Source organism: Rhipicephalus sanguineus, chromosome 3 (genome assembly GCF_013339695.2).
Source record: "Rhipicephalus sanguineus isolate Rsan-2018 chromosome 3, BIME_Rsan_1.4, whole genome shotgun sequence".
Taxonomy (NCBI): Eukaryota; Metazoa; Arthropoda; class Arachnida; order Ixodida; family Ixodidae; genus Rhipicephalus; species Rhipicephalus sanguineus.
The window spans coordinates 135889591-135955685 of NC_051178.1; the positions used below are offsets into that span (position 1 = coordinate 135889591).

Consider the following 66095-nt stretch of genomic DNA (forward strand, 5'->3'; position numbering starts at 1 on the left):
GGTACTTCGCGTTAGGTAAAAGGAATACGTTCACCCTGACCGTAGCGGCAGAGCGCTTAGATGGGGCTTCGCGCATTCCTTACCGCGAATCTCCAAGCGCGGATTGAGAAGGGGAGATAAGATAACGGCTGTCTTGGAGTAGAGCTTATTATTATGATTATTATTATTGTTTTTCATCCCATAGTGTCATTAGTGCTTTTCTTATCTGCACTTACTTGACCTGTGAGCTTTTAAACAGAGCGACTCCAATCGCAGCCCTCTGAATGAAAGATTCGCAATATCTTGCCGAACGCATTGAAAACGGCCACCCCTCTGCGCCAATCGTGCATCGTGAGTCACGTCCAGCGCGGTAACTCTTTATCAGTATTTCCCCGGTATCGTCCAAGTGTATATAGGCCAGTGGTGGAGGTGGGTCGGAAGATGGCTTCGTGTACGTATCTACCTCATTCAATGGATCTGTAATAAAAACAAGTCTATTAGAACTAACGACAATGCCCAGTACTCGTATAGTAGTACGTAACCAGTACTATATTGTCAGTTTAAATTTACTCCCTGCCCGTGGCGAGTATTGCCTTCGCGCAGAATATGCTCATAGTTCCGAACGGCAGAAACTTGTAATGAGTGCTTTGATGTATACACATCCTTGGAGTGCCGCAAACACGGGCAGTAGTGTGGCTAGAGCTTCGGAAAAACTCCCCGGAATTTTCCAGTCACGAGGACGTCTTGTACTCTAAAATAGCTTCCGGGCATACTTTTATTCCAGTCAACATTTTTTACGATAACCACGGCCTAAGAAACTGTAAATGCCACGGCTATAATTCATCACTCTCGTCGTTAAAAGGCGTTCACATTTTTTAAATATGCAAAGTACACCAGTGTTCTTAGATTTAGGTGCACGTTAAAGAACTCCAGGTGGTCGAAGTTAATCCGGAGTGCCGCACCACGGCGTGCCTCATATCATATCGTGGTTTCGGCGCGTAATTATTGCCATTACTACATTTTTAAATGCATATACATCATGACGATTTAGTACGGTCACCAGACTCTCATGACCACTTTTGAAGAAACTTCTCCAGGTATAGCCTAGAAAGTAAATGTTCACATCAGGAGAAGGCCGTACGAGCGCCACTGGCTTCCTGCGATCTACTGGCCTGTCTGAACGACTCTGAGTGGAACGTTCTCGCGCGTGCGCGTGGTTGTGTTTTTTGTTTCTCATTTTTTTTATCTCTCTCTCTTTCCAATCCCATATTCCCCCACCCCAGTGCAGGATAGCATACGGGATTCTACCATCTCGTTGACCTCCCTGCCTTCCTCTTCGCTGTCTCCCTTCACATCAATATTAATATAATCGCGCTTATAAAAAAATTCATAATGATACTTTGCACGTCATATACTCCCGGCAATATACGCGTGTACCATTACAGGGTAATGTGCAGCGTACATTTTATTTTTATTTACATGTCACGACTCTGTCCATTAACTCGTCCAATCGTGAGCTCTAAACAGTCACAACATTTCCGCTCGCATACGTCTCATCCTCTGTGGCAGTAAGTCGCAGTCCGTGCAGCGTCAATTAGCGTGGTCGTGTTTAGCTGGCAGCGCGACTCTTGTTGAAGTAATGAGAACTATAGCACATCTGACTTCACTCAGCCCGCTGATGGCGACACCTGAGCACGAACAGCTTCACGATTCGTGCTTATACCTCGGTTCTACGTAAGCACTGTTGGACACATCAAGGCCGCGCTGCGACCGAGAAACGTGGTAACTCAAGTTAACACGTACTACGTGCTGTTGGATCACTATATCAATGTATCAATGTAATCGCAATATCGAACCCACGATCGAGAGAGCTCCAGCTATTGAAAAACAGCGTAGACAAATACGCATCTCACTGGCGCACCTTCGAGATCTGCATTTCTTTACGCTCGCCGGCGCCAGGTATGTCACCGAATTCTATGAGTTATAAAAGCTTCACTTAACCGTGAACTTCATGACGAACTGCGTGAAATGATCGTATCGGAATAAGTTCATAATGCGGAAGGATTTGAATGAGAAAAGAGAACGAACGTGTCGTTCTTTTTTTCTTTGTTTATTCTATTGTATTAAATGGACATTTGTTTAGCCAACCTTCCCAGAATTCGACATGCCCAGTCAGCGTTCGGTTTCTCGCCTAGTAAACATGGGCCTATCCTGGAGGCCGCGCATTCAAAGGCGGTGACTCGGTGCGGACTCATTCCGATACAAGTGTGCATCGTACGTGTCCACACAAGTGATTTATGGCAGTGTCTGCAACATGAAACAATCCATAGGGGCCTATACGATGGAATTTCACTCGTGCGTCGACTGTGCGACACCTCTTTTTTACGAGCTATCATTCTAAAGTGAAACCACGGTTTTGATGTGCTACCTGCTGGATAGCAGCAGGCAATTATACGCCACCAATTTCACGATAACTTGTGTACACATACGAACCTAACGCACAAGCTCGCGAAAAAGCGAACGAAGCAGTGTATAGGGAACGGTCGAAGGAGCAAACCTTGTACGAACTTCTACGAACTTCTACGAACTTCTACGAACTAAATAAACTGGCATGCGGATGACCGAATAAACGTACGTACATTCATACAAACCAACTTATATACGTGGATGAACGAGCGAACGTGCTTTAAACCAAACCGACGTGTACACGATGTATGAACCAGTGGACGGGCGGAGGAACGGACGTATTAAAATGACATCGAACGGAGTGCAGATATTACGACGTTCTCCTTTTTAACACGAAAGTGTTTTATGCCGGGGTCCGCCACGGCTCCACTGACGTATTTCCGTCACGGATATGACGTTGTAAAATATAAAGACTAACAGTGGGCAAAGAAAAAGTTCCGCCACCAGGAATCGAACTTATGAACCCTCGCTCCGCAGCGCGCAGCGCGAAACGACTCGGCCGCGGACGGCATGTTCTTCGCTATGCTAACGGCGAGCTATTTATATACACACATTGCCGGTGGCCGTACTCAGAGATCTGTGTTGCATAACGTGTTTTTGTCATCACTAGCCAGATGGCGCGAAAGGCTCGAATAGCGCGTTAAAGGTCGTCGCCGTTGCGACGAGCGGCCGCCTCTACAGGGCGTGGTCGCTAGTGCACGCGGTTATCTCATGATCGCGGTGGTTTGTATACGTCTTGCGTTGAGAGCACGAAGGTCACTTGGCTCACTGCAGCGGCCGCTTTTGCGAAAGGAGCGTGGTGCTCACGCAGAAATAAGTTACAAATGTGACAGTTCGCGCTCATCCTGTGTATGTTCGTTCCGTGCGTCCTTTCTGCATAAGCAGCGCGTTGAAAGTTTCGAGCTGCTTGCCGTTCTTCGCGTGACATTACAATCTGTTGCTGTAGCATTCATTCCTTCGCCCTTGGGGCGAAAGAATAGACAACAAATGCTCAACTACGTCTGTGAAGACGCGTTTCACTTTCGTGTTATACCGATTCCTATGACAGAGGGATCAGCCATGTTTTCTTATCCACATTCCCATTGGAAGCACTCAAACTATACAAATTTTTGGGCCGACCCGCCACGGTAGTGTAGTGGTTGTGGCGTTCGACTGCTGACCCACAGGTCGCGGGATCGAAACCCGGCCGCGGCGGGGGCATTTTCGATGTAACAGTCATTTTTACTGTTACAGTAACTATCAGTGAAAAAGAAACTATAAAAGAAATTATTTAAAAGACGGAGCAAAGATATCAGCTGTTACATATAGAGACGAGATTGTTGAGGTGGCAATATATGAACACATCGCAACTATAAACAAAAATTTGTCAGACCGCCCCGCTACAGTTTGCGTTCTTTGAAGGACAATATGACTAATCTTTTCGCGTATTTGCACGCTCTTCATCAAAGCTATGAAATCGAACATTGTGGTGTCGGCAGTGCAGTTCGCGTTGCGTTACCCGATGGTCGCGGGATCGAATCCCGGTCGCGGCGTCTGCATTTTTTCGATGGAGGCGGAAATGTTTGAGGCCCGTGTGCTTATATTTAGGTGCACATTAAAGAACCACAGGGTGGTGAAAATTTCCGGAGTCCTCCACTACGGCGCCTCTCATAATCATATCGTGGTTTTGGGACGTTAAACCTCAACAATTATTACTATCACAAATTTTCGGGCCGCAGAGAAAGCGCGAGGGATCGAGAATATGCTGACACGAGTGAAACTGTGATCGAACTGTCAATCGCCGCGTCTGCCATCTTTACGCAGAAAAACACTGAACAAGTTTTCGCATGGCAGTAATTTACTACAGAGTTCAGGAGTACATTGCAGGCCTCTGCACTTTTGCATTGTCTCAGCGTGTTTTACTTCCCCGTATTGTGGCTGCCGACAACAGTATCTCTCGTCAGCTAACCTTTATCACACTTTTCTGTACAGCGTCCCGTTATCACAAATTATTTCTCGCAAGTTTTGCGATGTGTGGGCTATCTAGGGCGGCACGGTGTGCGTGAATAATATGGTTTGACTTCCTCCGTTTATAAATGGCTATCGTTCTTGCCGTTTTTCTCTTACTACCTTACTATCTCCCAATTTACGATCTATCTATAATTACTACCTTCCAATTTAGCTTCTCCGACCCCACGTCCTTTATATAAATATATATATATATATATAAGATATATATAGATATATATAATATTATATAGATATATTATATATATATATACTAGAGAGAGAGAGAGAGAGAGAGAGAGACAAGAAGCGGCAGTTATGCCGCTTCTTGTCCTCTTTTTTTTTCTTCGCGCAGGACCGCAGGATATACACCGTGCTGTATATATATATATATATATATATATATATATATATTATATATATATAATATATATATATATATTATAGATATATATATATATATATATATATATATAATATATATATATATATATATATTACTGAATGCTGTTAGTCGCAGTCGCAACGTCTCTTTCGATTGTGCGCCATTCTTTTCAGATAAGGAGGCATGCTGACCCGCAGGTCGCGGGAACGAATCCCGGCCGCGGAGGCCGCATTTTCGATGGAGGCGAGAATGCTTGAGGCCCAAGTGCTTAGATTTATATAGGTGCATGTTAAAGAACCCCAGGGGGTCGAAATTTCCGGAGCCCTCCACTGCGGCGTCTCTCATAATCATATCGCGGTTTTGGGACGTCAAACACCAGCAGTTACTATTACATCAATTCACTTTATAACGCTGGTGGACTACATCTTTCTGCAACGTGTCACTTTGCGGGAAGTACATAGAATGGGAACACTGCGGCATCTATAGGTTGACCACGCAGTCACCTGAGCCAGGCAACCATATACACTATACGTCATAGGTCACATGACAGGTAACAAGTAACGGTTAGGTGCAGCCAGCGGACAAGCGGATCGAGAGCACGCTATACAGTGTCAGAGTTATCGCGTCGCCCCAGGTCGATAAGTGTTAGAAAATGGAAGAAACTAGTTGCACATACAGTGGCGTAGCTAGAAATAGATTTTGGGGGGTGTTATACGTGGGTTTTTATACGGTAAAAAAATAAAACAGAGCCTGCGCCTAAACAATATCTTAGTCATTTTTCTGAAGGGTTAATTGCTTCGTTCACTGTAATCATAAAAATACGAGTGCGTACAGGACTCCCAGGACTTGATTCGTAAAGGACATTGATCTTCCCGAAAGGAGGTGAAGAAGGGGACATGCAGCGCTAAGACAATTTCGGGGTGGTGTCCTGACACCGAACACCCTGGCTACTTCTCTGTGCCCATAGGGTCGCGGATTCCACTAGTGTGGCCTGAAGAGCTAGTTATTTCTTCTGTTCCGCTGTGGAGGACGCGTGCTACAGACTGATCGATTGAGGCGCACGTCGGGCACACGACCTATTGACAGACTCGGAGCAAGGAGAGTTATTCTGTAACGATCCATTTCTTTTTTCATTATTCTTTTCTCGTCATCCATCGCACCGAAAAGGCCGATCGGGGAGGGGGGGGGGTATTCGCCATCGTGTTGTGCGGGCCTGTGAATAAGGGTGAAAACGAATGCAAGATGGTATGAATCGCCTACAGAACACGGTGTCATGCAAGTCAAGGACTCCTTAATGAGTGTGAGGCCGCTTCGATACGCTGTCGCTCGTGGAAGCACGAAAAATGTTCTACGTATCGAACAGTCAAATCCGTCGCGAAATCAAAAGCATAAGTCTAACCGAGAAGCCATAGGAGAGCGCGACAGTGTATATGTAGACCGACCGTAACATTGAAGTCACTGGCGCCGCGTTGATATTGACACGCGGCGTGTCGCTTAACGGGCGCGACAGTCCCTTTGAGAGGGAGCGGGCTAGCTGCATGCTGCGCGACGTGGCGCGCCAAAGACGTTGTCCAGAGAAGGGGGGGGGGGGGAGGTGAGGCGTGATCCAATCGCTTTTTATGCGACTTGAAATGGGCGGCAAGTGCAACCCGAGGCCCGCGCCTGTGAACAATTTGTGGCTCGGAGCCGCATTTGCGTTTCTCTTTCTGTCTCCTTCGCTCGCTAGCGCGCAGCTGCGGCATTATTTTTTACTTCTTTGAATGCCGCGCTCAGGACGCGCCGCGCCGTCAGTATGTATGCGTGCTAAACGAAACCACTGCGCTTGCGCTGCGTCGATGTATGATGATACGATAGGCGAAAGAGGAAGACTAGAAAATGTAAGGTGTGTGTGTGTGGTGGTGGTGGTGGTGGTGGTTGCGGGGAGGGGGGGGGGGGCGGTGGATGAGGAGACTTGAGAAGGTGCGGTAGTTCAAATGGACAGGACGAATAGAAACACGGCTGGTAGTGTGGGCTTATTGGGGAATCTTACGACCACCACTTTTGTATAGCGCGAAACGACGCACGGACACGAGAAGGCATATATAAGAGGAGAATATACAGAGCTGTGCACGGGCATGCTGACTTTGTCGAAGGCCCGCCCGAGCCCGACGGCAAAGGGCTGTGAGCCCGCCCAGCCCGGCCGGACGTACGAAAACACAATCCCGGGCCCGGCCCGGCCCGGCTTTTTGAAAGTTCGCTGCGAAAACAAAACATCGTTTTCCTTTAATTTGGCATTTTATTGAGCATATCAAATACGATCAAACGACACACGACGAACAGTCTCTATTACACAGATTACAAATTACAAGTCGACGCCCTCATGCCAGCCACAATGCAGTTCGCTCGCCAAAGCCGTCACGTGTATGGGGTATGCCCATGCAAGCGTCAACTTGCACGAAGGTAATCTACGTCGGGTCGCTCATCGCTGTCGCGTGCATTTTCACTCATATGGGATTTGGCCTTCAATGTAACGCGAACAGTCGCGTGACGCCGTCACTAGCTCAGGTGGTGTTACTCCTCTGTTGTCGGAGTGCAACAGAGGCAGTGCTTTACCTGCTCCCCTTTTGTTTAAAGTAGCGAATGGAAAGGAAAAGCGGTAAAGGACGGTCGCGGAAAAGGCGCTGTATGCGTGCTGGAAAACAATTCCCGCTCATTTTCTATATTTCGGGCTTGAGTCGGGCTTTGCGCCGGGCCCGAGCCCGGCCCGATAAAACTCCAAGTAGCCCGAGCCCGGCCCGGGCCCGAGGTGAAAATACGTCGGCCCGCCCGAGCCCGGCCCGCGGGCCGGATCGGGCTCGGGCTTTCGGGCTACCCGGAGCCCGTGCACACCTCTAATATACACCACACCACACAACACGAACCGCCGCGTTGGTCAAGCGGTTAGAGCGGCCGCCTCCAATGCGAGAGGTACTGAACTCGATTCCCAGCACCCACCGGATTTTCTAGTGTGATGAAGGTACCCGACCTGGCTCTCGGTGGTGTGGGTACTCACCTCGAGAAGGTGGTCTCTGCCTTCCCCTCGCTCTCTTCCATCTTGCAATCCCCTTCGCCCAACTACGCGACTACATCGCGACGTGCTCCCTCAAGCTTTGCAGAAATAAGCGTATTTCCTAACCTTCAGATCACTATAAACGGGAAACAGAAAAGGTGAATTACGTGAGGAACAAAAAATACCTTTTTCCTCCATGACTACCTCTTCTCGAAGATATTCGGTGACGGCTGTTCGTTGCAGTCGTTATATGCTCGCTCGCCCGTTGCGCGGAAGACGAGCAAGCACCTGTTCGGGATTTCATATAATGGCGAAGAATGCGTACTTTTACGACGCCTCAAGCCCTTGGAAAAACTGTTGTCCGCCCTATAGCCACTTCCTTCCATCCCGTGAGAGCACTTTCGGAGCACATACGTACGTGCCTGCCGAAAGAAGTAATACTTTCCTCCTCGCCCCTTATAGACGCAATGGTGCCGATGCGTCACGTTTGGCGAGCAATGAGCTCGCGGTGTTGTGTATCAGAATGTTGCGCATGTTTTTTGGCAGCTCATGACGTACGCCTGAATGCAAACCGGTGAGAGTATTGAATTAATGTAGGTATATAGCTTTCCTTTATCGCGTTTTCGCGCACACGAATTTTGAAGCACATTCTCACGCTCTGTTCATAATCATGCGCGGTTTCACTCAACCGTCGTAGCCAAGAATCAAGAAAGCAAATCAGCAACGTAAAGATCGTTTGCACTGACGTCACCGAAACCGCCATATTGAAGTACCAACGTGTTGGGGCGTGAAGTTTGTGATGTCACGTTAATGTGATCGGAACGTCGCTTGCAGATTCTTTCGTTATCATGCACAGCGGTCAAAAACATTTCAGCATCGTCGATATCACATTAAAGCAGGTTAACCACCTCGTGGTTATGCTGCCTTGACATCATCAAAGACGCCAAGGGGGAGTACCAGTACGTTAATAACCTTCGTCAATGATGTCACGTGCAAGATATTAATAGACAATGGTTTTGTGTCTGCTACGGCGGCTAACGATGTAGCCCGTGCTCTCTTTTCCACTGTGCACAAAGCACGTCGCTCACGTTTCAATGAGCATGAAACCAATGTCGTGCTAAGTTGCACACTGTCGCGTAAAATGCTCCTCGAAAGGGGCCCTACAGGCACGTGTGCGCAGGATGTTGGATCCTAAAGGCGAGGGCAGTGCCACAGCGGTCAAGCGTGACTCCACCCCCCCCCCTACTCCCAGACACACAGCCACCCACACACATACCCTACAATACCACGAACATTTCGAACACTCATCCACTTGAGAGAGAACAAAAGCTCTAGTGGATGAGACATTACTCGCCGTGACACGCCGTTTTCTGTGCGACTGCGCATAACACCGAGTGCGACGTAAGCGTTCATTATTTATCCACATGCCCACGCGACTCGTTTACTGTCGGTCGCAGGATGCATCGCTCGACGCTTGAGTAGAGGTATATGCTCGTATACAAGACAGCGTCGTGGATCTTAAAGCACGTCACCGTGAACCGAGACTGAGTTATGCAGTTTTCGCAAGTGTCGGTGATACCTGGAGAGAGAAACAGAGAGCTCTATTGACGTGCTAAGAAAGTGCACACGCACGGCGCTTTCCTGCACCAAGTCATCATCGATATAGAATCATTCTCTCGCCTATCGACGCTTCGTCGCTCGCTCGCTGACCCGATTACGGTGCCGTTCATCGCCCAAAAACAATAGACAATAGATGCACGAAAGGTGTGAAAGTTCTTTCATTGAGTTCAGCCGAGGAGATGAACAGGATTTCGTCACCGAACGGGTGACGAATACATGCACGGCGAGATGTTTGGCATAAGCTCCCTATGGATGGATGATCGGTGGCGGCCGCCCGAACAATTTCACATTCGTGCGGGGCACGTGTGTAAAATACATACGGTGAGACATTTGATAGTACTATTCGCAGGAGGTGTTGTTTTGCCTTCAGAAAGACCCACACTCGGTCGGTAAATGCCGGTGAGGACCAAATATGTTTTTCTTTTTGTTTCTAACGCACGCGCGAGGAATGCACATCCATGGTGAGCTAGCGGAGGATGGGTAGATCTAATAAACAGCGTCAATCAATCAATCAATCAATCAATCAATCAATCAATCAATCAATCAATCAATCAATCAATCAATCAGTCAATCAATCAATCAATCAATCAATCAATCAATCAATCAATCAATCAATCAATCATCAACTTTATTCGTTTGTCTATCTGGGTACCAATAGAAATATGGTGGCTTTTTACCCTACGTCGCCGACACAACATCGAAGAGCTTCCTGCTTAATATATTCACAAACACTGCGCCCACGATATCATCAGCATCATCAGCATCATCCTGACTACGCCCACTGCAGGGCAAAGGCCTCTCCCATGATCGCATGACGGTATGGCGGTCCGCAAATGAGCACTTGCCTGCAATCGAGGATCGGCAGTGGACTGATATGAACTATACAAATGAGAGCCGCTGAACAGAAAGAAATCAGAGAGGTAGACGACTTTGGAAATAACGTCCACATTCTCGCTTATCGCTGGATGCAGCCATTGTACTAAGAGTGGGTGTGCGTTAGAAGCGATTCACGCATTGCACCGCAATGCGAAATCGCACTTATCACTCGACGGAAATAGGATATCCCTCGCAGTTAAAGGGCGTCGGTCGCGCACGCCGCCCCATCCTGCGCTCTCGGTGCCAAAGAACTCGCGCTGACACATACCAACCCTAACGCGCACCGGACGTCCCAGCTTCCTCTCTCGCTTCCTTTTTTTCTCTTTTCTTCCTGTTCCACTCGACCATCGCGAAGCCTTGGGCGTGGTTCGCCCCTGGAGCGGTCGCGGGGCAACGAAAAGCACGACTTTTTCTCATCGGGTCGTGCTTGTTTTCCTATGGGCGAATGTAAACAAAAGCACGCGAAGAAACGGCGGCGCCGGTGACTTCGCTGTAAACTGTTGGCGCGCCTTTCTCCTTAAAATATCGTCGATCCCGCAGTCAGTTGTTTTCGCGAGCTGAGCGGCTGGAGCTTGAGAATGTCTCGTGGCTCATTTTACACATCTTTCTGGGCCTCTACACTCTAAGCCAAAAGAGAGCAACGGGGGTATAGGGGTTCCTCCTTTGAGGGAGCAAGTGCGTTGCACTCCCATTCCCATTACTCTCCTAAAGGAGCAACGGCAGGGGGATGAACCGTTGCTCTCCTTTCAGTTGCTCCTTCAGGGGATGAACGGTTAGCCCCCCCCCCCCCACTTGCTCCTTGAGGACCAACTGTTACTCCTTCCTGATGCTCCTCAAGGGAGCAACGGATGCTCCTTCCCGTTACTCCTTAATTTCTTCTCGGGCAAAAAAAAATGCGTTTTTGATTGACTTATAGAGCATGTTGAGGTTTATACAGATATTTGTTTGGATGCACAAACGATATACAGACATCTCACTCAGAAATAAATTTCAGAAAATTTGCAACAAGCACACGGGATTCGAACTCGTGACCCCTTAATCTCCATTCGCGTACACTAACCACTAAGCCACCACACGCTACGGCCCCGTTTGAAAGGAAACGGGGTTATGTATGTACCGACGGGTCGTTGCGCGTTCTGACACGTTAAGGAAATGAGCATAGGCGTGCAGAACCATTGGTGATGTTCAAAAGAGAACCGAAAGTAACAGTGTAAACATCTGAAAACGTCAGGGTAATGAGTCTCTCGCGAAAACAAAGGCTTTGCCAGAGGTCCCTTTTGCGCTAGCTAAAAGGCCAGCAATTTCTTTTTTTTTTTGCCCGGAGGTGTGTTTTCTTCTTTATTATCATTATTATTATTAATATCAATATTAATAATTTTTTTCGCGGAAGAGTCACCTCCCCTTTGAAAAGACAACACAGCTTGAGCTGATAACGTCCATTTGCTCTGAGATTAAACACAAAGTCAAACTACCGGACCCGATTGCGATAGCTGCCCTCCAGCAAAATCAGCAAGTGACAAGGTAGAGATGGGGGGGGGGGGGGGGCAGCGGCATTAGCTCGCTGTCAGTCTTTCTGCGCATCGCGATAAAAGTGTTCGTTGCGTGATCTCTGCTGCAAACCTGCAGTCGGGGCTTTTGCTGATTTGTACTGGAGACGGCCGTTCAGCAAAAAACCGCAAATGTAAAGTCTATCAACTGTGTACTTCTCTCAACCGCTTCTTTGTCGTGAAGTATATACGGAATCTCGCGAAGCTTCGCATTTTATTGCCACATTCTCAGGCTATATATTTATGCCAAGTGTTATACGCAAACACACCAGTTAGCTTGCGACGACAGCAGCTTCAGGTGCTGGCGTTCTAGTGCAACCATGCCTTTTATTAGGAACGTTTAGCTTGTATTAGGGGCTTTTAGCTTTACGTTACCGTGTTACGAGTTGCCGGAAGGAATCTGTGCATGCGCGGGCCTTTACGGAACGTGAACTACTCGCCGGATTGGCTTTACATGTATATGGCCCTATCTCGCAAATCCACCTTCGTTCGCGGCTACTCGCGATAATCGCTTTACCGAGGCTCCAGCCGCCGAGTAAAAATAAGCCGAAGTGCGAGCGCCAATTGCGATCATCTTGTTTCAGCGGCTAAAGTCACTAGAGTGAGTTGAAATAGAATACCGAAGCTGTAAGCACGTGAGAAACCTTGACATAAATACCCCGACAGGCTGAATAGGTGGCGCCATCTAGCGGGAACAAGATGAACCAGGCAAGCAAAAAATTGTTATTGCAGAAACATCGTGCGTTCTACTTCTGGTGTAAATGCCTTGCCGCGGCATAATTGCGAATGAGTATCTTTCAATCGTTTTTTCCTCAAAACACTAGGCGAAAACAAACGTGCCCATACTATGGTTGCACGAAGCGTCACAAGATGGCGACACCATCGCCGGAGAACTCGGTATTCTACACCCCTTTGCGGATACCGGGATAAACCCCTCGTGATTTTGCCGCAGCGTTGATACAATCTTATTTAAATTAAATATAATTGAAGTGCAGTTATCATCACCATTTCATGGTTTATTCAAACGTAAAGGTATCCGTTTACGTACTTACGTAAACGTTTACATACGGGGAGCTAAAACTTTTCTAAAACATGTGTTCCGGTAACACGGTAAGGTTAAAAAGTGTACGTGCAAGCTAAATGTCCCTATTAGCGTGCGTATCTCTCTGTTCAGTTTACAAAAAGTAGTTTCCTTACGCCAGCCCGCAAGGAAATGTGGCCCATGCATCGACCGATACAGGGTGCGTCCTGCAGGAGAGCAACGGTTGCACGCCGAGAGCAAATGTTGCCGTTCGTCCTTCTGTTGCTCCCTTCCAACCTAACCCTAAACGGTTACTCCCCCAACTTGAGACATGTCAGCCATCTTGTTCCAGTTGGTCTTTTTGGGGAGTAACAGTTGGTCTTTAGGACTAAAACCCGCAGTTACTCTCATTTTTCCCATTTTTGGCTTAGAGTGTACACACGCTTCAGAACAGATGTTGCTGTTGAATTCCGCGACGGTCGCGTTGAACAATTCGAATACACCCGACAGCTCGTTGCTATACTATACATGGCTTTCAACGCTGAACTAGATCTATGTTTCCATGGCCGGTCTATAGGACTGACTGCGTTCTTATTTTACCGTAAGGTATAAAAATTTATTACGTGAAGTTGGACCAATTTCTCGCAAAACCTGGCTGTGCGCTTCAAGCGATGATAACGGGCTGTTGTTGGTTCTAAGCCTCGGCACTCAAGATGCTCAGTCTATGGGAATCGCATACACTACATCGTCGCGAAGTACTCTAAGTATTAGTCGCGAAGTACGCTGAAAAGGTTTTTAGTCGTGGTCTCCAAAATCACGGTTTATATTAAAGCGCGTTAAAGGCAGAATTGCGCTGCCGCTTACACCTCGTTGTGCATGCATACATCATCAACTAGCGAAAAAAAAAAAAAAACATTAAACAAGCTCATTTTGGTATTATTGGCGGAACAAAGAATACTGAGTAACTTTGAGAATGATCCACGGTAAAATAATAATAAATATTGGCCTTTCACGCACAAAAGCCCCGATATGATTACGAGAGTGAGCGTAGCGGGAAGCTCAAGATTAATTCTTGACCACTTTGAGTTGTTTAACATGCAGTTAAGTTTGTTATACGAGCGTTCTCGAAGAGAAGGGCTGCCGTCGTTTAGGGCCTCGTTTTGCTCGTAAAGTCGCACTAACGCATGTTGGCACGAGCTACTAGAGGAATGTCGTAATAGCCAAAGTTCCCCGCTTACTCAGTCAAGGCATCAGCAGGAGCGTGGAGCACGAATCCATCGTTGTGTTTATCGAAGCGTTAAATCGAAGAAGCTGCATACTTGCGTAAAATTCGCGTTTAAAAACTTTTTGTATACCATATCATGAGCTCGTTGCGTTGGTTACTCTGCGTCAAAAGAGAACACGAACTGAATGAATATGGAGCCAAAGCATCTCAAGAAAAAAAAGAAAGAAGGAAGTAATGTCAGAGCTACAGCGCTGTTAATGGCGAGAGCGAAAAACAACGAGTACAAGAATAATCGAACAAATATCAGTGGAATAAAATTGACTTCAATTTTCCAACGCTTATAGAATTGCTACAGAAAGACCCTGACGTGCAAATTTGCCAAGCAGTATAATGTAACTATAAAAATGTATGCACAAGTAAGTGTGTGTAGGAGCTATTGCTAAGTATAGGCCTACTAAAAGCCGGTATTCAAAAAGCAATATTTCAATTAAAGAATAAAAACGATCGAACCAACAGATTCTGAAGATAGAAAGATGCAGTAATCCCAATTGTCGAGTGAGTTCACTTTAGAATAACGTGCTGCGAAGCAAAGCGAGACCGCCATGAAGGAGTCCTGACTCTTCGTAACAGGGTTGAGTTTAGTTTGTTTAGTATTCTTGTATGTGGTATTGCAACACTGCTTAGTGCGGTATTTCCTTTCAGTCTGCTTAAAACAATAAGCCAGCTCATCTGGGATGACACGATAATCGGCAATACTATTGTTTTGTTTCGCGTTCGTTGCAGTGTGGTCTGAAGTTCAAGGCTTCGTTGTAGTATGCTATTCATTTGTAGCCGAAGCCACAAGGAAATCCATACGGATGACCTTGCGCAGCAGTATGCTCCGTTTGCAGCAGTATGCTCCGGTATATAGAGTTAAGATTCACACGTCATGTCTACAAAGGGGGGGGGGGTCAACCTCCCCCCCACCCCGGAAAATTTTCAATTTCGCTTGTGTATATACAAATGTGTGTGCACACATACAAGCGCACGCACGAACACACATGAAGTATGGTTTAACCCCCCACCCCCCCCCCCCCCCCCCCCCCCACCCCCGAAAAAGATTTCTGGCAACGCCCTTGATGTCTACCCAGACCGTCTGCTGTACGAATGAATGAATGAATGAACACAAGAGGGGAGGAGATGTTTAACTCGTTTTGGACTAGAGAACACCACTTCCTGTGGCACTGAGGGCTACTAAGTGTTCGCCTCTACTGAATGTAATGCAACGCAATCTTATTAATATTAATACATCGGGTTTAACGTCCCAAAACCACGATATGATTATGAGGGACGCCGTAGTGGAGGGCTCCGGAAACTTTGACCACCTGGCGTTCTTTAACGTGCACCTAAATCTATGTACACGGGCCTCGAACATTCCCGCCTGCATCGAAAGAATGCAGCAGCCGCGGCCGGGATTCGATCCCGCGACCTTCGGGCAATGCAACGCAAACTGCACTACCGACACCACGATGTTCGATTTCATAGCTTTGAGGAAGAGTGCGCAAATACGTGAAAAGATGAGTCATATTGTGCTTCGAAGAACGCAAGCTGTAGCGGGGCGGTCTGACATATTTTTGTTTATAGTTTCGATGTGTTCATATATTGCCACCTCAACAACCTGTCTCTATTTGTAACGGCTGATATCTTTGCTCCGTCTTTTAAAGAATTTCTTTTATAGTTTCTTTTTCGCTGATGACCACGGCCTTATGATGGTCACTGTAACAGTAAAAATGACTGTAACCTGTACATCGTGATGTCTGAATAGTCCAAACGCAGGCAAATTGGGGGTCAGCGCAATTAAATTAAATTCTGCCGCGTCAAGTGCCAAAACCACAATATCATGAGACGCGCCCTTGCGAGTGAATACAGATTAATTTTGATGACTTGTAACTTCTTAATGCACTCGTAAGTCGAAGCGCACGGGTATTTCTTGCATATCGTTCCTATTAAACTGTGGGCGACGTGGCCGGGAATCTAATTCGTATCCTCGGCAGCTTAGCAGGGCAATACTTTTGCCGCTGAGCTGCCACGACAGGTTGGAGAGCCTGCGCAAAAGGCAGTTGCGCGCGCACTAAAGCATATGACCTGAAAGCAATGAAACTGAGAACCTATATAAAGACGTGAAGCCCAGTCTGTCATTCTCGAGGGGCTACCGCGAAAAGCCTGGGCAACGACCGCGCAAGCCCACTTGTTGAGCGCGTTTGAGACAGAAGCTTTCATGTTGTTCTGATGTTTGTCACATATACGTTTATTTGTCCTTGCCCTCTTATGTGTTTTGAGTCTCATTATCTTCAATATCCGCTTATGTTTTTGGTTTTGCAGAAACTGGAAGTGAAGCCTGTCGACCCCAAGATGTACGGGAGCTTCTACTCTGGAGATTCGTACATTGTCCTCCACGTGAGTGCGCAAGCATGTTTTTTTTTTTTCTCTCGCTTTCTTTTGGACGATGAATGTGGATGTCGGTAATACCGGACGTGATATTTATAGTCCGTGCTACGTGTATACCGTTCCTTCTCATTAACCGTTGGCTGAACTGTACAGCTCTAGTGATGTCTATCATCACTACTTGGCTTTACTAAACTATCACTTTTTTCTATAGCATTTACGGCTCCGTGATTTTTTATTTATTTCTTTAACTTAACTGTGAAACTAAGTAAATATGCAGATTTTTTGGCATCACCACTTACGTTCTTCTTTCGTTTAAGCCTCAGTGCGCTATGCTGAAACGAATACAGCAAATCCGAGGGTGGCAGGTAGCAATGTTGATAACCGTTTTACTAATGCGTGAAGGCCCCTAATTGGCGGAACCTCCATCGCGTTCAATGGCGGTCGAAGCCACCACCTTTCAAACGAAGTTGAAGCGCAGACTGCTTGCGCTGGCGCTTCGATATTATACGCGATTTAATCGCAGCTTCCACGTCGACAGCTTTCACAACGAAGAAAAGCACACGTGGTCGTGCATGTACGAATGCAGATTTAAATGTTGGCTGATGCGTTATGAGCAGGCTTCCCCGAGGATCTCGGATTACCTTGTTCTTTCATATAGCGCGAACCAACTTTAGGCCTCCGAGATTCCTAACCTTATCCATTCATCTAATTCCCTCCTACACTCGACCTTGGCACCCGATCTGTTATTCTGTGTCGCGTCTGTAACTCTATGGACGCTCCGAACCGGTTGGGTGGCTAAAGAACGACCTCACATTCAATTTTTTTTCTTTGCTTTCACCAGTGTGCTTTCATGCTCGCTTAAATAGAAGCTAAAGAGAAAGGAGGCTTGCAATGTACTACTAAATTACTGTACTTCAGCAAGCACACAGAATACAAAATGCCACTGTTCCAGTAAGAGCGTGCTTGAAGACCCAGTAGGATAAGAAAAAGAGAAGCAGGCAAAAAGGAAAGATGTAAATACGAAATGCGTGTGGCGCAGCCGCATCGAAGTTCCCACGCCATCTTACGTACCGGTTGTTTATGCCGTCTTTTCGGACCTATAATTAATTCTTGATCGACGCAAAGTGCTGCAGCACCTGCATAAAACGCGTTATCTGATATCCTTTTCGCTATTTCATGGTATAGATGCCTTGTGGAAAATCAACACGCAAAAAAAGAGAAAAAGATTGAGTTGTATCATTGAGCAATCCAGACTGAATTTGGAAATATAACAAATTATGCACGTTACTGCACGGTGGTAGCCTAAGTACGAACACATACCTGAAAATCCGTGACGTCACACCGATGCACTCGTGCTGGCATTTCGGCACGAAGTTTAACTAATGTATAATCGTTTCTCATGTAGTATTCACCATCATGCAGCGAAGTTTTGAAAGTACGCTCTATTAGTCTGAACTGATTTCGTGTTACTCTTATGTATACTCGGGTCCACGCGGCATTTTTATTATTTTACTATCATTATTTCAGCCCCTTGCCTCTTTAATCACTTATAAAAAAATGTCCAGAATGTATCACAAGTAAAGAAATAGAAAAATTTATAAACGTGCGACTCATGCATGCTGCGACGCCTAACCGTCGACCTACAACCTTGAAACGCCACGCAAACACGACAGCGCGTATTACGCAGGCCGAAAACCATTCTTGGTAGCATGTACGCATACACTTTTGTCTTCGTCCGTGCGGGCAGCCGACACAATTCTCAAAAGCCGCCAGGGTGTGGTTCCGCCCGCTGTATACAGTCACAGGCGGCCTCGCGACAGTCGAGTCCGGGTGGATGCGTCAGCCACGACGCGACCAGAATTCGTTAAGACGTCGTTCGGTCGAGACGACGATCGAGTCGACTCTATCTCTGTCTCCACACGCAATTGCGTTCGGTGAGTCGGCGCTATTATGCTGCCACAAGGTATACATACACACGGACGACCGTCGCGCCACTAAGCGGTGCGTTCCTGCATTACTCTGGCAGGCAAGCTATGTTTCAGGCCGTGCGTTTACGAAGACCCAAGGCATATAATCCCGCAGTTAAAGAGCAATATGTCCCAAATATTATTACTGGTGAAAGAGATAGAGAGAAAGCAAGGAAGTAAACTACAGTTTGTTTAGTTTACTACCTTGCATATATAGGAAGGGAAATGGGCAGTTAAAAGAGAGAGATAAGGTGTGAGTCCAGATGATTCACAAGCATGGGAGGGCACGTATCGGAGAGCACAAGTCGGGCACATAGTCACCTTAGTACTGGCCTGATGAAGTACTTAACCTATACATTGCTCATGCTTAGGTGATAAGAGAGATAGATAGATATACAGTTTTAAGCAGAGAGGTCGGTCGTAGGAGCTTTGATTCTGGCCTGCTGCTCTGCGTAGTGGAAAGGGACAGCAAGGGGGCAAATAGACAGAGAGAGGAAAAAGTGCGAATCACGATGATAGTTTGTAGTGCAACATGCACACATATTCAGCGCACGCCCCTCACAGAATGCATAGGTGTCACGTGCACCTCTCGAGCATGGGTGTAAACCAGGTTAAGATGTTTGCACGCTTAAGATAGCCTCGGACAAGCCTGAACAGTGGTAACTATATATCCCTTACAAAAATAAATTTAGACAGTCTATAGACTATCTAAACCCAGTTTTAGACAGTCTATAGACCGTCTACATACATTTTTGTAAGCGTAGAGATATATTTTAGAAAACAACTCGGTTGCGCATTGTACGTAAAGAACCCGGGTATCGCTGGTGATGAAAACAAGAAAAATTCGCTTTAATGATGATGAAATGAACTTTATTTGGTCCTGGCTTTAATGCGTCAGGGATTTGTCCATTCACCAAAAAGCGACACTGTAGGGCGAAACTTGTACTGTCCGACAGGCTTCGTGGCGACCTACCCTCCTTTCGCGCGCACAATGTGCGTGAGAATTCGTTCGCTCTAAAATCGTGTTATTTTTTTCAATTTTCGGTGAATTTAGCAGCGCACCTCTTTCGACCGGCTACTCGTGATCCTGCGCCGTCTCATAGACACACCACGTTTCTCGACCTCCTTTCAGAAGGCGCGGTCATGGCGCCGTCTTTAGGACGCTGCCGGCAGACTGGTGGCCAAGGTCAGAGTAGGCCGGTTTTTCACGGAAACCTTGCACGTATAGAGCGTGGGGCCTGGCTTCACCTGCCTCGTCCGCTCTCGTGCCGGGAAAACAAAAAGAGCCGTGTAATGGCATGATTTTCCGTTTTGCCGGCTTTTCCGTCCATTTCATTTGTCTTTTCTTATTTTCGTACGCGCGTGTGCGTTGTTCAATTATTTTTGGCATTCTGCCGTCAACAATACCCAGCTCGTCGTTTCTTTCTTTTCACACCATTGCCTCGTCACTATGATCTCCCCTTCATTGTTGTCGGAAGAGCAGAACGCTTTCGCGGCACGTCATTACGTAAGCTTGTCGGCGGGAGGCGCGAAACAATACCGTGCCGATGGAAGGTGTCGATATCTAGGTTGCATAATTCCACGCAACAACGGGAAATCAGCCGCTTGATCTTTTGTAGCTTTTCCGCACCGCAATACAGTTCTGGTCCAACAGACGAAAACGATGCATGTCTTGAGCAAACATAAGTGATTCACCTAAGGGAAGGCGCGAAATAAATGATATGGCCATGGGAGAGATCCGGACATGGAGCGGATGTTGACATACAGGGTGATTCATTTAGAACTGACCTATTTCATTGGAATGTAGTTTTGTTACAAATTATCCTATTTTAATGTGGTTTTCGGCAAAAGATTCAGGAAGGATGTAATTTAATGGCTCGTGCCGATTTTGATCGTCCAACGCAGAAAAAAAAGAATAAATAAGAAATATCAAGAAACCGTGAGGCTCCACGAAATTGGATACAAGAGGGACGCCAGGCTCGCGAATGCCCATGCGTCAAGGTAACGCGGCGCGCGCGTAGAAGTATGTAGTGTTTGCGTTTCACGTCAACGTAACGTGACGAACCCGGCGACGCCAACTTCCGCCGCCGCTGGCTGACGCGAACGGTGCGCCGAACTTGCCATCCTTCCTTGTATAGCATTTCACGGTTTTGTTATTTCTCATGCATTACTATTTTCTGCGTTGCACGTCATAAAATGGGACGGGCCGTTAATATTTCATCCTATTTTGATTCACTTGCCGCAAACCGAATTAAAATCGGATAATTTGTAACGAAACTACAGGCCAATGAAATATGTCAGTTCTAAAAGAATCGCTCTGTATTGGTTGTCGTTGATTCATAGAGCAGGTGGGAATGTGTCTAAGAGTACGTGGCAAAGTTTGTGGCCTGAGCAATGTTCACAAATGGGGCGGCTTGGACTTGTTGGAAATTCATGACAGTACGCAGCGCATTGTGTCGTCCTCTTTCTTGTCCTGGTGTTTTCGTGCTGTTAGTATACTGTCTGAGCAATGTACTGACTTAAGCGAATATATGGGGGGGGGGGGGGATTTACATTCGCGTCTGTATGAAAGCTAGCAATGAAGTCATATAACTGTATGCTATTTGATACACTACGTAATACCTTCGACGATTAAACCTATCTTTCTGACTGATTTAAACTAAAATGGTGTCGAGAACTTCGCGAGCTACGCTTTCACTAGAAGGTTCAAACGTCTCGAGACAAAGTAGTTCTCCCACTTGGATAGGATTGTTCAAGCGGTCATCAAGCTATAGGCGTTCTTCTGGAATGCGTAAAGTACGCAAATGCAAAAAGAAGTTGGAGAAAAAACTAGCAAGTTTAGACAAGCTGCATTTCACATTATGCGATTTACTTGCAACGAGACCTGAAGAGCATCTTCAGCAAAAGGGAAACATCTCCCTGTAAAAAAAAATGCTTAGTGGACACTGAACTAGTTAAGTGCTTGTAATGAGCCATGTGCAACTATATACGAAGTGATGTGTTATTCCGTATACTGGGGTTAGAACGTAGACCGAAATGTGTGCGTGTGAAGTTATATTGCAAAGTGAACTCTTGCTAGTGAACTGTCTAGCGCCATGGTATTTTTTTCTCATTTGTTTCAGTTTGCTATGTGTTTTTTTCATTACTTTTTTTTCATTTTTGTTCTTGGGCAACCATTCCTTTTTTGTGCCACAGAACGTAGAAAAATGGAATAGCCGAGATGCTATATAAAGTTAACCTCTCCGCAGTAAGCAAGTCAGAACAGAACAGAACAGAACAGAACAGAACAGAACAGAACAGAACAGAACGGAACGGAACGGAACAGAACAGAACAGAACAGAACAAAACAGAACAGAACAGAACAGAACAGAACAGAACAGAACAGAACAAAACAGAACAGAACAGAACAAAACAGAACAGAACAGAACAGAACAAAACAGAACAGAACAGAACAGAACAGAACAGAACAGAACAGAACAGAAGTGTTCGGGATCTTTTGGTTTGTTTTCTGTCGTGAAGTTCCGTTGGCATGCAGGTGCACTGATTATTGTCCCCGCAGACATCTTGATATTTCCTATACTTTTAGCCGACCAGAATCAAAACACGAGAACACGAAGGTGCACATCACACCGCTATATATATATATATTTTTTCAACCGCTGTTTCGTGGGAAAATCACGATACATACAAACAAGAGGTTGGCTCAAGACGTCAGCAAGAATGCAATTCTCGCCTTGATACATTGCCACCGTGCCATCAACAATTGTAGAAACAGTCGCTATGTATGTGAGAAGCGACTATTTTTATGCCGGTTGACATTTCACGGTACACACCTCTAGCTTTTAACTCACGCGCAGGTGTTACCGTTGTTTCGAAAGTTTTCCTGTGTATCTTTAGCTGCAAGTTCCTTCTCCTGAGTAATGCGTTGAGTAGGGCTGGTTGGTACATTACTGAACTTGAAGAAGAAAAGAGACAGCGTTAGGAACGAGACGAAGACAATTTGTTTGTCGAATCCCGATTTCGTCACGTTCGTAGGGCTGTTTTTTTTTTAACGATGAAGACGTTATAGCCGGCCGTAAAATGTCCATGGTCACCGGAAAACTGTCATCATCATGAATGGGTATGTGCCACAGAAAGGCAAATCCCACTACTCACCCTGGTCCCTAAAAAGAAGAAGGCAGCAGTTAGCCCGAAATGAGTGCGAAGCGACGGCGGCGAGCGCAATACCCGAGTACGTACAACGAAAAAAAAAAAAAATAATAAAGATAGAGAAAGATATAAGTTCTAGGGGGAAAATATTATTAGCGAAGCGAGATTAGAACCCGCGGACACACCATTCGAAGGCGAGCGGCTAGCAGAGCACGACATACCCTTGTGTAGTACAGTATAGCAAGGGAGTGTGAAAGGGAAGGGAGGGGGAGGAGGACAGATGTGAGGGTGAAGAGGAGGGAAAGAAGGAGAAGAGAGAGTAAACATACCATAGAAAGAAAGAGAAAGAGAGAAACGGAGAGAACGAAAGAGAGAAAGAAAAATATTGAGAGAAAGAGAGATAATAAAAGAAAGACAGAAAGAGATAGAGATCGAGAGAAAGAGGAAGCAAGAAATACAGAGGTAGAGAGAAAGAAATGGAAGATAGATGAAGAAATATAGAAAGACCGAGAAAGAGAAAGAAATGGAGAGAGAGAGAGAGAGAGCGAAAGAAATAGGGAGGTCAGGGTGAGGAGGAGGGGAACGCCACCAGCTCCGATGCTACCTCAGTCTTCACACCACTAGTGCGCAGCTGCCCTACCTTTCTTTTTTTAGCTTCAAGTTAAAGTTCATCCACTTACGTGGAGTTCTTTTCCCTCGGGAAATAACAGTGAATATTAAAAAAAAAGATAATGATAACTTCTTCCTCCTTGTTTTCATTACGGAGGAACTAAAAGAAGATTTGTGTTGCAGAATTTCATCTGGCCCTAAATTCATCTTCAAAGGTGCGCTTAGTGAACACAAACGACACAAACGAAAAAGTATAGGACATAAGGCAACGAGCCTTGCCTTATTTGCGCTCGTTGCCTTATGTCCTGTACTTTTTCGTTTGTGTCGTTTGTGTTCACTAAGCGCACCTTTGAAGATGAATCAACACCAACTAGCCCACCTTATAGCTCTTCTCAAGGGCCCTAAATTGCATGATGCAGCGAGTTACTTAACAGTCGAAAAATAGAAAAGCGCATTATAACAACTGAGCATCGATCTATGTTTCTGCTATATTGGGCGCTTCATTATGTGGCGCTTATTGTACTCATGACCACGCTTTGAATGCGCAATGTACAGTCGGTAACAAAAAAATTAGAGCATATCCACGGGTGAATGATGAAGAGCTTGGGCGAAGCTCCTGAAGCAATCATGGTTACACCGTGAAATGTTCAGGGGTTTCGCCCAGCAGTTCAGGGGTTTCGCCAAGCGATACGCCGCTTTGATTACTGCACGTCATCTAGCGTGCAGGGTGCCGCTGCTTTTTTTTCTTTGTTTTTCTTTTTTTCTTTCTTTTTTGCACACATATTGCACACATCTATATGGGACAGCGCCATCTAGTATATCGTCACCCAACTGCAGTTGCATGCATCTCTATGGGACAGCGCCATCTATTGAATGATACGGGAGACGCGACGGCGGGGGCACACCGCATGGAGCGACGACCGACCAGGTGATGCTATAGGGAGCTTCGCCCCTAACAATACGGATCATGTGAGCGCGTGGCGAAAAGATCCGTCTGCGTCGTCTAGTGGCGAACCGTCTGCTGTAGAGAATACAGCTCTGGTGGCCAGACGGCAATTTCGCCACGCGCTCACGTGGTACGTGTTATATTATTGCGATAGCAATCATATGGACACTCTCGGCTGGTTTTTGCCGTCGCCGTCATGTCCTGTATATGTATATGTATGTATATGTAAATAAAAGCCACAAAGAAAAATAAATCAGAAGAAAAAGAAAATTTCCAAAGCGCGCCGCCGGGATTCGTACCTGTGACCCCTCAGTCCGCAGCGTGCTGCTTTAAACAACTCGACCATGCGCCACCGGCTGTTTAGCATAACAACGGCGAGCTATTTGTATACACCATTTAACGCTAACGGAATTCAGAGCTCGGAGGTGCTTCAGTGTGTGTAGTATCACCCGCAGAGGCGGAGGGACGCGCATTTTACGGCCCGGGCCCGGCCCGGGCCCGCTTTATGAAGCCCGAGCCCAGCCCGGGCCCGTGGTTCCAAGCCCGAGCCCGGCCCGGGCCCGGGCGTACTTGACCGTATCCCCCGAGCCCGGCCCGGGCCGTGTTCCAAGGCCCGGCCCGGGCCGGGCGTCCATTACAACATTGTTCTGACCAGGCCCGACCCGGGCCCGCTTGAGGATATTAGTTGTTGATGATGATTATTAATGATGCGTGCGCTTTATAGCCGCGGACGGAAAATCCGGTGTGTACATGCATCGAAATGTTGCTTTGCCCACGGTGGTAGCTCAGCGGTTAAACTGGCGCTGCGCGGGTGCGATTCCCGCGGCCACGGCGGCCGCAATTGGTGGGGCAAATGGAAGAACACCCGTGAGAAGAGAACTCGAGGTGGTCGAAATTGATCCGGTGCCACTACGGCGTGCCTCGTAATCATGTCGTGGTTTTGGCGTAATACTAAGGAATATAAATGAAATGTATCATATGTGTCAACTCGAATAAAAGACCGAAATCTTTATGCCTCCCATGGGAACAACCGTGATCTGGCCCATTGTTACTGCTGTTTATATACGTGTCACTTCAGCTTGGCACAGTATACCTTAACCATGCAATGCATAACGTTCGCGTGTGCTCGAAGCCCGACTTACGCCTTTTAATGAGCGGGCCCGATTGTTCAGTTCGCGGCCCGAGCCCAGCCCGGGCCCGCTGGAAAACGTCGGAGGCTTTCGGGCCGGCCCGGCCCGTGCAGTGCTCTAGTCGCGTTTGTTTTGTCCCTGGGCCGTTCAACATTGCTTTCGTTATCCGCTAGTGTGCTCTGGCGCTGCGTTCGACTGCACGGTGCCTCGCTTTCGAGTGCCCTTCCTTGTGTTTTAGCAGCGCTCTGCAAGTGTTGAGCTGTGACCGTTGTTAGTTCGCGGTCGTCCTGTACGTGTGTGTTCTTTTCGTCAGTCTCTTGCGTTCGTGCGGCGCGTTGCAAGTATCGGGCTACTTGCCATTCTTCGTGTGACATTCTAATGTGTTGCTATCGCATTCATCGTTTCGTCGCGCCGTTGCGGCGAAACTGTGACTTTAGTGGCCGACTGTACTACAATGAGCCCACTGTCGTTGAACGGCTCAGCTTAACAATAACCACATGACAAACACTGAACGCAGCGCACAAGCCGTGCATGCTTCTGGATGACGCACAGCTCGTCTTCGTAGAACTCGTTAGCCCATTCAAGCAACGCAGTTATTTCCTACTACAGCGCCTGCGTCGTATACATAACAGCGGGTGAAGTGAACAGAGCGAAACGGCTTGCGACAACCGGTGAATCAGCACTATTGAGTTCCTCGCGAAAATGGGATTTACGTATTTATCATACGCACTCGATTAAATTTCCGCTCAATAAAATAGCTATGAAATTTTTATTACGTGCGAGTCACTTAATGTGGATGATATTTAAAACAGCTAGTCCCTTGCTTGAAAACCTAGGCACTGCCCGTCTTTCGGAACTCAATTCAACTTTCGATTTCAACCTTGGACCTTGACAACCATCGGAATTCGACCTTCAACGTGCTCTGGATTCTAAACTCCGCCTCCTTGATGAAATATTACTTTCGACGGGCAACATGGCGGGGCCTCGGCCGACGCATTTTTACATGCACAAGGATACAGAAGCCGTATTGTATACTTCCTAAGATCGACTAAACTTTACGAACGCTTCGCTTGCTGTTCACAAGAACTGCCCCTTTGTTAGTTTTCTTACCTTTCTCTTGCGGCGAAGCTGCTATAGCGCCTAGTTAGTCGGGATTTTTCGTGACGCTCCTCTCTCTCACTCACACGCACGCACGCAGTAAAATATCATCTCGAAAGCCCGAACCTTTGAAATTAAAAAAAAAAGAAAGTGACAGTGGACACCCTTACAGAGCTAAAACGCAGCTGGCGGGGTGGGCGTATGTGCTGATGTCACTGCGCCCCAAATAATAGCAACAAATAACAGTACTTAATAACTAATGGTTCATTTTCTTACTCTACGCTTTTTCTTCGTATACCTTATCTATTTTTCCCCCCTTTTTCCTTCCCAAGTGCAGGGTAGCGAACAGAGAACGTGTGCTTGGTTAACCTCCCCGTATTTCCTCGTCGTCTCTCTCTCGCTGTGCAGTCTCGCCTTCGAGGGAACGCCTTCGCGGCCGGGGATCGAACCCTCGATCGACATGTTCTAGATTATTCTGACACGTTCTTGGAAAAATTTTCCATAGAACAATGTATAACTGGCCGCGCAGGCTGGTTATACGCATTAGGATCAGGGAATGCGCATCTTGGGATCAGCCAGATCAGTGAACATAACGTGGGGGCGCCGTCCACTGTAAGGTCCCTTAGTCAACTGAACGCACGGGCGCCCTCAATCGGCGCCTCACTGGTTGCCTCGCTGGACAGGACGCCTCACTGGTTCCAGAAGCGAGATCGAGTGGATCGCCCTCGTGACTGGGTCGATCGAGACCCTGTCACGGTCCTACTGATGTGTAGCACGGCGTGATTCATCTTGAAGGCCTTGAATTTCTCTACGCCCGCGCTCCACTAACTATACATTATCACCGGATAAGCCTCGAACACGCATCATGTGTAACGTCTGCGTGTTTATACATGCAGTGACTCGAGGGAGGGATGTACACGTTGCAGACGCGCCCCGTCATGACAACGCATACGCAGTCGCGAAACCCGTGTTGATTGTATATTTACGAGGCTACATATGTCGCGTATAAGGACGCATTAAACTATCTCGTCACGCATCCAAAGCCAGCTTGTTACCATAGGCGTGCGCAGGGTTCCCCTTCAGTGGGGGCGAAGGTTCGCCGCAGCGCGCCGCCTCCAAATTATGTCAATGTAATAATAATAGTATCTGGGGTTTAACGTCCGAAAACCACGATATGATTATGAGAGACGCCGTAGTGGAGGGCTCCAGAAATTTCGACCACCTGGGGTTCTTTAACGCGCACCTAAATCTAAGTACACGGGCCTCAAACATTTTCGCCTTCATCGAAAATGCAGCCGTCGCGACCGGGATTCAATACCGTGACCTTCGGGTCAGCAGTCGAGCGCCATGACCACTAGACCACCGTGGCGGGGCTTATGTCAATGATGATCAATGATGATCAATGATGATCAATGTCACAGGTATAGATGTAAAGTAGTTCTGGCTCAGCGGAGCGCTGTACGGAATAATCTCAACCGCATGAATTAAGGCGCATGCAAATACAAGGTATATGCGAATGTGTTCGTATTTCTCCCTCAAAATGTAGCCGCTGCGGGTGACATATCGAGCTCGCGAACCTCTTCTCAGTATTGAAACCCAACAGGTACTGATATATTGCGCGGGAGATTAAAACCGAGTGAATCAAGTAGCGTTTCGTTTGCTGCGGAGGCTTCCGTTACATCCTCAACCTGGTGAGAGCTTCCTTAGACAGTACAACGAAGCCAAAGCCGCTTCAACAGATATGTCTGTCCTACAGAGAGAAATACAATTCTACGTGGAAAGCTTACACTTAACATAACTTCACAAACGTCCCGCAGCAGTAGTTTGTGTCTAGGCCCGACTCTTTTTTGGAGGGTAGGGACTATATATAGAAGGCTTTCATAGTAGGCTAGGCGGCTTTATCAATAATGTCAGCAGTTTATATTGGGCACTCTTCATAGCTGCGCTGTTGCAATGCTGAGATATCTCGAAACACCTATGCGGTCCCGCAGCTATCCCAGGAAGCCGAGAAAATCCGCGTGCAATCATGACTCCGTGGGGGGCAGTAGCTCGTGCGCGCTTGCGGGAGCACCTCCTTCGACTCGCGGTCGCTCTATATATAATGTCAAAGGGTCGAAGCACGATGCTTCTTTACTAAGGCCTCTCGCGCGTGCAGCGGTATAACGGTTCCGCGAAGTTGTATCCGCGCACACGGCTCGTGTTCGCGCGGACGAGAGCAACGCGTGTCCGTGGGTGCGGCCGTGTGTCTGACGCACGCTTCGCTCCGGTTATTGCGCTCGCTGCTCGTGCGGCGCTCGCTGCTCGTGCGGCGCTCTGCTCGCGCAGTGCGCCATCGCGAGGCATGCGCTCGGCGCGGTCGAGATTTACGGTTATAACGTTATTGTCCGCTTCTCTCCTACCACGAGGAGGAGGAGGAAACGGAGCAGCAGCAGTAGCAGCAGCGTCTGCTGAGGTCGCTGTAACTAGCTCCCGCCACGTCTACGTTTTGACACACGCTCGTCTCCATTCCTTTCCCTGCGTTCTTTATTTTCTCGCCCTGCCAGAGCGTGTTACGCACGTTTTTCTCGCTATACGCAGAGATAGAGAGAGAGCGAAAAAAAAAGAGATGGGGGGCGTGCCACAGCATTCCGGTGATTCACGGAGACGCAGCAGCCTTCGCTAAGGAGGAAGGAACTATAAACGCACAACGTGCGTGCGGCGCCTGCGAAGCTATATGAAGGTGCCGAACTCGAAATAGAAGGCAGGTAGAACGTGTGGCCTCTTCGGGAGGCAATTCGCGCCTGACTTCATTTGAGTCTGTTTTGTTTCTCTCGGTTTTATTTGTTGTTGCAGTTCTGCATATGCGTGTGCTTCATTCTTGGGCTATGTTGGCCAGTGTATGCCGTCGCGTCCAACGGAAAACACGCCGGGCAGACGCTGGAAAAGCACATGCAGCGCATGCGTTAAGTGACTGCGAAGCGTGCTTGTTTAGCATGGAATGATGGATTAGCGTCGAGCCCCGTTGGGAGGTCGTCCCTCAATTTTCCTCTTTCTTGCGCGTCTGCCTTGCAAACAGTGCCGCACTGCAGTCGCAGCTGCACTGAAATAGCTGCCTGTCTCAACCTTGCGCTTGCAATGCGTTTCTTGACAAATCGATGTTCTTATAACTGTTTTGTTGCTGCAGTCTTTTGTTTTGTTTCTTTGCGTGAACGAAATTTTGGGCCTAGGAGGGCGCCGCGCCCAGGATTGCAACCACAGTTAGAAGTAAGGTGGCAGTTAAACGAGATGTTTATGCTTAGCCGCCCTTTGAACCCGCGTTGGCCCAGGTCCACAGGAGAGGAATTCAATATGTCAACAGAAGGCTCTCTGCGCGAGTTCATTTCACCCTGCCGTCAGGTTTGGCAACACCAGACCTGCAAATTAACATATTTCTTCCCTAAGCAGGGTGGCGAACCTCTGCGTGAGAAATCTTAGAAGCCCCCCTCGTGATTGGACATTCACGTCAGCGGCCAGACGCAATAGATACCGCGAGAGCTTTATAACCAATAGTAACATTCGCCTCTCGTAATCACATGAAATTCGCTTGGGCAACACTCGAAAAGAGAAAGAGAGAGCGAAAGACCTCGTTTGGCTGTCAACAGAGATTAGTAATAGGCGTCCGGGTCAAACACAAGGTTTGTTTTGCAGTACGCCCAAGCCCGCTTTTCTTAGACCGTCATCGCTTAGCGAAGTTTGTTTTGGTGTACTCTGTCGCTCAGTACTCGCTTAGCACTCGCAATATTTAGTTCAGCGCGGGGCATTCCAAAGGAACAATACCTCACAGACAGACAAGACATTCTTAGCAGATAATTTCAACACCGCGTGTGCATTGGCTGTCAGCGCTTCGGAGCCCCCTCGTTCCGTCAACACGCGCTGATTCGCGCTGCGTCAATGGCCGGGATGAAAGCATCGGCGCTTTGGTGTTGTTCTGCGGTACATGACCCTGATTATTTAGTTAATAAGGCAAAAGCCTTAGATGCCTCACCAAACGCGAAAATTGATCGTTGGGGATGTCGGCGTCAACACGAGTGATGCAAAAAATCGTCATCACGTGATGACGTCACCATACGATGTCATTATGATGTCACAGATCGGCAAAATCTGGCGTGACGTCACATGATGACGTCACCACTTGACATCGTCGCTGGTCAAAAGTGCGCTGATAACGGAGGCAGTGCAAAACAGCTGAGGAGCAGAAAGCTTGAAATGCCTCCGATACTGTAGGCAGTGCGAAACCACATCAAGTGCAGGAAGCTTTCGGAGGGGGTGCGGGAGGATCAATGAATCGACTAGGAAGAAAAGGAAGAAGATGGCTTTCGCCTTCGAGTCGTCTTAGGCGAATGCATGAGGGATTCTGTGAGTTTTACCACCACCAAGGAGTGTAAGCTTAGCGAAGGCGAGTTAATAGTTAGTCTCGCGTGAGTTAAACTTTGTTGAGGTGCGGCTAATAGCGACGGAAGGTCTCATGCAACATAAACGGGTTTTAAGACAAAATTTCTTTTGGCTGATTTGCGTCGACCGCTTGTTGTTATGTGGTGCTTAACCCCGCGAGAGTGCACGTAGACTTATCATGAACGCCACAGCGGGGGTCTCCGACATCTTTTTGAAACACCGCGGGTCGTTTACCGCACGCATAAGGCAAGGTACTTACGTGGGCGTTCTTGAATTCTGTCGCCATCGGGGCGCAGCCGCCCCAACGAGCTTATTGAATAAGATACATGTAAACTAATACACATTTCAACGCGACGTACGTAGGCTAGGCGTTCTTTTTTCTCGTACAAATTGAAGGGCAATGAAACTACGAGCAAAGATTACCTATGATTTATGCCAACCGATTGCTTCCTGCCAAATCTCTAAAGCCTGTCGCATCGATTCATCATATGTCTCAATTCTTCATTGCTGCCTAGCTCGACTTCAATGAAATACATTTTCGTGTGCAATGCTAAATTTGTACGCTGCTGCCTTTTCCATTGGGGCCCATGTAAAACCGAACACACTCTACACGTTTGCAACCCTGCAAGCACACTAAATAAGTCTGCTTCGAGGAAATAATTCATGCAGTGGAGATTAGACAGACAGACAGACAGACAGACAGACAGACAGACAGACAGACAGACAGACAGACAGACAGACAGACAGACAGACAGACAGATAGATAGATAGATAGATAGATAGATAGATAGATAGATAGATAGATAGATAGATAGATAGATAGATAGATAGATAGATAGATAGATAGATAGATAGATAGATAGATAGATAGATAGATAGATAGATAGATAGATAGATAGATAGATAGATAGATAGATAGATAGGCATACGACAAGTGCGTTCTGTATTAAAATTTAATAGCCAACTGCATCATCTTCCACTTGTAATTGCAGGAAGGAGCAAATATTCTGAGCCCGTATCAACAAAAAACTCTTAAGATGGAATAATTCGTGAGAGAAAACTTGAGCCAATCCTGTTACTGGTGGTTCGATCAATGACAAAGCTCTATTGCGAACAAATATCCTCGCTAGATCGACCGTTGCTTTTTTATCTTTTGTCATGTGCATTTTATATCATGTATTTTTTAAGATGTTTTATTACTTTTCTTTCTGCTTTCGAAGATTTGGTTGTGAGCTTTACACTGACACATTCCCATTGTTTTTACTCGCCATAGGACGATTTTCAACGCTCATGTAATACCCTAATACCTCACAGGCAGGGGCATGAGTCTGGGTGCTTATCTCTAGATAGGAGGAAAAAAAAAAGGCCCTGCGATAAGACTGAGGCTGAAGTGTGCAGTTGTTTTCTTATCTGCGGTCAATAGCTTTGAAAGGTGGGCGCGTCGGTACGTATAAATCTTTTTTTTTATTTTTAACTGTGCGGCAGACCGGGACACAAGATAAAAGTGACAGACGAGCGCAGCGTGTGTCACCCTTCATTTCACTTTTGTATCTATAGGACGAAAGAGGGTACGAATTAAGGGCTTGTTATTTTGTCAGACACAACTCAATTAAACTGTATCTATACGATGGGATTCGGTGCTGTCATATTGGGCTGTCTTGCCGTTTCGTATCCTTAAGAACTAAACGAACAGTGCATGAAAACGGTTGGGTTGGTGCATTTGACGTTTCATTATCATTTCACGTCGCGATGTACTAAAATTAGGAAACATTCGTTTAACAGCCAATGGTGGCGGCGCCCACGTGACTTACGTAAAATCGTCTATGAAAGGGGTGGGGGCGTGTCAAGTCAGAAGCAGGTGTCGGCCGCGTCGCCGTTTCGCCGATCTGCGTCCACGCTGGGTGTATTAAAACGCGCCCGCCGGCGCCGTGAATTGACCGTAAAAGCCACGGCGGTGATGCACGCGCGCTCGTGCCCATGCTTGCTATACATAGCGTAGCCGTTCGTCTCTCTCAGAAACACACAGCACGGCGCGCTTGGCTGTCGAGGCGGCGGCGGCTTCCTTTGGTCGCTCGCCGCGAGCCGGTCCACGCGCAAAAGGCCAGGTCATCGCGTATACATACAAGCGCAGAGCTTGCGGCACCGACCACATGTTTTAAGCGATCCCCATTTTCCTTTCCTCTATGCATATACTATGCCGCTTTCACGGCGCACGTTCGTGAGTTAAGTGTGAATTCGCTCTGGCGCAGACGTAATGTGAGAGCTTTCGTGTTTTTATGACGTCACCGATATCTTCAGTCGACAATAGACAGCTTTAACGTAGGGTTCGCAGGCGTTAGCGTCGCTTGGGAACGTACGATATTTTCGAAATATAACGTGGGTACCCAGGAGGTTAGCGTATGACACATGCGCAGTGGCTGCTAACTATAACGCAATGTTTTGCTTACGCTATATTCTAAAACTGCGCAATAACAGGCTGTTCGCAGGAGTCGTTGCTGCTGCTGTGCGTACGTAACGCTGGCTGCAGTATTGTAAAATAAAAGGCAAAGCACATAACGAGCAGGCCTACAGGAGAGTTAAGGGGTAGAAGGGGCCGAATAGGACGTGCGGTCACCGTATCTGTGTAACAGCTTCCTCAGCTCCTAGCAGTCATATAACATAAAGGCTATATATGGCGTGCCTGCGCGTGTATGCGTTAATACTCTGTAGCAATAACCACGGTAAAATAACTGAGATTCTAGACAGTTCACTTGTCAGCGCAGTTAGAGCTCAACTAACGTATTTAGTATAAAGCCAGAAGCGGATGGTACGTGCATGTACGCACTGTTGACACAGCCACATACACATGAGGCAATGTGCATAGTGCGGAATATGCGCTCCTTCACAACATACGTGTACAACAGAGAGTTGGTGACTAAAGGTGACTAAAGACGTGCAAGAGATGAGATAAGGGGTTTCCGGCAACTGCTCACCGACAAGAAATTTTGTGCCATGATTTCGACGCTTTGCTCGGGGTGACGCTTTTTCCGCAGATTGAGGACATGTGTCGCGCGAGCAAACAGGGACAAACCACTTTTTTCTTGCCTCACTAGCCAATCAGTATGAAAGGTCCCTAGTCCCGAACTGGTTGAAGCTCCAGCTATATTATTCTTTAGCTCATTCATATCTACATTACTGTCTTTTAATTTGGGGCACTACTCAAAAACCACCTTGACAGGCTATTAGTTTACAAAAAAGGGCTGTACGCTTATAGAAAATCTGCAACCTAGGGAACACACTCCTCCATTTTTCGGCAAGCGTCAGATACTCACTGTCTACCAATTATACAATCTTAAACTCAACCTATATATCAGTAAAGAGATAGGAAACAACATTGGCAGTTACATGGAGCATTGCTACCCAAGAGAAAAGTCCCTATGATCGACGCTTCTACCGTTTTCGATTACCTTATTTAGGACAAACTTATGGAAGCAAACCTTATCTTATCAAATACCCTCATCTAATACACAACAGCAGCCATATCCGTGAACTTCTAGAACAAGGTAATGCTAAAACAGCCTAAGAAAAAAGTTAAGGTGACTTCCTTTCTTGTACCGTGCCCTAACTATATTATCTATTACAAATATTCTTTTAGTGTTTCGGCATGTTGTAATATTGTGTAAAAGTGTCTCTTTCTTTCAAATATTTTTTTTTTTTTTTCTCACTAGCCGAAGCAGGAAAATAATCTTCAGAATCTAGAATGAATCTAGAACAATTCGTCACAAGTGCACGCAGACTCTTTTGGCGCATATCGTGGCAAAGTACCTTGCATGCAGGCAGTCACCTGTGAGAAACTGCGACAAAGCATGCGTCTTATCCTCGATCATGTATTTTTATACCTGAAACTCTGCCTGATGTGGCGCATAAGAAATCCTTTGCGTATCTAACTCGAAATGCCTGCAGGTGGTCGTTTTTTTAATGGCTGCACGCGCTTGTTATTTAGAAACAACTGTCCACTGCCGAGTTCGAGGCCGCGGGTTCGATTGCCGGCCGCAGCAGCCGCATGGCGCTGGGAGCGGAATGCAAAAGAAAAGACACAAAAGAAAAAAAAATTGTGTACCGAGCATCTGCGTGGCATGTTAAAGTGGCCCTAAAGATAAATCTAGAGCCCCACTCCAAGGGCTCTACACTTACTCATGTATTGCTTTGAGACGATCAGCACCTTGTTTTCAGAAGCGCATGTACTTTTTTAGTCAATCAAGCTTCTAGTTTTGTTTGCCCTTCGAAAAGGAGTCCCCGGTGCTAGTCGAGGTAGCAATCTCTAATCAAAAACATATGGAAAAAACACTTTTTGTAAACGAGTAGTGGGATTCGTCGAATGGTAAATTATTTCCCAATAGTAGTACGATTATATTTTTACCCTCGGTGTTTCCACGTCTTATATTCTTTGCCTTGTTACTGCTCTGTAACGTCATTATAGGCTTCTTAATTTTTTTTTTTTTTTGTTAGGAAACTACCTTTTTTCGTCGTATCGAGCAGCGAATTCCAGGAAGCCGATGATCTCTATGGAGCTACCAATATTTCGCAATTAATAAACAACAAGAAGTATCTCTCCAGCGAAAGCACGGAAAGCGGGCATTTCCTCGTAGCCTTAGGCACGTGGCATTGCGTATCTTGAGCTGACGTGCGCCGTAGCGGCTTCCACGCCGAGCCTGCATGTCATGCGGGGTTGTCGTAACAAGAGGCCGTCGCGCGCAAAGCAATCACTCACACGGGACGTAAAACTGAAGCCGACAAAGAGGAACGACGCCGACTGAAACGTGAATGTCTCATTGTACGAGCCGAGCTGGTCACGAAGTGTTCGTAACTGCACGCCTTTATGGCGCACCGCGCGCGCGGTTTTGGCCTTGCGCTCGCGATAGTAGGCAGACTCGCAATCCTTCCTAGACTGAACGCAAGGTGGCACGCGGAGGCTGATATTGACAGTGCTCTTTTAGGCAGCAAACGATAAAAAACTCACAGGGTCCCTTATGCATTCACCTATGTCGACTCGAGGGCGAAAGCCGTCTTCCTTTTCGTCTCAGTCAATAAATATAGCGATCCTGCTCCGCCACCCTCCGAAAGCTTTCTACACCTAACGCGGTTTTGCGCCGCCTCCGCGATCGGCCCGCCTTTGACCGAGGTACGAACGATGTCACGTGATGACGTCATCATGCGACGTTAAGTAACGCGACGTCACAGTGACGTTATGATGACTTCATATGGTGACATCATTCCATGATGATGATTTTTTGTTTGCGTCACTCGTCGCCGCTGGACGCCGACGGTCAATTTTCGCGTTTGATGAGGCATCCAAGGCTTTCGGCTTATAATAACTGTTGCTGTTTTACGTGCCAAAACCAGGACGTGATTACGAGACTCGCCGTAGTGGAGGCCTCCGGCAATTCCGACCACATTTGGGTTCTTTGAAGGAACACCAAAGAGGAGAACGACTTTTTTCATACTGGTGAATCACTCTCTCACAATCCCAAAATCACCAGTCTTGCCGCGAGAAAACGCATGGTAACCGTGAAAACGCGCAAAAAAGAAAATGCGGGTGGCGACGCCACCTTGAAATTCCCGCACTAAACGCCGTGACGCGTTAGATTCTGACGGTGTCTACTAGGTCCAGCGTAGTTCCTAATCAGTAAAAACGAAGTACATTGAACTCTGAGCGGCCCATAGACTTAACATGCCGAGTTTCAAGAAATTTCGTTGCGTCAATGTCGCCAAAATACGAGCAATACACTTTGAAATCTGTGACGTCACGTGCGGAGATTTCGGCGCGAAATTCAATAATGAAGGAAGGAAGGAAGGAAAACAGAAAAAGAAGACGGCATGGAGGTTAACCAGAAACACTTCCGGTTGGCTACCCTACACTGGGGGATCGGGGAAGGGGAATAGAAAGACGAGAAATAGAGAGGAGGGAAGAGAGAGAAGAGATGCAGTGAATTCACTGCAGCGTGCGGGATTGCACCACAAGTCGGAGGCGTTAGCACAAGCGCGTCGTTCTCAATAAGCACAAGAGTGCTTTCACTGCCTTGTGGGCCGTCAAGAGATGTAGACGGTGCTGTATAGTAGCACCTGCGCGGAAATTGGCCGATCATCCAGTCGCCGCAGTGCGTTGGACAGTACTTGTCTCTCCGAGGCACAACGAGGGCAGTGGCACAGCAAGTGTTCGATGTTTTCTTCGGTGCCGCAAACTTCGCATGCTGCGCTGTCAGTCATTCCGATTAACGTTGTATATGCCTTCCTAAAAGCAACTCCCAACCAAAGGCGATAGAGAAGCGAAGCTTCGCATCGATGAAGGCCGGATGGAGGTCGGAGTTGCAGTGAAGGGTTCAGTTGATGTAGTCTGGTATGTCTTATGCTTGGTGCGTTCCACTCCGTCAGTGTGAGACTGCGGGCCAGTTGTCGAATTTGCCTCGCAGCGTCTGTCCTCGAAAGCGGAATTGGAACGACCTTGATTGCCTCCGCTATAAATAAACCTATGGTGGTGAAATGAACGACATTACAGTACTCATAGTGCAATTTAGCAACCTAAACCGATCCATTGTTTCACTTTTGTGTCCCTTTAACGTGGACCTAAATCTAAACACACGGGCCTCTAGCATTTCGCCTTCATATAAACGTGGCCGCTGTGGCCGGGATTCGATCCCGCGACCTACGGGTCAGCAGTGAAACACCGTGACCACTAGATCACCGCGACGGGACAGGTAGCCAACGAATAAAGGGGTACTTCGAGGACTAAATTCTGATGTTTTGGTTCAACGTGAATAGAGCATGATCTGCGGACACTACTTGCCGCATATTACTCGTCGCTAAATGCCAGCCGCACGCAGTGCGAATAAATCTATTCGAATCAGATAAACGGTCCTTTTCTCGAGTATCAAGTATGATGGTGATCAGAACACTAGGCGGCCGAAAGACCCACTAGACATAATGCTGATAGCTGTATTCCTTCTTTCATTTGCGCGGTGCGTTTGTCATGATTGGACTGTTACAACTATAGCACACTATTCTCGGCATATGTTTCTGATAAATCCTGGTGTTTTATGTGCCAAAACCACGATATAATTACGAGGTACGCCGCAGTGGCAGACTCCGGATTAGTCCCGACCATATGGGATTCTAACGTGCCCCTATAAATCTGAATGTGTTCACGAAAATTTCGTGACAGTGAGCCGCTGAGCTTCCGCCAGTTGACAAACTGTTCGTCCTCTTCTGACGTCCTGTTCCATTTCAAAGTGGTATAAGTCTATACGTCCCTGTCTTTCCTGACCATTACCTAAGCCGAAAATTTCAGCGTATAAAACGCAGTCGTTCTCGATGCTATGCATACACAGAATCGCCCGTGTCACAACGGAGGTCTGTATACGCGACCGAGATGCACGTGCATACGCACCCAAGCCGTACTTTTAGCCCTTATTCCACGAGCACGCAGCCGGTATCACGAACGCCGCTAATCCGGTCGTTATAGAAGCCTGCCAGACTCGAGCTTGAGCTCCTATGCGCAGCGCGCAAATAGGCCAGCAGCCACAAAGCAACCACCTTCCCGGCCCCGAAGGATCACAGCTGTGCGCGCGCTTTTAATTTACGGCCCGTCTGCATCCTCGCCACCACCTATGTACGCGCGAGAGAGTAATCTGTGCGCGTTTGTGATGACGCGTGTGTTTATATATGCGCGTATGTGTGTGTATGTGCGCGCAAGTGTGTATGTGCGATACATACGTCTCACATGTGCGTACTACACCTCTATATGTTCGTGTGTTTCTGTGCCACTGCGCTTGTGCGCGTCTGTCGAGGCCATTTTTGCTAGGCTATGATATAGTTGGTTCATATCCAACGAAGGAACAGTAATTAGCACGAAACGATGATGAGCGCATCGCTATACAGAAACGCGTTAAGTAAACAAACGTCCGTGTTTTCTACGCTTGTACGATGTTTTTTGTGTTGTATAGGTGTATACTGTGTGGTGTATTCGCATTCATTCGCGTTCGAGCCTATTCCATCGGCAGTGTTTCAGCCGTAGAGTTGCGATCTCGGTCAATTGGTACATATTCTTGGGCATCTTAATCATCCAAAAGACGAAACACTGATGGGAGAAATGCCGTACACAGCGACTGTACTAAGAACTATGCTTTATCCTAGACTATAAACTCCTAGGAAAAATCAGGTGGGCATGCGCAGATCAAGAGCACAACAAACACCAATCAACGTTGCTAACGAGATAAATGATTTGGCTAAAGCCAGTGTGATAAGAAGCTTAGTTGCTTCTGCACCAGTGCCCCCCCCCCCTCCTCTTATTATAGCCGTTGGGAGTGCTCGCTTCCATAGTATCACCTCTGCCACTTATCAGAGCAGCGTGCGCAGGCTTTGTCTGGATGCCTCACCTGCCACGTCTGTCGTCGGCACTCCGCACTTTTCGCCTCCACAGCTGTCCGCGTACGGGCAGCGAGCCTGACAGAGCTTTCTCGTTTTCCTGTTATACGTTGGAACGCGGGTGTTGTCACTTTGGCAGACAGCCTCAGCGCGACTAACCTCCATCGTGGGCTTCCGTGCGCATAGGTTCGCGTCGTGTCGCATTTGTTTTGTTGACAGGGGTGTGACGCGCGTGTGTTCGTTTTTATTTCCCGCGCGAGCGAAGCCAGGCGCGCTCGTTTATCATCATTGCTGCTCCCAGACCACATATGCGCGCGTTACTGGAAGATGCCTGACAGACGACGACGCTGGAAGATGATCTTGCGAGCGAAGGCGGCAAAATATATAGTATATACCTATACTATAGCGTGAACACCTGACCGGCTGTACCGCTGGAGCAACACCGCGTCAACCTAACCGACGCAACTCGGTACCTCACCTCACATCATACGGCATGTTTCGTGAAGAAAACCGTTAAGTGTAAGCCGGCGTATGAGCTCACGTCTGTCTCGCGTTACTTAAGTGGGACATTCTTGTTCTTGTGGTACCATGACCCAGCATCTGGTGTATCAAGCCCGGCGACCAGCCAAGCTAACATCTCCAGGACGTCAGTAATGCTTCCTCTTTCTTTCTCTCAACACAGAACCTAGGCCTTTATACTTTGCGTCGTTATCACAATATACTTCGGGCGAACGCGGTAATCGCTACAGTAGCATGAACATCGATACGGTACAAATGTGGCACAAAAACAACACCTTCAAAGAGGAGGACCATACGTGGCACAATGCATCTACACACGCGTCCGAGTCGCCGTCCTCCTGCTTCCGCTGGCAAATCACATTTTGCTCGCTCCGTTCTCGGCCCCTTTTGCTGAGCATTCTAGTATGGCCGCACTTTTGTATTCGTGTATGAGATGTACATGCTGGTGCTGCCTGTCAACAGACTTTTTCGATGCTTGCTCCGTCACGTAGACTCCTACGGCAAAGCGTGCATCTATTCGCTCAGCACACCGTCGGCGCTATGCGTGGCTTCTAAGATCGCGTCAACCTTTCGTGTAGGCACTACTCTACTGCTTTACATGCGTCGTTCCTCAATGAGAGTGTTCGCACTCACTCTCACAAATGAATCATTCTGTTCTGCAGCTGTTACGACCAAGAGTGCGAAGGAAGCATCGTGGAAAAATAACGCTTTCATGCGTATAGGCCTTCCCACATCAAGGACTTCGTCATATAGCGCCGTTGGTTTTGCTGAAGTAGTATAAATGGCTTGCACTGACGTTACTGAAACCCGACATGTTGCAGTACCAACATGACGGGACGCGCAGTTTGAGATGTCACGTTTAATGCTATCAGTGAATTTCGTGCAGGTTCTTCCGTTATAGGTGCACGTAGGCCAAAAACGTTCCAACGGCGTCGTTATCACACTGAAGCATGGTTAAACGCTATTTGATTATCTGCCTTGACGTCATCCAAGCCGCCATGATGGAGTACGAGTAGGTCAAGAACCTGCGTCTATGACGTCACGCGCAAACTATCCCTAAGGAGCGTGCTTTGTTCTCTTGCTATTTTGATTAGATGCTTTTACAGATACACACAACATACAGGAACTCGCGCCCTTGAGATTAGCAGCATTATGTCATACTTACTGAGCCACTGAGGCCGGTCGCTCTATATAGATGGCTTGCACGTGACGTCATGGACTCAGCTTCTTAACTTACTGGTACTCCAACATGGCCGCCTCGATGACGTCAAGACAGCATAATCACGTTTCTGTTAACCTGCTTCGATGTGATAACGTCGCGTCCGGAACGTTATTGGCTTCTGTGCGTGAATAACGAAAGAACCTGCATGCGATGTACTGATAACGTTAACGTCACATCGAAAATTTCGCGCCCCACCATGTTGGTACTCCAATATGGCGGTTTCAGTGACATCAGTGCAAGCCAACGTTTTTAGATTATGGTGCAAGCCATCTATCATTAGGACTTTCGACCTCTGTCGGAACCGTCTGTACTAGAATGCCGACCCGGACGGTGGTCGCACCGGAAATCAATTGAAGCCTTATCGAACTTTTTGCGTGGCAGTGGCCTGTTAGATAGGCTACGGTACTCCCCCTGCGCACCGTCCTTTTTTGGTTTGTCTGTTTGTTTTCGTGCACCTGCTCTTCTTTCCATATTTTTCTCCTCCCCCCCCCCCCATTGGGTAGTAAACCGGATGTTATAATTCTAGTTGAGCTCCCATCCTTTCCCTTACATTTATCTCTTTCTCTGTCTAGGACTTCGAGAACAAAATGCTGTCAACCAGCTGTAACAGCTTTAAGCCGGCGTATATACGGCGGTATTAGTGGCTTTTCGCTCCGCGTGTTATTTAGTATAGCGCAGGAGCGCCGACTTCACCAATACGACGCTGGCGTCGGTCCTGTGCATAGATGTCCACGTATACGCGTGGCTGACAAATAGATGGGCGTCTCTTTTTTTTTTCCGAGCTTTCTTTTCAACCTCAATGCACGTGTCGCGCGGAGCCAGAGCCATATGCGAGAGAAAAATCAGGGACTCTTTTCATTTTCTTCCCCCATCCTTTCAAGAGGCCCACCTGCATACCGTCCCGGCCCTTCCCTTGTGAAGACACGGACGGTACATCACACGCAGCGAGGAGCCAGGAATGGACGGCGATTAACGCTGTAAAGGAAAGCCTGCTATAACTTCGCTGGCGGCGCCTGTTTTCCTTTTTCGACTCGCCTGCGCACGCATGTCGTTCGTTATCTACCTGCTTTTTGGCTGTGTTGCTCTCTGAAATGGTTGGATGGTCTTTTTTTCTTTCTTCCCCAGAAGTACACGTATCGCTTGACAGCTGGCATTGCGTTGTTGCAGCTGGACTTAGAAGGGTGATCAGAATTCTATTCAGGCGCCCGACGCGTTAGTCATTCTTCTATAACGTTTTTTTTATAGTTACGTATAGCTGCAATATAGTGTCGATATCACTTTAAGATGTTCGGAAGATCATGACAAAAATTTTTCAGGTTCGAGCGGCACGCTACATTTAACAAGAACCTGGTCACCGATTCAAATCTTAGGATAAATCGCTATCTTCGTTTTGTCTCTCGTGATGGCGGGTCCCGTCGAGGGTTATTGCCGTTCAGCGAGAAATATGGCTTGAGATTATATTTAAAGTAAGGTGTCTCTTCCGCTAGGATGATGAAACTTCGTTTGTTCAACTTTGCATTTCATAATGTGTGTTGACACAAATTGGTTGACTTATACTTCTTCCACGTGCCTTCACAGCCCCGCCCTTTGACATAGCTAGCACCATCTGGCCATTGTGACACACTACAACTTGCAGTGTGGCCAGTTCTGGCTACTTTGCGCCAATCTGGCTACCTTTTTTTTGGCCGGTGGCGGCAGAAAAAAACTATTGGCTACTTGGCTACTTTTTAGCTAGCTTCCTGTTGCCTCGATTTGAACCAAATTATCAATATCTTGTGACGTCGCAGCTGCTGGAGTTCGAGTATGCAGTGTCAAAACATGGTGACCAAGCTTCCAAAATTGAATTTGGCGCTTCCATTACACAAAAGAAAATACTTTTGGAAAAGCTGCTGGGACTCGGGGGAAAACTGTTGCATGGCGCCTCATTTCGCAGACCACCTAATGCTGAACGCGACTTTAAGCTGTAATTGGAAGTGAACAGGACAACCGAAAGCTCTCCGCATCCAGGACGCTCTGCACTCATTGACATTAAAAAATCGGATATCTGAGGAACTGCTTGTGTCATTTCTTAGGATTAGGTAGGTACTCAGACTCGAGAATATTAATTGTACGAACTTCGTCATCATGCGAGATACTATTGCGGAACTGATTACAATTTATGCTTCAATAACAGCAACTGTGATTTTGAGCACACTCGTGCAATAGTCATTTTCATGGTCGCTGCTACTCGCAGCCCTTTTAAGAAAAGTCACGCAAGACGCGTGAAGAGAATCATTTCTCCAACAGCGCAAGAAACTTCGGCACCCTGCGCGAAATGATTGCTAAAGTCAACGATTCATGCTTTAATCTCGGAAATTATTATTTTGAAGGGTTTTTGCTGCAGTTATTTACATTTCCACCAAAAGGCTTTTGAATTTAGCCACCTGAATAACAACGCCGCAGTAGTTTTCACACAAGCGTGGCTATTTCTGGCTAGTTTTCCTGCCCTTGGCTCAAGTTAGCTACTTTTTGGCTAATTTTACCAATCCCTTGGCTATTTTTTGCCTTTTCGACCTGACAACCCTGACTACAAGTGTTCTAGAACGAAATAACGGAATTTCTTTCGAACCCGATCTCAAGGAGTGACGACCGCGAAAGCTGTGTCACCACAGAGATGTTGTGTTTACAGCAATGTTGTGTTCCTTGATCCGCCATGTGAAGTCTATTATAGCTGACAATTTGTTGTCAACATGCCACTCAATCCTAGCACACCTGCTTCTATGAGCGAGCGGAGGCGATAAATTGTAATCACCACTGAAAGAAAACAAATAAGAGTCTGAGCACGCATATAGGGCAGGGTTCAACTCTTTATAAGCAAAGCGAATAGCAAAGCTCTTTCTAGTGCGTGAGGTGAGGCGAAAAAATGGAAAAGTGCCTCGAGGCAATTTCGGCAAGGCGTTTGTCTTCGCTCCCGCGGCGTCTGACAAGTCGGAACCGCGCAGAAAATTGTACTCCAGCTCGGAGTATACTATACTGTCATTCCGGGGAGCATAAAGAACGCAGTCACTTCTTTTATTTACGCATGCACTTACATCCATCGTTCATATCGCCAGTCCCTTACACTTTCGTTTTCTTTCCCTTTGTTTTTTATTCCTGCAGCGAACTTCGCCCTCGCGCATACAGCAGCTGCTGGCACAAGGCACCGGCGCGCGACGACAAAACTGACGACAAAAACTCGGGGGACAACACTTTTTCTGCGTTTCCTTATGTTTTATGCTAGATAGGTGTAATATGCTGCGCATCGATCCGGTGTTCGTACTTCCACATATGGGGCTACAATTAATAAATTAATTCACCAGTGATGTCATCTTATGACTGCATTAATCATTAATCATGCAAATAATATGATAATTGCACATATAGTAACCTATAAGGACTGAGAGAGAACCATGCCCATTCGCTTGTAAAGAAGAGACAGTCCACCTCGGAGGCGGAGGGGTTACGGGGGTCGGCTGCTGTCCCGAAAGTCGCGGGTTCGATCCCGGCCGCGGCGGTCTCATTTCGATGGAAGCGAAATGCTAGAGGCTCGTGTGCTCTGCGATTTCGGGGCACGTTAAAGAACCCCCGAGAGTCGAAATTTTCGGAACCCTCCACCATGGCGTGCCTCATAATCATATCGTGGTTTTGACACGTGAAACCTTGGATGTTATTATTACGAAAAGCAGAGACAGACAAAGAGAGAGAGAGAGAGAAAGAGAGAGAGATTAAAACATTCGTTCACTTACGGTGCCCCATATGTGGGCGCACCGTTCGAGGCTGATTTTCAATGCGTAAATCGGAAACAAAAGTGAATGCCGTGCTTCAGCCTTCTGTAAAAGCACATCATTCGATTGGTGTTCCTCAGAACATTATGTATTCTAGCGAGGCGGCAGACAACTTGCGCTAGTTATACTCCGTTTCGTATATCACGTGCAACGCTGTGGAAGCTAGCGAGACTTCTTGGAGTAGATGCGTTCGCGCGAAGAAACAGTTCAATGAATTTACCACCCGTAATGTGTTTTTTTTTCGTCCTTAGGCTGTATAATAAAAGAAGGTGGTTTGTGCCCAAGAAATAAACGTACCCCGTTATTTACAGTCCTGTCGATAGTTTGTTCTGGATCGCTTAGCGTCTTTCTTTTTTTTGTATCGTAGCCTCTGCGATTGGCACTGACAGCGAAAAGCCGGAACTAATCGCGGAGGCCAAGCACGAGACACGCGGATTTACACATTTTGCTGGCCGAACCTCTTGCATAGCTTCCACAGCGTTGCACCTGATGTATGAAACGGACTATAGTTTGGACTCTTTCGCAAAGAGAGCCAAACACGCGCACTACAAAGAATTAAAGGTAAACCAGCGCTTGCAGTACCAACGCTGTGTAATTTCTTAATCAGCACATCATATGAACTAATGATAGGAGGTCCCCCTGACAGTTTCTAGCTTTGGGACCTCCTGATGCTGTGTATAATATGTAAGCCCATTTTCTCGTCCATGCATTAACAATGAATGAATTTGAACTTGAACTAGCACCAAATGCGCTTGTCAACAGGCCCTTTAGCGATACTACAGTGGCTGCCGACTGCCTTGCCTACGCAGCGTTGGAGTTGATGCTGAAGGGACGCTGTTAAGCACTGTGGCCCAGCGAAAAAAGAAGATGTGAGGCGCGCGAGCTAGAAACGTTTCAAGCTACGAGCCTGAGCTGTCACGCAGGCTGCCGCTCGTCTTATTTCTCGTGCGTGCCTCTACACAATAAATATGACCGTGGTCGCCTCGCCGTCGACACCCATGATGCAAATGAACGAGGCTCCTCGGGACTCAAGGGGAGTGATGAAGCAAGCTGTCTTCCTTAAGCCACTTTCTTCGTTGTAGATGCCATCTCACCAATCTTGTGCGACTCATATATAACCTCTGTGTTCGAGAGAGCACCTCCTCTCAGCGCTCCACCTCGATTCGAGAGGGTCGACGGAAGTGCCATGCCTCGACAGAAGTGAACACTGCGTATGAGCGATCATGGCCTCCGAGATTGTGCGCCGGCGGACCGCGGCGGCGCGCGATCTCGGAGTCCATGGAGCAATAATCGGCAGCAGTTGAGAACCGTTGAGCCAGTTTCAGTCGAGCGTTGGCGCGGTGCTATAGTCAGTCGAAATAAAGACGAACTTGGTGCCGATGCTTGTTTTTGAATAAGGAGTAAAGGGACCTTACAGAATAGAGCACTGCACGGGCCCGGCCCGGCCCGCGGGCCGGGCCGGGCCGTCCGAAGCGTTTTCAGGCGGGCACGCGCTGGACTCGGGCTTGAAGCCGCGGGCCTGGGCCGGGCCCGGGCTTGAGGCTGCGGGCTGGGCCGGACTCGGACCCGCTCATTAAAAGGCGTAAGTCGGGCCTTCAAGCACACGCGAACGTTATGCATTGCATGGTCTAAGGTATACCGTGCCAAGCTGAAGTGACACGTGCAAAGAGCTGGCTCTTAGCAAAGCTTAGCAATAAAAATAGAAAAACAGTTGAAGTGCTATTTTTTTTTTTTTCACCAGTATAGATATAGATTGGCACTGTATATTTTCACTAACGTTTCGTCTGCTGGACCAGACTTTGTCAAAGTAACAAGTACATCATGGTGGGTTTCCTTATAAACACGCCAGATCACGTATATATACAGGGTGTCCCAGCTATCACGCAGCACGATTTAAAAAAAAGAGGAACGGCGTTACGCGAATCAAACCTAGAGCATATTGTTCCTAGTAGTACTCGCCTTCCAAGTACTCGCCTAATTGTCAAAATGTCAATGAGGCGTATGTAGGCATGTTCAAATGGCATCTAACTGCGCTACTTTCAACAACATGCTAATTGCGCGCTCATTTTTTCCGCTTGATCAAGAAAGCCCGCGAAATATGAAAAGTGACACGTGACTAGAGTGTTGCGAGCGTCGGGAACCAGCGCCCTCAAACAGGCTCCCTATGAGGTAGACAGTATCAAGAAAAAAATGCAGAAAGAAAAAAAAAAAAACGCATCGCCCTATCTGCCACTCCCCGGCCTAGAAACGCACCGCTTGGTTTTACGGAGTCAGGCCGTAATCACACCTGCCGCGTTATCAATCACACCTGCCACGTTATCAATGAGAACAGTCGGCCGTGAGATATGGATGATTGCGGCGTACTATCGAACGGATTGAATCCCAGCGAAATTGCACGCATATCGCTGGCGCCCGACCTGAACCCTTGCCAAAATGCGGAACGCTGTCTTTCGCAACAGGCAACAGGCAAAGCGGTTGTTTGCAGTAAGCTTATTTGAGGGCGCTGGTTTCCTTTGCGGGTGGGAGCGTAGTCACGTGTTATTTTTCATATTTAGCGGGCTTTCTTTATCAGCTGGAAAAAATGAGCGCGCAATTAGCACGTTGTTGAAAGTAGCGCAGTTAGATGCCATTTGAACATGTCTACATACGCCTCATTGACATTTTGACAATTAGGCGAGTACTTGTCGAGTTAGAAATATAATTATGACTAATTAATTAAACCTCATTAACGAAAAAAATAGCAGTGGCTACTCTAGTGTACTAGGAACAATATGCTGTAGGTTTGATTCGCGTAACGCCGTTCCTCTTTTTTTAAATCGTGCTGCGTGATAGCTGGGACACCCTGTATATTAACAGCACTAAAAATGGGACAGATCACGGTTGTTCCCATGGGAGGAATAAAGATTTCGGTATTTTATTCGAGGTTGACACATACGGTACATTTCATTTATATTCCTTGGTATTACGTGCCAAAACCACGATATGATTACGAGGCACGCCGTAGTGGCACCGGATCAATTTCGACCACCTCGAGTTCTCTAACGTGCACCTAAAGATAAGTATATACGCTGGTGTTCTTGCATCTCGCCCCCATCAAATTGCGGCCGCCGTGGCCGCGGGAATCGCACCCGCGTCCTAGGACTTAACAGCGAAACAGCTTAACCGCTGAGCTACCACCGTGGGCAAAGCAACATTTCGAAACATGTACACACCGGATTTTCCGTCCGAGCGCCCGCTACAAAGCGCACGGCATCATTAATAATCATCATCAACAACTAATATCCTCTAGCGGGCCCGGGTCGGGCCTGGTCATGAACAAGCGCGCCCTGGATTAGTTTAGTAATGAACGCCCGGGCCCGGGCCGGGCCCGGGCTTGGAACGAAGGGCCCGGGCCGGGCTCGGGCTGGGTACGGTCAAGTACGCCCGGGCCCGGGCCGGGCTCGGGCTGGATACGGTCATGTACGCCCGGGCCCGGGCCGGGCCCGCGCTTGGAACCACGGGCCCGGGCTGGGCTCGGGCTTCATAAAGCGGGCCCGGGCCGGGCCCGGGCCGTAAAATCCGGCCCGTGCAGTGCTCTATTACAGAATACCAGATTTGCCAATTTGCTATAGAAATAACCGCACGTGATTGGTGTGAAACGATACAGGACTAAGCGTGTCGTGGTCGTGTACGCACTGTCGACATCTTGGTGGCGATTCATGTTATTTCTCAGAATGATTATAATTTGACACAGAACGCTACGGATCATGAATTGACTTCTCAAGTGGTTCTTAGCCGGAGCAAATGGAATATCTTTCATGATTGTACGAGCCTGCAGCTAGAACTTCTACTCTCCTCACTTACCATTCCCTGTATTTACCTTCGTTTCAATCCCTCCTTGTCAGGACTGTTGACGGTCTTTAAGAATTAAATGTCGTCAGGATCTTTAATGACTAAGTGTTTAATCACTGGTAATGTGCTGCAGGCGCCTCTGTGAGAGCGGTTTCCTCATTTGTTGTGCGTAGCAAGCTGCTCGAAAAGCGTATCAGAGCTCATCGGTCAGTTCTGCACATCTTTTTTCCCCATTCCATTATGCAACGCATACAACTCTCACACAAATAAAAAAATCACGCCATATCCACGAAGTGAATGATGATGAGTGTGCTAAGCTCCGGAGGTAATCTGGTAAACCGCCAATCCCCGTAAATTTTGCCCACTCGATGATCATACAAAGACCTGACACACAAACGCGGGGGTCCTCATATATGACGTTAAGCTCAGGGGAACGTTTATTGTCAGCGTTGCCGTTTTGCCTTTCGAGGGCGAGAGCGCCTTCACGATTGTTTTCATCCATGGCAGAAAGAGAATGTGTGGTCTGCAACACGCTTATACGTCATGGTCATCAGCGTCATCGTTATCACGTGTAGTGGGTACATTCCACTATACTGGAACGCGCTTATTCTTCATGGTCATCAGTCGTCATCGTCATGGAACGCGCTTATACTTCATGGTCATCAGCGTCATCGTCATCGTTATCACGTGTAGTGGGTACATTCCACTATACTGGAACGCGCTTATTCTTCATGGTCATCAGAGGTCATCGTCATCTTTATCACATGGAGTGGATACATCCCACTATGCGTGGCTACATACTACATACTACAAAGGAGGGACAGGCCCACACCCTGAGGAGCTTCGCCCCTAATAAACATACTTTATCCCGTGAGGTGTTCCTAGACATCCAGATAAACGCTCCGAGGTGATCGCTTGCCGTTAACAACGATTTCGAGATATTCAGATAGCCCGCTCTGTCGTGCCCGACCCTCCCGCGCTTCCACAGCTAAACGAAAATGATCTTAAACCGATGAAAACAAAAATGTGCAGATATCGAACAGGCGGTAGAGGGGCGCGACCTGTCGAAGGACTCGGCGTTAACATGCTCGCTGCTGTCGTTTCCTGTTTACAACCTGCCAAAGAGACGGTAGTTAAGTTCTCCGCGAAACGAGAAGGTCCCAGCCGGACATGGCTGCACATTCGTGCGCCATCGTGAAAAAGACCTCGCAAAACCGAGAAGAGAAAGAGCAAAAACGGGCCGGCGCCGCCGCTGAAAGGACAGACGTCGCACGCGCAGTCTTCTTCGACGCCGCAGCGCTTGGTCGCGCCGTCCTTGGAGCGTCGTGTGGGAGGAAGAGGAGGACTTCTCTCTGCGTCGTTGTTCGGCTTCGGCTGGCGCTTTCATCCCGCCCCCTTTTTTTTTGCGCCCTCTCAGACGTCGTCGTAACGGTCCTGCGGTGCGTGCTTTCCTGTGGCCCTCGCGGCGTGCGCGTGGCTTGTCGCGTCGTGTCCCGAGACGGATGCTTCGTGCTCGTTTTATTTACTCACGCGAACGGTGTTCACCGCCTCGGTCCGCACACCGCTCCCTTATTATTCTTACCACTCGTGACAAGCAGGCGCCGCAAAGGTGGACACGGCTCGTCGTCACAACATGAGCTCGGCTCCAGATGTGGAAGGAAGCGCGTGAAAACACACGCCGGGAAAAAAGTGAAGTTCGTACAGTCGACCGGGCTGCTCCGTTGGTTTCCCGAAAGGGTGGCGTTTGCTTGACGCGTGACAACGTGGTTTGACAGTTCTACGTCTGAATAAACACCGTCGTGAAGGACGAAAAGTTAGTGGGTCGAGTGCTGACGTGTCGATGACGAACATGCGCGGATAATGATGATGATGATGATGATGATGATGATGAGTGTACCAATCGGCATCATCACCTCGCTACGCCTATAAACAATTAGTGATATATGTGCACAAAAATTAATATGTCGTCATAAGAAAGACACAGTTACATCTTTTCGGCGCACATACTCTTATAAGTACCATAAATATGATTTTGTAACAATATTCAACTCTGCGCTGCAATATGATCTAGTTGGTATGCGATAATGGGATCCCATAAAGTGATAAGCAGTAACGTACGTTGTTACCGTTGCTTCTGACTTCGTCCATTTAAAACTTAGAATCAAAGTATGACCCAGATGAACTATACTGAATGAATGACTTTGCCTCAGTTAAACTTGCTTACGTTAAGTTGTTATAGTGAAGTGTTTTACGTACCTCTGCCCTTGCCTCTTTAAATTGCGGTTTTCAGCGAAAAACAGAAATAGAGGGTCTATTATGCCTATACAAATATGAAAAATGGTCCGTAAAAGAATATTTTGGAGCAAAATGAGCCCTAGGATGTCGCCAGCTTAAATCCCCGCTCACCGCCGGCGACCGCCATTTTGGAGTGGCCTGTGTGACGTCACGTGCTGCCAAAGTCATGTACCAAAGTTTCCGCTGCTGCAAATCGTTCAATTTGAATGCCAAGTTGAAGAAAGCTATAATAGCTCGATTGCACGCGCAGCTGACCACGGAAGAGAATCGTTCGTCGGAATGCAGACGCTCGCAAAGCAACCAGCTTGTTACATCACGGCTCGCGCGTGCGCCAGTGTTGGCCGACTCTCAGGCCGCTCGCGTGTTTATAAAATATTCAATTATAAATTATGTGCTCGACTGAATGCGCTAAAATTTCGCCAGCTTGTTTGTGAACACACAAGGATTAACCCGCATAACAGAGATTACGATAGAAAATTGGGTGTCATGGCCCCTTTAAGGTATTATGGAACTTGGCTGATTTTGGACAAACCGATAAATTTATCTTTTTCCGAAGGTCATGCTCGATTCGGCATTCTGTTTTTTCCGCAGAGTGATTCAAGGTTACGCACGGGCAAATTTACATTACACCTGCATTTGTACATCGCGTGCCCGGTACTCCCTTGTTCAAGGAAACGCGCACCGAATTATAAGCTCTAAGCTTATCTTCCAAAGGAGGTTGCTTTTTATGAAAGGCTTTCAGGCAATCTTGCTTCCACACACACCGGCTCTCCATTATTCATTGCAAAATTCCGGTGTAGTTTCTTTAACATCTCGTTGATGAGGACGCTCGTCAGTTTTTGTGCCTCAATGCATAGAACCACACGTACGCGTTACAACGCGTCAGCGCGTGGCGTGCCCTCTCCCTATGCTCGCCCCATAGGGAGAGGGCGCGGTGCTACGTCTACACTCCACGCGCTGACGCGTCGTAACGCGTACGTGTGGTTGAGGCTTAACGCGTAGCGGCTACATTTCAACAAGTTGAGGGGCTTAACGCGTTGAAAGCGAGTTATGGAATACATATTGTGCGACGCTAAAAAGCTCTCAATTCTAAACAGCTTCGCGACATCGATTCCGATTGAACGATTCCGGCCTTAAACTCCACAATAATTTTAACGAAGTGGGAGAGAAATTAAGGGAGAGAGGAAGCGGATGCTCGGGCACCCCGTGTTTGCTATCGTGAACTGAGAAAAGCGAAGAGGAGCCATTAAAGATGAGGACACGGAAAGACGAGGGTGTGTGAAAGCATGGACTCGTAAGTGTTTCGAAGCGGTAGCTAAATCCTGATGCTCTTCTGAGCCATTTCAGTGCTGTAGGATTACAGAAAGAATAAATACAGGGTCTTCCATTAAGCGCATGTCTATGTTGAAATGGAATAAAACACTCTGTGTGTGAGGTATTAACTGAATTATTTTTGTATTTGAAAGGCCCATGTATGCCATTATGTGTGGAATATAACATTGTTTAGATGTCCACCGCGGCTTCTCACGGTGGCACGGATCCCCCCTTAATGGAAAACCCTATACATGGTAGAACGGTGAACCGGAAGATCACCTGGTTGGCTGTATTTGCATAGAAGGAGGTGAAAGTGAAAATGTCAACATGATAGAGATTATTCGCGTGTCATGTGGCCAGATTATAAAATGTCACAAGGTTCCTTACGCATTCGCCTAGGACGACTCGAAGGCGAAAGCCGTCCTCTTTTTCTTCTCAATCAACTGTCTTGATGCCCCCCCCCCCCCCGAAATCCCCGAAATCTTTGTACATTTAACATGGATTCTCACTACCTCCGGGATCGGCCCACCTATGACCAAGCGAAGATATCACGTGACGTCACGTTACGGCACATTATATTGTGACATTACGTGACGCCATATAGACGTCATGAAATTTGGGCGATCTTGACGTCACGATGACCTCATCACTTGATTTCTTCTTTGCATCGCTTCGCGTTGTCGCTGCCGCCGCCAACGGTCACTTTTCGCGTTTGATGGGGATTTAAGGCTTTCGCCTTGCTATGTGCAACAAAGCCTGCGTACTCCTGCGTCACTGAAGCAAACGAGACCTGTGCATACGCAACGCGAAAAGATGGCATCGGTGAGGGAAATAACGGAACCAACGGACGCTCATCCGAAAGCGAAGGCTCTTTATTCGCGCCCACGCTAGCGCGTGACCCTAAAAGCATTTCGAGGCGGCATATATGCGGCACGTCGGCTTTGTCGCGCTCCCAGAATTTCCGGCCGGGCCCCGCGGCGCGCGCACGGCCTTTCAGGGACCAGACGCGAACAGCTGCCGATGTCGATCTCGAACCTAAGCTTTCGCTTCTCAGCCTTCTCATGGTGTTTTTCTTCTCGTTTCTTTATGCTCGCAGACGAAGCAAGCGAAGAGCGGCAGACTGGAGTGGAACATCCATTTCTGGCTGGGACGAGACACGTCGCAGGTTCGTGTCCGAGCCTATCTTGGTCTGGCGTCCTCCAGATAGTATCTTCTACTGATTTCCTTTGACGTCGTAGGAGAATACAGAGAGATTGAATGGAGCTTCGATTGAGCCTTAAAAGTGGCAATATTGCTTCAATTTTGGCATGGGGTCACTGTGTCGACAAGGAGGAGACGTGTCTAATCGAAACATTGACATACAAGACTTTCCATGTTCACCCATTGTAAAACACTAGCGTGGCCACGCTTCTTGAAGGTCGTGTCTTTTGCCGATTTGCCACGATGGCGTGAGGAAAGACAGACGTATTGCATGGAGCGTTGATTGAGCTCATGTTCAAAGCAATACGTGCAGCTCAGGCGGCGTGATGTGTCGATTAAACGTCGTGCCCCAGCAAAACACAGATCCGCAGTAGACGTAAGATTTAGCGTGGTAATGTCAAATAGGTGACTTATACTTGATTTTATAAAAAGGGGTGAGAGGTGAGACATGAGTCCTGTCACAGTGCCAGTGTATCGACAAGAAGAGGATTGATCATACAGAATTACAGCAGACGTAACAAATAATAAAGCGTGGCCACATGAAAGGAGTCAAACAAACCGAAGAATTGAACTGATCAACAATGGTTAAACAGGACATTTCCAAAGATAATTGTAGCGTAAAACGCACGTGCATTCACACACGCACCCCCCCCCCCCGCACACACACACATACGCGCACCAAACTCGTACAGCGCTTTACGTGTTTGTCGTGTGCATACGGGGGGGGGGGGGGGGGTGCGCGTGTGTTTTGAGCTCTAATTATTTTTGAAAATGACCTACCAACTAGCGCAACAACAAGTTATTTTACGGTTAAACAGGATCTTGTCATAGGGCCTATGTGCTGACAACAAGGAGACCAGGGTGCTCGAAACGTTCACATCATGCGGACACCTCCGTTGTTCAAGATGTTCACTTTATGTAGATGACTATCGTAGTAGTGTCTATCGGAGATCAATGGATCTTGAAGCAACCCCACCGCACCCCTTTAGTGTACAGTGGCAAAAGCAGACTCATGCGGCCAAACTCGAACTTGGGAATTATTAGATGCGAAGTATCTTATGGCGGAGTTCAATCCGGCGGTGGTGGGGGTGGTGGTGGTGGTGTGCGGCGTGAACACCCTTACTGCGCATGCGCAGACCCTCTCCACTCCCCCTCTCCTGCGCATGCGCGTCCCCTCCCCTTCTCTCTCTTCTCCTACGCTCCCCCCCCCCCCTCTCGCGCATGTCGACCGCGTTCACCGCTCACCCTGTGAGAACTAACGGCCAGGCTAGAGGGAAGACACGACGCGCCTAGCGTTCCTCTTCGCGTTCCGCGACGGGAGGTCGGTAGCATGCCCAACGAATGCCAACGGAACGTGATCGTGCAAGTGCTGCGGCTTCACATCGCCTCATGGTCCGCTTTAGCGGGAGATAATGTAATTTTTTAATACACTCTGACGCAATGCATCAGAGTTCTTTACAACGCATTGTCTGCGTTTTATTCGTACCTCTTGGGGGCTTGTTTTTCTGTTTTTCGTGGACACACTCCAGCCTAGAGAATTCGAGTGCTGCGCTGGAGAGACAGAAAGAGAGAGAGAGCGAGAGAAAGCACATGAAAGGCAAGGATGAGCAATGAAAGAACCACATCACAGCATGTGCTTGGTTCAATGTACCAGGTTGAACATTGTTTCACTCACGTGCGCAAGGAATTTCACTACTCGGAGGCATTGTCTCTCAAATCAGCTAGAAATGTACAATAATGACAGTGCGCCCTATCCAGTGCTTTAGAACTGTCGACGGCTGTACAAGGCAGGCTGCCGTGTTACGGTACAGCTCACATAAAAACGAGGCACAATTAAACCAATGACATCGATTTGTGTCATTGAGGCTTTAGAGGTGAAAAAAAAAATAAAGAAAAGAAAGGACTGCCATTTGCAAATGTAATAATAAGTCGCTATGTCACTGTTTTCTTTCTTTTTAATTGTAAAATAACAGTTATTTTGTTTAACGTTGGAACCTCGAAGTCACGTGGCTTTCATGAAAGCTGCACGAAGCCATTGGACACTTTACTTACTGTATACCTACTATTTAATGAGAGAGAACTCATTAAAGAAGATTTTATCACAGTCAGCGCGGGTTCACTTCACGTACCCTTTAAATCCAAGCCTTTCTTTAAGCTACTTGAATAAAGGAAGAAAATTTCGAGGGTTCATTTCTTTCTTTGACACAACCTTAACGAAAACCAGCAGATAATTCTTTGCTTCCTTGGCATCATTATCTGCTGGTTTTCATTAAGTTTAAGCTAGTTGGTCATACATATACTAGTGCTAGTTGAGCTAGATGGTTACACATCTGGCAGCCATCCTGAACTACAGTGTTTCGCCGTCTTTTTCTTTAAAGCTGTGCATTTATCTTGCGATATGATGAAGCTTTTCGGAACTAACAACGTGATAAAGTGAGGTGTATGGAAAGTGGACGCAAGTGTGGCTGATTCCGGTCACCTCGTCACTGGATATTTCTGGCCAGGCTGATCCTCATGTACGTAACTAATATCATATTCTTCCACTTGTTCCTTGCTCGCTGCAAACACAGGACGAATACACGGTCGCCGCCATCAAGAGCGTGGAGCTGGACGACTCGCTGGGCGGCAGTCCCGTGCAGCACCGAGAGGTGCAGGACCACGAGTCGGACCTGTTCCTGTCACACTTTAAGAACGGCGTCAAGTAAGCTCGCTGCTGTCCATTTTTTAAGTGACTTTAAAGTGAAAAGGCTTAGATCGATGCTTCGTCAGCTTTGCTCACGAATGCAGTACATACCGACCTAGTACTTAAAAGAGTCCTCTCTATGCTGGCACACTGCGCTACGCAAGATGAGTCAGCAGTACGGTAAACGGATTCGCGAGATACCGGCCATATCTTCGCAAGCGAATACGTGCGCAAGCGTATCGACACCCACTTACATGGAGCGACGCCATCGAGGCGAGGAAGTTATCCGGGCGTAGTAGTGGGCCTACGGAGTGCAGTGCAGATAGTGAAATGAAGTAGATATATATAAAAAAAAAGAATGTGCGAATAGAAGTGTTTGAAGAGAGCTATATACAGTACTGACAGACACGTTCTTTTTGTTATTGTAAAACATCACGCAAAAATAACAATGAAAATTCACTGTGAAGGTTTCCAGTCAAACAAGAAGTATTACTGAAGTCAAAAGTCTTACGAAAACTCGTGTGGCCGGGAAAAGACACAAGGACAATTAAAATATCACGCCATATCCACGGAATGAATGATGATAAGTGGGCGAAGCTCGAGAGGGGGAGATCATCGGTAAACCGTAACTCTCCCGTGAAAGCTAGCCCATTACATAATTAGAAAGACGTAAGACTGTGCGTATATTATACAAAATCAACTTTTATTTTGTTCTTGTTCGTTTGTTGTTTCGTTTCTTCGTTTGTTCTTTTCATTTCGTCGTTGTCATGGCGGCTGGATTGCGAGGTCCCTTCATTATGACGGCTTTATGGTCCGTGAAATGAAGCGAGAGATGTTCTTGTACTGGCTGCAGTGGGAAGTTTGCAAACACTAAGTCTATGCACGTCCCTCGGATCGTGGTAGGTTGCATATGGATACATCTGAGTGCGTATTTGGAAAGCATGTGCTGCACGATCCAGTCATTGGCAATGAGGTCCACGTTGAAGTCCCCAACCAGCACAAACGGACGGTTCTTGTACCTGTTGTCGTAGTCACGTAACGCAGCGTCTATAAACGACTTGACGTCCGCGATAGACAGGTTGGGTGCGAGGTACACGGTCATGACGGCGACTAGCAGACGGCGACTGAATCGGTGGACCGGTGTTTCGACGCGTGGTGGCGATTCCGGGCTCGATTGTCGGCTCCGCGATGGAGTGCCAAGCATGAAGTGCCCCGCACCTCCACCAGTGTAACGACGTGAGATCGACGAGGACACGGAGCACGACAAACAAACACGCTTTATCGATCAGAGAAAGAACTGCAACGTCTTCTTCGTCCCTGCGCTGGGCCAAGAACACTCGCGCTGCTTCGTTGCCATCACCACTGGCACATACGCGCGGCATAGGCGGTCACGTACGAGCTAGGAGGGACAAACCCACGGCTTTAGGAGCTTCGCCCCTAAAAGGGACACCGATCAGGAAAGTTCATAAAATAAAAGAGAGAAGAAATAGTAAAAGAGAAGGAAAGGCAGGGAGGTTAGCCATTTTAGGAAAACCGGTTTGCTACCCTACACATGGGAACAGGGTGGGGGAGATTTAAAAATGGAGAGAAAAGAGAGAGAGAGAGAAAGACAGTACGTAACACAGCACACACAGAGTCAGTCACAGTAGGTCACTCTTGCGTGGTACGCGGCATTTCTGTCACAGCCGCATCAAATATGTTTCGCCTCCCTAATGGGAGCCGAAATGCCTTTGATTTGGCGAATTTTCGTGGTCGGTGTCCGTTTTTAACTTTCCTCAAGAAAGATTACTAACATAATTATTTTTCGACGCCACCAAAAGCGCAAAAGAAAAAAAAGAAAGGTAGAAAACGCAGTTATTGGATAGAAATTGAAGGAAGGCAATTTTGCTATTATAACAGCCGCTAGCCAACACTAGGCGGCATTAGCCAATTGTTTTTACCCAAAACTAGTAGCCACAGTTTAAACAACGATACCGACAGTTACCCAACGTTAGCTTCGTTCGATTTTCACTGCTTCCCTCTTACACCGCAGTTAAAGCACTTTCGTGCTTTTTAAGGACTACGGGCCTGTGTGAACGCTTGTGAGCGTTTGTGACTATTTTTACAGTGCCACCGCCACATACGTGTCAGTGCATTTATTGATCATTTCCTTTTTTTTTTTCGCTCCCCTCTCTCTCTCTCTCTCTCTGTGTCTACCATCTTTCCACTCCCCTTCCCTTTCCCCCGGCGTAGGGTAGCCAACCGGACTGCTGTCTGGTTAACCTCCCTGCCTTCTCCCTTTCGTATTCCTTCCTTCCTTCCCTCTTTCACCGCGTCTTTTCTACGAGAAAAAAACGAAAACGCCAGGGGTTAAAGCTTCGAGCGCATGCAGTAGCTCGCGTGATAGCGCGAATAATAATAATAATAATAATAATAATAATAATAATAATAATAATAATAATAATAATAATAATAATAATAATAATAATAAGAAAAGGAGTCCAAATTCACAGAAGAAGAACGAAAGGTGGGGACTGATAAGTGGAACCAGATGCGAGCTGAAAAGAAGGGGCGTACAGGTTAGAATACATCGACGGGTCGCACAATCTCTGGCCTTTGCTTCAGCATAGAATTGACTTCCGCGTAGGCATTCGAAAAGAAAAAAAAAAGTGCTAAAGCGAATGGTCTCAGAGCATTCGCCGCACGCCCTAGCTTGGAAGCGAGGAAACAGGTGGAAAAACGGCGTGCTCGCGGCTTCTGGGAGAACACTGGCATTCTGGGAGACCAGCCGGCAGACTCCCGTTTTCCTTTGCTTGCAGTCTTTTACGCTTTCAGCTTCCTGTAACTTCTGCTACTTCCGAGTTACGCCGCTGTGATAGTTGCCTGTATTTTAACGTCTTTACAGGTCCGCTCATCTTCTTTTATTTATCCGTGACATTCGCCTTCCATCGCTACTTTATTAATAACCCAATGCAGTACTATCTATCTATCTATCTATCTATCTATCTATCTATCTATCATCTATCTATCTATTATATCTATCTATCTATCTATCTATCTATCTATCATCTACATCTATATCTATCTAATCTATCTATCTATCTATCTATCTATCTATCTATCTATCTATCTATCTATCTATCTATCTATCTATCTATCTATCTATCTATCTATCTATCTATCTATCTATCTATCTATCTATCTATCTATCTATCTATCTATCTATCTATCTATCTATCTATCTATCTATCTATCTATCTATCTATCTATCTATCTATCTATCTATCTATCTATCTATCTATCTATCTAAAGTTTTATTTTTATCCTAAAAACCAAGTGGGAAGGGGTAGCCGTCGCCAAGCAATGGCGACAACTCCTTCATTTATTTTTTTTCTGACAGCTTTTGGCGCAAGCGGAGATAACAGCGCGTAGTTCAAAAGCACGAAATCCTGATTGGCTCGACGCTTAGTGCTCTCATTGTCCACGTGTTTTAAGAAGAAATAAGTGGCGAGGAGGAGATAGCGCCCGTAGCAAGTATAGTGAAGGCAAGAAATAAACAACTCTCTCGTCTTTGAACTCGCATTGGTTTAGGCATGTATAGGGGCCCTTTAACGAGAAAGGTAATACATAGCGAAGATGTGATGCGCATTTCACGGCACGTCTGAAGACATTGACTTTGAAAAACCTTTTGCTGAGCAGTGCTGGCGCGCCATGCAGGTACCTGGAAGGTGGCATCGAGTCCGGTCTGCAGAGTGTGGACAAGACGGTGCACAAGCGGCTCTTCCAGGTCAAAGGGCGCCGCAATATCCGCGTGCGACAGGTGCCCCTGGAGGCTAGCTCGCTGAACCACGGCGACTGCTTCGTGCTCGACTGCCGCGACAACGTGTACGTCTTCGTGGGCCACCGAAGCGGCGGCCTAGAGCGGGTCAAGGCCATCCAGGTGGCCTCGGGCATACGAGACGACGTCCACGGCGGCCGAAGCAAGATCAGCATACTAGGTATGCTGTCCAGCCACTGAATCACATAATCGGCGCTAAAAGACACGAAAACGAGGGAGAGGAACGCAAACAGGACAAAACGAGTGGCAATTCCAACTGATTTATTTCAGGTGCGAAACCGAGATTACACAGACCCAATAACGCATGCGCAGAATGACAGAGGTATGCCTACCGGGTCAACCAGCTTTCAAAGAATCTGATCTCTGGGCTTTGTAGGTGTATCGACGTCTCGCTCCTAGCAGTAAGAACTTTACCCAAGAACAAGTTCTGTCCACTCACTTCTGCCTTCTTTTACTTTTCATATGTTGAGCTTTGCTTTAGGTACACCGGGAGTTCGTCTCGCAAAGATATCTGTGCACTATTTCTGCCTTGTTCAATGTTCCCTTCCCCGCACACTCATGACACAAGCTGGCGCTTGCTGCGCGTACGCTTATAAATATGTTCATAGCATTTGAGTAGTCTCTTTCAAATGACGCTGTTGTTTTGAACAAACTTGGCTCTTGTGCCCGCTCTAGCTTGAATCTTGTGTCCTCGTATTCTTGTGTCTGCATAGATAAGAACCGTGCGACAGTTACTTCATTGATTACAATGGGCTGGAATACTCTTTAAAAAAAAAGAGTCCTTTGACTCTTTTTTGTGAGTCCACGCATATGATTCTTTTTAAAGAGACACGTGACTCTCTTAGGATATCATTACACTCTCGTCGGAGAGTCGTTGGTCCCAAAAGAAAGTTAACGTGCCTCTTTACAGAGAGTCATATACGAGGCAAGTTAGGAGTCACCGAAAAGAGTGACGCATACTCTTTTTTTTTTTTACTCTTAGACTGTAGTACCTTCAATACGTATGTCGTGAACGCCAATCCAGAGGCCCACGCAGTAAGCTCAAGAAATTACACCAACGCCACATTTGCGTAAAAACGGCCATGAAGAGAACTATGCCTATCGAAAAAGAAAAGATGTAGGGGTGCTAATGACTAAGAATAGCACATACATATAAATCACTGAAGAGCAACAAACTGATCACTGTTTCACAGTACGCGTATTTCACATCGACATTAGGGTATCGCCCATTCATGACGGCCAGCGCAAACGGAACACGGACCAGAAAAAAAGAACGACGACACAGGCGCCTGTGTCGTCGTTTCTTTCTGGTCCGTGTTCCGTTTGCGCTGGCCGTCATGAGTATTTTCCAACTCACCCAACTCGCTACCCTATTACAATTTATCCCCCATTCGTTATCGCCTATCTTACCGCGCCTTGCAACGGAAAAGTCTGCGAAAGCTTACGAAAAGCAGGCTGATGCAAGCAGCTGCGGCTGTATGCTCTGGATGAGCGAACAGACGCGCGCGCCTCTATGCAAGTGTTGGGGGGAACGAAACAAAAACGAGGCAACAATGGCACAAACAGCTGCGTCCACGGTTTCCTAGCGTCCCAATTAGGACTGTAGCCGTTGCAACTACCTTTCCGATCTGTCCGTACATGGTTTTGGCGCCTGTCAGCCACAGCTTTGCAGTGGCAACATGTAATCAATATAGAAGAAAAAATATATATACAAGCCCCTTGAATGTGCTGACTGCCCGTAACGAGCAGCAACTGTGTAAACACAAGATCCGTCATGAAATTTTCACACGTCTGTTCTTTATTCAAAAGGGTGCTCATGCTTCTAGTGAGGTGAGTTAGTGTTCGTAAGGTAGAAGTAGATGAGGTCAGTATCGTTTGTTTTGGAAGTCATGGGACTCAGAAAGCGGTGAAATAGCGCTAATGACGTGAATAGGAATTCAGTAGTAATGAAAGGAGAGCCCTTGCCGGAAGCTCTGATAGCAAGGCTATAGCTGCTAGAGCTTCCATGAAGTAAGGTGATTTCGATGAGTGCAGTCCTGAGCTTGGACAAGTGTCGCGTACCGGCCTCGCATGTTCAGTTTTGATGTCGAACATTAGTGCCATTAATGTTTGCCTACGTCATTACGACGTAGAACTTTCGTCTCGTCCAGAATTGAGAGCTGTCTTCGGCAGGTGATAGACTATACAGGTACAGCTTATTTACAGTACTGGTATGCAGCTATAACGGCGGTAAGCAGATACAGGAAACGCGCAAAATAACGTTTGTATGCATAGGCGTACATGCGCTATGAAGATCAATCAATCAATCAATCAATCAATCAATCAATCAATCAATCAATCAATCAATCAATCAATCAATCAATCAATCAATCATCAATCAATCAATCAATCAACTTTGTCGACAGCTTTGAAAGATGCTGAGCAACTCTTCCTGCCATCATTATGGACCATTTACACGCCAGCGCTAAGGCAAACAAAAAAGTTTGCTTATGCTCAACGAAGCATCGCGCGCCTCTTGACACTGAGCGTACGGACCTGTCATTGGCCCATTTTCTTGCACTGTCGGGCGTGAAATCTGCGCATGTGACCGATGAGACGCTCGAAGCTACAGAGGGCGGAAACACGGGCTGTAGCACTAGTGCTCAGTGCAGCGTAGAGATTTCCGCCTTTAGCTTTGCATTGACCGTATTTAGTGAACAGGTGTCAGCATAAATGTGAGGGAGAGGGGGAAGAACTAAACGCACAGCTCACGTTAGTGAGCCTTCGCAAATCTCTCCTGTCATCGCTTAAAAGGAAGCAACAGCAACAACAACTACAGCAACAAGAGTTTCTAATATTGAGACTCGTTCGCAATGTTAGAATAGGGCCTGGTCTCAGCTAATTCATGTATGGACATATGAAACTGTTGTTTACACTTGGAAATTTCGCTATTTTATGCAAGCTATTTACACGTTGCCATTAAGCAATCACCATGATATATAAACACAAGGCTGGCTTGTCAATTTATATTGATTATTCAGAAATTTTTCAAGTGTCGGACAATTCATATGTGTCATTTCTGTTAGAAATTATCCGTTTCTTGGCCAATCACCCAAGGTGGGTGTAGGATTACCACTTCAACTTATAAACAATGATAACGAGCTCTTTAAGAACATCTTAGGCAAAGTAATGAGCAAACTTATATAGCCTATATTATATATGTGATACTTTTCACCGTGAACATTTGCAATTTAATTGAGCAATGTAATTTAAGCAATATAACTGGATAGAATACTCCACCTATTTTTGAGCTATTTGCAGGCGGACCGCGCATAATATTTGCGGACTTGATCTCCGAAGTTCACATTGACACCGTAGTCGCTTGCGGGACTGTCCAGAACAAATATTGTTAACGGTCTTTCAGGGTAAATTCTTACCTCGAACATACTCGGATGCACCCGCTGACGTGACGTGACATCGCATAAAGTCCGCCGTTGTGCACGTGGGGTTTTCGAGAGAATCTGTTCCGTGCAATCATTTTTTTTATAGATAGATAGATAGATAGATAGATAGATAGATAGATAGATAGATAGATAGATAGATAGATAGATAGATAGATAGATAGATAGATAGATAGATAGATAGATAGATAGATAGATAGATAGATAGATAGATAGATGGGGGGGTGGGGTGGGTCGGTAGGTAGGTAGGTAGGTAGGTAGGTAGGTAGGTAGGTAGGTAGGCAAGGCAAGGCAAGGCAAGGCAAGGCAGGCAGGCAAGGCAGGCAAGGCAGGCAGGCAGGCAGGCAGGCAGGCAGGAAGGTAGGTAGGTAGTCTGCAAGTCGCAATATTTAAGGTAGAAATATATGGGTTTCTATAAGTAGACAATACGACTAGGCAGTTCTCGGAAAGCTAAGCACTCGGCGCACATATATGTTGTCGCGGTACAGCGTCTCCTTTACCATAAAGAAGATTAGACAATGAACTAAAATGGTGGCATAATCTTTTTTACCGGTGGAGGTAATGAGACAAGAGACTTTATTTAGGGTATGTTTCTAAGACGTCCAGCGAGCACGGCCACCTCCTGCGTCGTTATGAACTGCGACAGGCGCGTTTCGTAAACAACAGCGTCCGCCACGACAGAAGTGCCACGTGCACCAACAGGCAGCGTGAGTGCCGTCATAAACTGAAATTCAAGGCAGAGGGAGCTAGAAGATGTGTTAGAACTTGAGTTCAGCTGGAAAACGTCCGCTACTGTGTCTAACATCCTTAAACCCCAGTGCTGGTGTACTGAGATGCTCTGGCTGCTGTTGGCACAAGACGTCTCAAAAGGAAAACGTCTCCTACTGCTTCGAATTCCTTATGCTCTAGCTGGCCTACTAAAATGGTTCTGGCTGCTGCTGGCACAAGGCGTCTCAATAGGGAAACGTCCCCTACTGTTTCTATCGTCCTTAGGCTCTGGCTGCTGCTGCTGGCACGAGACGTCTGAAAAGGAAAACGTCCCTTAGTGCTTCTAACGTCCTTAGGCTCTGGCTGCCGCTGGCACAAGACGTCTCAAAAGGAGAACGTCCCCTACTGCTTCTAACGTCCTCAGGCTCTAGTGCTGGCGTACTAAAATGCCTCAGACATGTGCTAGTACAATACCTCAAAATGGGGAGCGGCCCGCAAAGGTGTATCCGATGTCCACCGAAGGAGGATGATCACAGTGTATTGTCTACTGCCAGCATCTAAGGAATTGCCGAATTGTTTCTAAAAGGAGTCGCATCGTGCGAAGTCTCTTCTTCTGCATAGTGATTCATCCTTCAAAGCGTGTGGGTCGACGGGAGACAAAAGTATGGCGACCAAAGTGTCGCAACGTGTCTCGGCATGTCCGGGGTTCTCCCAAGCGACGCGCAGCGTCGTCGCTCGTGCCTTGTTTGGAAGACAAGGGCCCTGTTGCTCATCGTCGTTAGGCACGCTGTGTGACGCTATGCGACAAAGGAGAGAGGGAGAGAGAGAGGGGTGGGGGAGAGGGATAAAACAGAAATGGCAAAGAAGGTAGCCAGGCACCCCTCTTGATCACTACTCTGCACCGTGTGAAGGGAATATGAGGACGAAAAAAGAAAAAAAAAAAGAAAACGAGCGTGGCCATTTGCGTCCACATGTGAAGATGCACACAAGATCTGCAGCAAGACCATAGACGGTCGCAGAGACATCTCATCTTTAGGTTATTCAGGTAAACTATACATGTTATTTTGGTTGGCGACACTGCCCAAATGTTAGAACAGTGTTACCTCTTGCTTACTAAACTACCTGAAAAAAAAAAAAGGAGCTTTCACTCGGGCGTACAACGACTCCTGCCATTCGGAGAGTCTCGAGAAGGTTAACTATGGGCTTGTAGCGTATACTACACTTCGTTTAGTAAGACTTGTTGCTGGACGAATTGGTTGACGTCAAAGGGATATATGTATATTAGCGCAAGCAAAGAAATAGACTCGAGAACGAAGTAGTTGGAAGCAGACCTTCTTAGTGGGTTTAGCGCCTGACCTTTGTGCTTCTTTCTACTTTTTCTCTCGAGCCTTTGTTTCTTTGTTTCCGCTGATATGTATCCCTTTTACATTGCGGTTGTCGATGATGGCTGTGCAGTTTGTCAAGCGCGCGTAGCCCGTGCTATATAGAAAAGCGTAGCGAAAGCAAGCGAGGGGTGAAAAAGGAGCCTTGAACTGCATCTTTCCTCCTGTCGCGGTGGTCGCGTTATCGCTCACGGGGTCGTCGGCGCGTCACAGCGGGAGCCGAGAGGAGAAGGGGATCGACGCCGCCGGTGCAGCGCGTGCGGGTGGCCACGAGTCGTGCCGCCGCTTTCGGTCGAATCATCATGACCTGCGGCTTTCGCCACGGCCCGCGGCGCTCTCGACGCCTACGCTGCCGCCGCGCTTGATCGCGCGCCATTAATGACGCCTCGAGCAGAGAAGAAGACGCGAGCAACTTCGTCTGTTCAACGCGGAGTTATAGCGAGAGTGCAAGCAAACACATGCGCACTGCGGCGCGCGCTTTGCGGGCGCGCACGTGGCGCTCATGACGCTAAACGGCGCCGCGCCGTTTCACTGGCACGTGTCTTGAAGAGCAAAAACAAACTGGATAAATTTGTATCGATCTCCCCTTCAGGATGTCCTTGCAGCTCAGAA

General features: G+C 47.3%; 1 protein-coding gene across 1 annotated transcript; it reads left to right on the plus strand.

Moving 5' to 3' along the window:
- Window positions 1-16476: 16476 nt before the first annotated feature.
- On the plus strand, window positions 16477-60148 carry LOC119385886 (gelsolin, cytoplasmic). Its single transcript, XM_037653254.2, has 4 exons — window positions 16477-16569; window positions 53350-53418; window positions 56024-56154; window positions 59833-60148. The coding sequence occupies exons 1-4, from the start codon at window positions 16477-16479 to the stop codon at window positions 60131-60133; spliced, it is 594 nt and encodes a 197-aa protein (XP_037509182.2). The 3' UTR covers window positions 60134-60148.
- Window positions 60149-66095: the final 5947 nt, after the last annotated feature.

Coding starts and splice junctions, on each gene's coding strand:
- LOC119385886 (XM_037653254.2), top strand. CDS start 16,477: ATGTTTTTGGTTTTGCAGAAACTGGAAGTGAAGCCTGTCGACCCCAAG. Junction 16,570..53,349: donor ATTCGTACATTGTCCTCCAC/GTGAGTGCGCAA, acceptor TTATGCTCGCAG/ACGAAGCAAGCGAAGAGCGG. Junction 53,419..56,023: donor TGGGACGAGACACGTCGCAG/GTTCGTGTCCGA, acceptor CTGCAAACACAG/GACGAATACACGGTCGCCGC.